Source organism: Canis lupus, chromosome 13 (assembly GCF_003254725.2).
Source record: "Canis lupus dingo isolate Sandy chromosome 13, ASM325472v2, whole genome shotgun sequence".
NCBI lineage: Eukaryota > Metazoa > Chordata > Mammalia > Carnivora > Canidae > Canis > Canis lupus.
Window position 1 is genome coordinate 23,923,444 of NC_064255.1, and position 51,443 is coordinate 23,974,886.

Genomic DNA, 51,443 nt, shown 5'->3' on the forward strand with positions numbered 1-51,443 from the left:
TAACACGCTAACTATGTGCCATATACAGTTCTAGATTCAGAGGATACAATTTGAAATTTGTTTTGGCCCTTGCTTTTATGTAGATCACAGTAGAGTGGGGAGGGCTAAGTATATTATAATGGATTAAATACTATAATTGAAGTGTAAAAAGTTCAATGTGGATATGGCGAAAGATAAATGAGTCTGCTAATTGTATCCTCCTCCTCTCCTATATTGTCAACTTCTCCTGCCATACAGGCATATCCTGTATTCTAATCGAAAAATGAAACAAAGCAGCACTACCAGAAAGAATCCTTCCCTCAGGTATATATGTAGTCATTGTCCTTTCTCCATCCCTGTCCAATCAGGCTTGCAAATGCACAGTCACTACTTCTTTATCTCCAGGTTTGATGGATTCTGTAATGCCCAGATCTTCTTTTTTAAGGAAGGGCATCCTTCCCCAGCAGCTGGAAGAGCTGTTAGCACATGGTCTTCAGCTACCTGCCCTTCAGGGCTGCTCAGCTGGACACAGCTGACTCACCTGAGTTCACATCCCTTTTGGTTTATCCACTTTCACTGAATGATTGAAGCAGAGTAGATGGGCCTGGCCATCCTGCTCCAATGTGGGACTGCTTTGAAGGGCCATCCTAGCTGCAGAGCTTCCCATAGTGTTCAATGATACTACTATATGGCTGATATTATGTCTTGATTACTCACTCTGTCCACTCCTACTTCCTTCTTCACAGGGCTTGATCGCAAGGGTGCTCTTAAAAAAACCTTCTGTATACCAAATTCTCTCTGTGGCCTGACTCTCAGGGAAGCCGCCAATGATACCTGTAGCTCTTATGCCCTGTGACTCTTGTAAAGAACCTGTCTGATGATCCTGCTAGTGAGGCCAATTAGAGCAATTTTTAAAATTTTTTCCTGCCAGATTATTTGTTGCTTAACAGAAGGGGCCATTTTTAAAAAACTTCTACTACATATAGTGCCTGGAGCAGCAGCATAGATACATTATAAATAATAATTGAATGAATACATATTAAAAATCCTCTCATTATTTATATGTTCAGATAATTCTAGAAGACCAATATTGTTGCCTCAGAGATATGCAAAAGAAAATAGAAGGTTGGCCAAAATGTTTTTTTAGAAACTTTGTACACATTAGAGCATAATATATTGGGTAAAATATCTATGATACAAAACTGCCTCAAGTCCATGAAGGATTCAAGTGGTAGAGAGTGAACTACAGACCAAAGGTGCAGGAGTCCAGAGGAATCTAATGTCTAGAAAGAGAGAAGTGGTGTAGTCCAGGTGGACTCAGTTCAGGAGTTAGAACTTGGTGTGCAGAGAAGAAATGGGGAGGGTACTTTTGATGAGTGTGCAGCAATAGTGCTTGGAGGTGGGGCAATAGGAAGGCCAGGGGAGAGGGAGAAATAGTCAGAAAAAGAGAGTAGGATCAATTTGATAAATTAGAATTTCTTATGTGGGAAGTATGACAATAGTGAGGTATCGCATAGACATTTAATAAAATCTTATAACTGTAACTGGTTAGCTATTGCTGTGTAACAAGTAACTCCAAAACCTTGTGGCTTAAAAAAAAGGAAGTTAAAGCTAGAGATACCCTATGACCCAGCAATTGCTCTACTAGGTATTTACCCAAAGAGTACAAATGTAGTGATCCTAAGGGGCACCTGCACCCCAGTATTTATAGCAGCAATGTCCACAATACCCAAACTATGGAAAGAGCCCAGAGGTCCACCAACCGATGAATTGATAAAGAAAATGTGTCTATATATACAATGGGATACTACTTAGCCATCAAAAAATGAAATCTTACCATTTGCAGCAACATGGATGGAACTAAAGGGTATTGTGCTAGGTGAAGTAAGTCAATCAGAGAAAGACAATAATGATTTCACTCATATGTGGAAATTAAGAAACAAAGCAGAGGGATCATAGGGGAAGGGAGGGAAAAATAAAATAAGACGAAATCAGAAGAGGGAGACAAACTATAAGAGGCTCTTAATTATAGGCAACAAACTGAGGGTTGCTGGAGGGCCGTGGGGAAGGGAAATGAGTTAAGGAGGGCATGTGATGTAATAAGCACTGGGTGTTATATGCAATTGATGAATAGCTGAACTCTACCCCTGAAACTAATAATACATTATATATTAATTAATTGAATTTTAAAAAAGAAAAAACAAATAAAACCTACCCCCCCTCAAAAAAAAAAAAAAAAAAAACAGTAACCATTTATTAGCTCAGTTTCTGTCATCAGGCACCCAGGCATGGCTCAACTGGGGCCTTCACTTTAGGGGCTCTGATAGGCTCAAACCAGGTTATCCCCTTGGCCTGCCTTTGTTTTGAGCTTCAAATGGGGCAGTCCACTTGCAAGCTCACTCACGTGGTTGCTGACAAGATTCAGCTCCTTATGGGCTGTTGGGCAGAAAGTCTCCATTTCTTGCTGACTGTTAGCCAGAGGCTGCTCTCTATTCTTTGCCACGTGACCTCTCCAACAGAGCAAATGCTGGAGAAGACACACAGCAAGGGAAAGAATACCAGCAAGATGAATAGTAATAGTCTGTTGTAACCTACTCATGGAAGTGATGTTCTATCATTTTTGCTGTATTCTGTTTGTTGGAAGTTAAGTCACAGGATCCAGCCCAGAAATGGACAGGGATTACACAGGATGTGAATTGTAGGAGGTGGCGAGGCTTGTGTGCCAGGTGGAGTAGGGCTTGGCACATATTCAAATACTACCACAGTAACTTTCAGGAATAGAAAGTGAGTCATCTTGAGGGATGCCTGGGTGGCTTAGTGGTTTAGTGCCTGCCTTCGGCCCAGGCCGTGATCCCTGGTGTCCCAGGATGGAGTCCCACATCGGGTTCCCTGCATGGAGCCTGCTTCTCCCTCTACCTGTGCCTGTACCTCTCTCTTTCTCTTTCTCTCTCTCTCTCTTTCTCTCTCTCTGTCTCTCATGAATAAATAAATAAAATCTTAAAAAAAAAAAAGAAAGTGAGTCATCTTTAATCCATGCCTGTCATTTTTTGTGCCTTACCATGAAACTGCTCAGCTTGTTCATAGCTGTGTACTTTTGCATATGTTGATATCTCCTCTTGGATACTCTTCTCTCTTCTTTCCCTGGGTAATTCCTATACCTTCCTTATGTTTCAGTTGTTCGTCACTTCTTCCATGAAGCCCTCCCTAAATCCATAGGTACTATTAGTCCCTTTCTTCCATGCTCCCCATTTCCCTTTGTAAATATAGTCACAGAGCAACTTGCTACATTTCATTGAACTTACATGTTTTTCCTGTTAGATTATTGCTTCCCTGAGGGCAAAGATTATGTTTTAATTATCTTTTTATCCACAGGGTTTTGCACAGTTATTAGCTCAAAGTAAGCTCTGTAAATGGCATCTATTTTTTTTTTGTGACTAGGTCATTGAAGGTGTTCAATAATTACACTACACTTCTAATTTATTTATTATTATTTTTTAAAATTTATCAAGCACCTGTACCTGCTATGTGCCAGTCACTAACTTTCAGAAAACCCGAGGCAGGAATGTTTTCTCCTATCTTGAAGATTTGGAAACTGAGGTTGAAAGAGATTATTTAACTTTCCTGAGTTCCTTTCTTTTCTTTTCAGCCCTCTTCTGGCTAATGGAGGTTGTTAAACCCAGTTCTGATCAATGACATGTAGACTGCTGGTGGGGATTCCAGGAAAACTTTTGGTTTCCTGATTAAAAATGGACCACTTCAACTGGAACACTCTATTTTTTTTTTTTTTTTTAACTACCATTGTGTTTTCCCTGCTGTTTTCCTTAGGACCTGGAGGTAATTCCTGGAAGTTCAGCAGGCATTTGTAGCCACGAGTCTATAGGCATGAGGATGCAAGTGAAGGGGACCAATGAAACAGAAGGAGTCTAGGGTCTTAATGATATCTGTGAATAGCTGCAGCAAACTTGTATTGCCTTTTGTGGCAATGTTATGTGAAGAAAAGTAATATCTATTTGTATAAGCCAATGTTAGTACAGGTTTTTCTGGTTTTGTTTTTTTTTTTTAAAAAACCAATTCCCAACTAATACTTCTGCCAAGTGGCAGAGCTGAGATTCAAACCCAGTGTCCTTGACTCTCAATTCCATATTATTCCACTTTGCTGTATCATATAGTTCCTGATTCAAGTTTATTCAACATGGACAGAAAAACAGACTAACTGGCACAGAAAAGAAGTAGTATACACTCTAACGTTAGGTGGTGGTGCCCAGTCTGTTGAAGTTTTTCCACAGATAGATGAAGTTAATCATGGTAGAATGATCACACAAGCCTTCATGGGTGGGGTGGGCTACAAGCTAGTTCTCAATCGACAGGTAGAATTTGGATGCTTAGGGAGGGGAGGGCCCAGGGTAGTGCCACCTGGATGGGGAAAGAGAAGGAGGCTGTTGTATCATTGGCAAAGGGGAATCACATAAACTCTTTCATCCTTCTCCCTTCATTTTACTTGTAAAGTGAATTTGAAATGCTTTCCTTACTTTTCGGCAAAGATTTTGAGGAGCCATTATACCATTATCAATGAAAGTCATCAAGTAGGAGCCAGAGGAAGAGGGAAATCAAGTGTCTTTGACAACCAAAAACACTGCTGATGTCAAAAAGACACTGGAGTCAACTTCAGGTGGGTAGGTCACCAGGAAATGACATTTTGCAGGACACCTGGGGGCGGGGGTTTGAAATTATTGCCTTAAATGTTTCTGGTATCTGAATCAGAGTGGAAGAAATTTGGTGTTTAACAGAATCTTGTCTGACTTCATAATTTTTTGTTCATAAATGTACATTTCTTCTGATTGTGTGCTTGCAGGGACAGAGAATACTTTTTAGCTCCTTCTCCATCATCTAAGTAAGTTTTTTTTCCCTGTACAGATAAGAATGAAGTAGCATTCTCTTTAGATGGCCTTGTTCAAAGGATCTACCCAAATGAAGTGCATTTAAGATCTTTCCTCAAAAAATTTTAAACTCTATGTATACATTATATGAATAAATGTTTAGAGAACACTTGAAAAAAAAGGGTAGTCATTCATATTTTGTGTAGCAAAATAGCTTAGCTACAAGCAGACTGCTGTACAGTGTTTGGAGTTAATTTTCCTGTGGTAAATTTTGCCTTATTTTAGGTATTTTTTGCGTTCTCTCTAAATGACTTTTATTTGATAATCCCATCTGTTAAAAAAATAGCAGAATAAGAGTTTTATTTTTAGAGTAAGCTGTTTTGACCATTGAAATTAAAGCACGCTTAGAAAATAACAAGGCTAGGGCTGCATTAGAGAATAAGGAGCATCTGGAAGAAAACAGAGGGAAGAACCAAGTAGATAAACTTGGTTGAATGAGAAAATCTTAGACATGAGAGAGCATGATGCCCATATTTTGCATATGTCTCTTTGTGAACTCAGGTTTGTCTCCTGTGAAGATAAGAGGTATTCGTATTCTTTTTCTTATAATAGAAAGAATAATCCATCATGGAGCTTTTGTACCTTTGTATCTGAGGCTCAGCAACAGTTGGCCATGGCCATGCTTGAGAATCGATGACAAAACAGCCATCGTGCTTGTTAGGACTGTTAGAATCTAATGTGCCAAGGACTTCCCAAGGATATTGTAGAAACTCTAGCAGTCCAATGGTAGCCAGCAGGAAAACATAGAAGGCATCTCTTACTTGTAGAAAGACTACATATGGCTATGCCAAGGACTCCAGAAGACCAAATGGCACACATGGGCTCATTTGTATATGGAAGCAGTGGTAGTTTTGAAAAGATATAAACTACCTAGGCAAAACATTGCTGAAAATGCAATGATGTGAATCAGAAATGACCTGTATGCAGTGCTTTGGAGATTCTTTCTCTCTTTTCTCTCCAGCACATGCTAGGCTGGATATAGAGCGCCTTACTACTCACTGTCATAGTTCTTACCTATATGTCTTCCAAGTTCACCTACTCATCTATTCCTGACCTTTGTTACTAATCATCAGAAGAACTCCACTGCCACCCACCTCCAAGTAGCTCAATCCTCTCGCTCAGGCTGTGAGTAGCTTGGGAGGTAAGGTGCAGAATGTGCCAGGGAAACCCACCAAATTCTTACATATTCCCAGATAGGTCCTTGAGTCATCATAGCATCTCAGAATGAGAAAGAGATAAATCAGAATCAATTAGAGCAAATATTGATATCAATTGGCATACTTCATGCCATGAGACGAGGGATCATTGGCCCTTGACACTTGGCCCAGTCTCCCTGGGAAATGCAGAAATCCATCTCCTCAGACACAAAAGTGCAAAGGGTTGCAGCGCAGCAGCTGAGTGAGGAATTCTTTAGCTGTGTCTCCTTTTTTCCCTTCATATATAGCCATCAGCCTTGAAAGGCTCTGATAGCTGTCCGGAGACCTACTCTGAGTTCAGACAGTATTGGTGCATGGCCTTCCACCTGCCAAGGCTTAGATATAAATTATTCAGAGTCCTGTCTCATAAGTAGACTAATGCACCAGTTCTAATTTGCTCATGGTCTTTGTCCATGACAGGGTCAGGTTTTGAGCAAAAAAAAAAACCCTTCTTCATTTTATTCAGAATCTCTCCCTTACAAACCTTACAGTCCGAGTCCTTTTGAGTTTAGATCTGTTTATAGTTCTTACATGCTTCCATAGACTGCATCTCTTGTATACCTGAGCTGCCTCAGTGCAAATGGTGTCTTCTGCTGGGAAAGTTTAGTCCCCCCAGTTAGGCTGCCAAGCCAGAGGAAAAAAATTGAGAGGGAAGGGAGGGCAGTGCCTATCTCTCCTTTTCCTTATCTTCCATAAGATTTTTTTCAACACTCTGCCTCACATTCAAGTTCTTTTTCTGTTTCTCTTTCATAGAGTGACAAACCCTGAGAACTCAGGAAATGGCTTTTTCCCTATGAGAAACAATGAGTTCAAATCTCAGTTGTACCAGGGCACCTGGGTGGCTCAGTTGGTTAAGCATTTGCCTTTGGCTCAGGTCATGATCCCGGGGTGCTGGGATTGAGCCCTGTGTTGGGCTTCCTGCTCAGCAGGGAGTCTGCTTCTCCCTCTTTCTCTATTACCCCAGCTCATGCTCTCTCTCTCATGTGCTCTCAAATAAATGAATAAAATCTTAAAAAAAAAAAAAAAAAACAACTCAGTTGTACCAAATACTGACTGTGTGACCTCACACGTTTTTTTTGTGTTCTCATACCCAATTCGAATGGGTGTGTCCACCAACCAATGTCAGTACTCTTCTGACATAATCTGGGTGACTTATAACTTAACTCAATTTGGACGCTGCCTACCTGGAGAGCGCATCCGATTCCACAGGTGTAGAGATTATTTCTATAAAGCCATCATCACCTTCAGACACAAGTTCAGATTGTTACCTGTTCTTCTGAGCTACAAATCGGAGGTTCTCATGACCCCATCCTTGGGTTTGATTAATTGTTATAGCAGGTCACAGAACTCAGAAATATTTTACTCACTAGATCACCAATTTACTTTGAAAGGATATAACTCAGGAGCAGCCAGAAAAAAGATACATAGGACAAGGTATGTGGGAAGGGGAATGGAACTTCCACACCCTCTCCGGGTATGGGTACGCCATTCTTCCCACACCTCCAGTGTTCACCAACCTGAGACTCTCTACTCTCAGAACCCCTTCCTTTTGGGGTAACTTCATTAACATAACAAAAGACACCTTGATGATTCTTATCACTTAGGAAATTACAAACGTTTCAGGAGCTCTGTGCCAGAAAAGAGGAGGTAGGCCAAACATATAATTCTTATTGTAAATCACGATATCATAGATATACACGCTTCCTCATATGCAAAATTGGGATAATAAATTACTTCTCACTGGTGTGTGAGGATTATGTGTGATAACATATGTGAGAGTCTTCCGTTGAGAGTAAAGCTCCTTACAAATGTAAGGCTTTAATATTGTCATAATTGTTATTCATCATTGTTTCTTTCACATAACCTCGCATTGGGCCTTATATCTCTCAATAAGTGCTCAATACGTGTGGCTGAAATGAATAATAAACCCTCGATAATTAAGCCCAGGTTTCAGTGTTGTAAATGTTGATTGCCAGTGACTGTCATGGAATGTTAAACAAGTCTGTGATCTTGCAGACAAATGAGAATTAAGCAACTCCTGAGACTTTGGGCCCTTCCTTGTTTGTTGCGTGTTCAGTCGGATGGCCTGTTCCTACTAATCCAAATCCAGAATTTTTTATTTTTTATTTTTTATAGATTTGTTCTTTGGAGTCAATGTGGCCCTTGGAACCACTGGTTTGGTATGGTAAAAAGAAGACAACTTTTGGAATGCAAATCCCAGCTCTGGCATATGTTAACCGTGGGACATCAGGCATACTTCTCCTGCCTAAGCCTTAGTTTTCTGATCTGGAAGACAAAGATAAAGATAACATTCAGAGGCTGATGGGAGAATGGAGATAATATATACAAGGAACCCAACCCAGGTCCTGAGGGCTGCTGGCACTTAATCAATAGAATGTTTATTTTCTCATAGATTTGAGTTAGATGGCTGCACATGTTCCTTAGTTTATATTGCCTTTTCTATCTTCTCTAGTTTTAATGCAGTATTTTACATGATTTTGTTTTATCTTCTTCCACTAGCATGTGATTCTCTAGAATTCAGCTGTCTTTCTAGATGCCCTGTGACCTCAATTCTTTGATGGGTGTGAGAAAAGTTATTGGTTTTCCATTTGTTTAGTCTTTTTCTTGTTGTAAGGCTGGAAGTGATGACTTCCAATCTTTTTTTCTAAAAAAACCCCTTTATTGAGACATGATAATAAACATACAAAAAGCTACACATATTTAATGCATACAAGTGAGTTTGAAGATAAATATATACAATGAAATAATCACCACAACTAATGCCATAAACATATCCATCACCTCCAAAAGTTCCCTCCGCCGCCTTTATTATTATTATTATTATTATTATTATTATTATTATTATTATATCATTTAACATAAGATCTATTTTCTTAGCAATTTTAAAGTATATGATACAATGATGTTAGCCACAGGCACTGTGCTATACAGTGGTTTCCAGGACTCATTCAACTTACATACCTGAAACTTTGTACCCTTTGACCAACATCTCCCCTATTCTTCCCTCCCCCATCCCTTGATAACCACCATTTTACTCTCTGATTCTATGAGTTTGACTATTTAAGATCTCTCATGTAGATGGGATCATGTAGTATTTGTTCCTCTGTGTCTTGGTTTCATTTTTTTGTTTTGTTTTGTTTTTTGTTTTTTACTTAGTACAGTGTCCTCAAGATTCATCTGTGTTGTCACAAATGACAGGATTTCCTTCTCTTTAAAGGCTGAATAATATTGTATGTACATTGTATACATTGTATGTACCACATTTTCTTTGGCCACTCACCTACTGATAGAGATTGAGGTTATTTCCATGTCTTGACTATTATGAATAATGCTGTAGTAAACGTGTATACAGATGTTTGTGAGGTCCTGATTTCAATTCCTTTGAATATATACCCAGAAGTGAGATTGCTGTTTCATTTGGTAGTTCTGTTTTCAATTTTTTGAGGAAATTCCATACTGTTTTCCTTAGTGGCTGCACAAATTTACATCCCCATCAATAGTAGTATAAAGGTTCCCTCTTCCCCACATCCTGGTCAACACTCCTTATCTTTTTGTGTATGTGTTTTCTTTCTTTTTTTTTTTTTAATAAAAGCCATCCAAATATTTATGAGGTGATATCTCATTGTGGTTTTGGCATGTTGTGATTTTGATCTTATTTTCTCCTCAAACTCTGTGCTGTAGAGACTTTCATTTCCAGTGCATAAAAGAAATGGTGCAGGAATGCTTCGGGTGTTTTTAAGTGGCAAATAGATGATTAGCAGATGAGATGGGCTTCAGTATCTGGTCTCCGTAACTCCAAGGCCTGTGTTCTTTCCACAGAACCACCACAAAGACTGGAGTCCACGATGACTGTGTTTGTTAAATCCCAAATCATGACATTTATTTTACTAGCAACTTTATGTGTATTAACAGACTAAATGCTCATAACAATCCTAAGAGTTAGGTAGTGTTATTACACTTGATTTACTGAGAAGGAATCTGGGACTCAGAATGTTAACTCATAGACAAGAGCTCCATAGTTAGTTATTGGATTGGTGCACATATTCATGTGATTTGGCTTCAGTGTCCATGCTCTTAACTGCTACATCATCATACATGGTGTGACATGTAAGAGGGAGCCTCCTGGGACTCTGAACTGGGACATAAAATTTTCAACGGTATCTCAGATAAATACACAGAACAGATACGGGTAAAGGGTGGAGATAAGGGGGTCAATTAATTTTGTTGGCAAATCTCATGAAAAGCCGCACATCTGATGATTGAAAGATAGGTCACAAAAGATTATGCATCCCCAAAAATGTTACTGTTCTGAAGAATTTTGATCAGGGAAGAACATGAATTACTTTTTGCAGTTTTGGAAGTTATTTCTGGCATAGAAAGAAGAGATAAAACTAGGTCTTTGCAACAGTTCATGGTTGAACCTACTGGGATATATTGGTCCAAGCAGCTCAGCTTCCTACCATTCTTGCCCCTCCATCTCCTCCAAAGGCTACACTTTACTGAGTAGCAAAACGAAGGCACTGTCATCCCATCAATTGGCCAAGGAAAGAGAAAATCATTCCAGCCTTAAATCTTAGTCACTGTTTTGACGGCTGTTATACAGAAAGCTGACATCCCTATTGAGTTATCTGCTTTGACATCTCACTTACTAGTTTTTGAGACATTTTAATTATCTCCAGGATGCCATTAGAATGCATGAATAGAATCATAAGTTCTTCAAATTCCAGAATGCTCGTTTCGTGTATGTTATTCTTGACAACGTGAGTTACCTTATGTACTCGCTTCTGCACATTGTTGAACACCTTGGTGTTGGTTCTCCTTGTGGCCATCCTTCCTTCTGATTAACCTGAGTCATTTGATAATCTGCAAATCAATCCCCTTAGCTACCAGCATATTCTTCCTAATCATTAACCAACATGTGGAATAACCATCTCTCCCTTTGCAAGGTTAGTGACAAGACATTTATTTTTAACTCTTAATCTTGCTTAAATGCAGGATAGGACTTTTTTCTTTTGCACAATTTCCAATGGTAGTATTTCCTAGAAGCTCTTGGTGAAGGACTTACCAGAAGTCATCTAGATTAGGAAATTAGAAACCATCTCAGAAGGACAGGACTTTAGATATGGTGTCTGAGCATGGGAACATGATGGGTTCCTAATGGAATTGTTTGGGAACATTCATAAAGAACAGAGCTCAGAGATGACAATAATTATCAATGTGAGTAAATATGCTAGTACCTGTTGTGCGATGAATGTGTGCAATTTATTTGTATCAGATCGTTTGATTCTCTATAAAGACAATAGTCTTCACTTTAAATTTTAAATGAGAAAACTGAGACTCAGAGAGATTGTATAATGTACACAAGGTTAATAACTTAAAAGGCTGGAATTTGAACCCAGACCTTTAGTAGTAAAGACTGTTTGATGGTGTGAGCATAAATGAAATGTTGCCTGAAGGATGGAAACAGAAGAATTTTCTGGAATATATAGGTTCTTTATCTAAAGCCTACCTGATAGAAGTCTCAGGCATTTGCACTTAGGAGACAGGCCATGCCTCATAATGGGAAGAATATAATTTACAGACTTTGATGTTCATATTTTACATGACTGAACAATGACACTGAAGAAACCGTTGGTATACTTAATATTTTCTTGAGCTGACAGTGCTTAGAATATCTAAGATATACCAGTCTGAGCCTCCTTTTACTCATTCTTTTAAGGAATCTGAACTAGCTAGGATGGGTCAACTGGAGTTCCCAATGTTTTCTTCAGTGCAGGAATAATTCTTTCTAAATTTAAGGCTCCCCTGATTCCATCTGGTTTTGAGAATGGCCATCCAAATACTACTTTTGTTGTGATGGTTCAAACTAAGGTTCTCAATTTGCATTTTTTATTATGTTCTTAAACCTCACTTTATTAGTGTGGGCACAGTCAGCTCTTTAGGCTCACCATTAGGTGAGACATCTATGGAGTTAACTTTTGGTTAGTACTTGCTGGGTGCTAGGCACATTACTAGACTACTCACATACACTATTTCATTTACTTAAAAATACCAGAAAGAAGAAAGTGTTCTGACTTTTTCAGGTAAAGAAACTGTTATTAGAGCAGTTAAGTAACTTGTTGATGGTCATATAGTTCTTAAGGGATGAGAGAAATATTTGATCCCAGGTTTAGCTGACACTCTTTATTACACTTCTTGGTATGTTGTTTATTTCAGTTTTCCATTAGTCTCTATAAGGGTTATTTTACTCCTTTTCTTAATTTTCTTTCCTTCTGTCTTACTCTCTCTAACCCTCCCTCTTTTTCTCTCCTCTCATCTTTTCTTCCTTCTATCTACTCTCTCTTTTTTCTTCTCCTCCCTCCCTCTCTTCCTTTCTTCCTTCCTGCCTTCTTTTCTTCCCTCCCTCCCACCTTTCCTTCTTCTTTCTACTCTCTCTTTTCTTCTCCCTCTTTTCTTTCTCTCCATCCCTCTCTTGCCGTCCTCCTTATTTTTTCTTTTTATTAAGTAAAAGGTGCAAGAAAGATGGAGTCCTTTTAACAGAAACTTCTTGGATCTTTTCACGTCTTTATTATATTCTCAGTTACTCTTTCAAATGAATATGTATTAAAATAGCAACTTGCACAAATGTCACCTGATGCCATCTCTCTGCTTGCTATAACTTTCCCAAGGAAAATTAAATTTGATGAGTTTTTGTTTCATTGTTTTGGCTTGAATTTATAGACGCTACTTCAAAGGAGTTTGGTCAGTCCTCAGAATGGCCTTGTCTGAGGCACACAGCTGGGGAGATTGACCTTGGAGACTTACTGCTTATTGAATCAATGACTGCTCGAAACTGTGGGAGATTTTAGAAATCCCTTTTAGAAAAGGAGTCAGAGGCTCAGAAGATGAAGTCAGTTTCTTTATTTGAAAATAGGGATATTAATAACATCTACCTAATAAATGATTATGAGTATTAAATAAATTCCTATTTGTGAAGTGTATAGAATTGTGACCAGCACATGATAATCACTATAGAGTGTTTGAAAAATAAAAATAATAATTTGTCTAAGGTCACAGAGTGAAAAAGTCGCCATAGTTTCTGAATAAATATACCTGGGTTCTTTTTTTTTTTTCTTCAAAGATTCTATTTATTCATGAGAGACACAGAGAGAGAGGCAGAGACAGGCAGAGGGAGAAGCAGGCCCCCGCAGGGAGCCCGACACAGGATTCAATCACTGGACCTAGGATCATGCTCTGAGCCAAAGGCAGACGCTCAACTGCTGAGCCACTCAGGAGTTCCAATATACCTGGGTTCTAATTCCCCTGCATGACTTTGGGCAAGTCATCTCACCACTTGGAAGGGCAGTTGCTCAACCTTGAAAACATGTCTGATGTCTTGACTTCATAGCATTCTTGTGAGAGTTGAATGAGCTAACACAGGCAGAGTGCACAGCCCTGATGGGATCCCAGCCGGTGAGCTTTAGACTCAAAGTCAGAAGCAGTAACTATGATCTCTTGACAAACCCAATGCTCTTTATAAATCTTGAAATACTTCATGATTGCAAAGAACAGTTATTTCATGTCTGTAATATAATCATTTCTTCTAGGGCTTGGGGGTGGAATGTTTAATGTCCCTTAAGCCAACCCAAGAAAATCTATCTAATTTGAAAAAGAAACATATTCCAAACACTTTTCTTCCTGTTGGCATCATCATTGGTTAACACATTGTCTTTGGCTGAGCTTCATTTATATTCTCTAAAAATCATAAGGGGAGATAACCTTAAATCTCTGTTTTTATTTGGAAGAAGATATTCTAAGCATTGCATTTCCTTATCACTTGTTTTGATTTGATTCTTTTGGTTTACTTCACTAGGCCAAGAATCACTCAGATCTCAAATCTGATTCTAACTCAGTCAGAACCAGTTGAATGGCCTTGAATTGGTCACTTGTAAAGTTCTTTGACTTGTAATAACTTTTATTTCCCTGATTTATCTTTTTTTGGAAAAAGAAATTATTTATTTATTTACTTACTTTTAATTTTAGAATTAATTTCAATTTTTAATTTTGACTTTAGTTTAGATTTACAGAATTATGAAGATAGCACAGAGTTTCTACATACTCTTCACCCATTCCCCCAATCATGAGCATCCTATATTATTATGGTACATTTATTATAATGAATAAATGAATACAGATACATTGTCATTAGCTGAAGTTAATGCCTTATAAAAGTTAAGTTGATTGCACTGATTGGTTTTCACATATTGAATCAGTATTGCATACCTGCAATAAATCCCACTTGGACATCGCATATACTTTTTTCTCATACAGTTTTTGTAGTCTATTAGCCACCTGTATTTTCCAGTTTTGTCTTTTCCTGCTTGCCAATATGAACAGTGATCTGACCAGGCATCACCATTGTCTATTATATATGACATTTTGTTCGAATCCTACCCCTTCTTGTAGATTTTTTCTCTTTATTTTGTTCTCTCTCTTCCATCCAGACCCTTTAAAGCTATTCCTCAATCTCTACCTCTTCTGTCTCCCTTAAAGGTTATATTTCTCTATGAAGCACTTGACTTGGCATGGCAGATTCCTGGAAATAAGGTTCCTATGATTTTTGCTTGTTTGTTTAATATCTCATCTTATTACAGAGAGGATTTAAAGCATTATCCTCAGCTACCTTGAACTCAATAAGGTCAGAACCAATTAATGCCTGAGTGGATAATGACAGTGGGACAAAGAAAAAATTAGGGTGGAAAGATAAGGTGAAGCCAGAAGTGAGGTGATAAAATTCTTACTTTTTTCTTATTCTTTAGAAAATGTGGCACATTGTTATAAAGTTTTCCAGTTTTCAGAGTACCTTGCCGCATCTTAGTTTGTTCTATGTTAGTATTTTAATTTAAATTTTTGGGGAGGGCCAGGGTAGAAAACCTAGATTCAAAGAGTGTAGGAGGGGGTGAATAATAGAACAAAGAAAGTAATCTCACTGTGTGAAAGTTCCGAGTCATTTCACAATAGGGTTATAGAAGCTTTGTGAGGGGCCATGTTTTTTAGTTGTTTTGTTTTCCATATTTTGCTCACTCGAAATTAGGCACCTGTTATGGCCAAGCGCATGCACATTGATTTGAATGCTATCTCATTTTGCCTCCAAGTCTGTAAACAATGTGGCAAGGTGGGTTAATGAGAATTTAATGTAGCAGAATAGGAAGACCCAAACTTGTGTTTTGTATCCTGTTGCTTTGAAGAAGTAGTTTTTCAGCCTTGGGGATATAAGACTAACTCATGCATTTTTACACTGATCTGATTCCCATAAAAGACAAAATTTGCTACTTTTAATTCTTGGACCTAAAATAGTTTATAGATCCTAGTTAACCATTCTGTGTCCCTGTTAAGGACAAAGTGTGAAGAAAGACAAGTGGACAGTGGTCTTAGCATTAAAAGTAAGGGCTCCTTTGCTTGGCGGGTTAAGAGGAGATTAAGGGAACTTTCCTGAGACTGGAAAGAATAATTGCACTTTCAGTTTCCTTAGATAAGTGAGAACCTTAGTAGTACACAGGGAGTGTCAGGTCTTAAAAGAATGCGAGTTCACGACCCAGCCTGGGAGCCACAGAGTGTCTCTGGGAAGACCTGGTGACTCCCTGGCTGGTGTGAATGGGGAGAACCTACATTATGTGGCCAGTTGGGTAATGGTCAACACTGTGAGGGGTCTGAAGAAAAGGCTGCTTCCTAACTTTTGAATAATCTTGAGAGCTTCTAGCATGTTGTAAGGTCATAAAAATCACCAATTGATGAAGGTAAGTGAGAATTTGAAAGAGAATAATTTGATCTGCAAATATAGGGAAATTGGATCTTTATTGTACCTTGGGTGTCAAGGTGCAATCTATACCTATTACACCAGCTAAGTGCTAAATACATCAAGTACCACATCTGTAAGAAATATGTCCTTGTCTCCTGAGTAGGCAACATAGCATAACTTTTCATATTCAGGTGTCCCTTTTAATAACCCAGAAAACTTGCTCAAGATACAGAAATATGGGCTCCATCTTGGATGTATGGAATCAGGATATTGGAGTTAGAATGGGATGTGAATAACTGTAGTTTTTTCTACTGTCAGCTCTACTCTCCTCTGTGGACTGCTAGTTGAAAATTCTTGGTCAGCAATAAAAACATGGGCTTTGGGTTCAGGCAGGTCGGGATTTAAATTGAATCTCAGCCACTCAGACAAGTTATCTAAATTCTGTGAGCTACGGGATTTTATGTGTACAATAAGGATTAAAAATATCTAACTTTCATGTATATGGAGAGATTAAATTGGATACTATATCTAGAGTTTTCACTTCAGTATGCAGTAGACGTTCAGTAAATATTTATGCATCTCTCACTCATAATTTTTTTGTTTGATTTCAGGACATTGTTCCATTTAGGTAACCAGGGGTTCTTGGATTTTCTGACTTAGTCTACCTCTTTGATGTTTAATCTGAAAGCTCTTCTTCATCATAAACCTACCCATGGCTTCATCTGCAATTGTTCTAGGTACTGACTGGCAGGTCAGAACACTGAGAATGTCACTTTGAAATGACTGTGTGTCTTAATCTTCTCTCCCCTAGAAGCCATCTTGGAGTTAGCACAACTGAAGATAATTAACAGATTGCTTTCTCGGAGTTTGAATCTTTTCTGACAGCTTTATATGAAAAAGTCTCCTTTGTGTTGTCCAGGAGTGATATTGCAGACAGATGTAGCCATTAATCAGTTCTAGTCAGGAAGGAAATGTCTATTTTGATTGTGTTAATACCTGGTCCAATGATGGCAGATGAGTTGCTCAGTTTTCAAGGATATATGGAATGGTAGTTTTCAAAATGGAAAGAATTTGGAATTAGTGTTGGAAGATATGAGCTTGAGTCCTTTCTTTCTTTCTTCCCACCCTCCCATCCTCCTTTCTTCTTTCTCCCCTCCCACTCTTTCTTTCTTCCTTCCTTTCTTCTTTTAATGGATTTAGATAATAAAAATCACTGCCCTTTACATCACTTTCTGTAAGATGGAAATGACAACCCCTGCCTAGACTGTCTCTCAAGGGCTTTTATGAGGATTAAATGAGATACATAAAGCCTCATTTCGTAAACTATAAATTCAGATGAAAAAACAAATTGTTTTTATTTTTCATGTTCATGTCTTAGATGACTCTGGAATGAGAGTGTATAAGAAAAGGAAAGAAATGTTTTCCCATTTAATGATTATTCATTCATACAATCATTTATCATTAAGCAAATATTGAGAAGCTACAATAGAATGTAGCCTACTAAACCTTCATACTTGTACTATTTCATTTAATGTTTACATCAGCCTTGAAAGGTAGTTATTATTGCTTTCATTTGGGAATCTGAGATCCAAAAAGGAAGAGTAATTAGACCAAGGTCAGACAGCTAGTGACAAGGTTGAGATGGTAGGCTGGGTTTTTCTGACCATAAATAAGATAAGGTAGTAAACAAGCTTGAAGATAAGTGATTTTTAAAAGGTATTAAAAACTCAAGGTGCTCTAGGTGTCTCAGTAGGATCCCTTATTGAATAATAAGGATCTTTTTTTTGGCTCTCATCACTTCTGCACATTTCTATCTGCTAAAATTAGATCTTTTTTAACCCTTGCCCTAAACCTATGAAGTCATGCAGACCTAGTTTAGACTTGTGCTTGACACGATGGTAATTTAGATTCTTCTGTCAGTTACAGCCCACCCACTACTCACTAAGTAGAACAAAATGTGGATCTGGTGAGGATGGTGACAGAGACACCTACGATACTGGGGCGTCCACTAATGATTCCATCAGTTTCTCTCACTCTCAGAATGGCAGAGGCAGAAACAGCTAGGTTTTCAAGACAAACATCACAGGATAATTATGATTTCACACTGTGAATTTAAAATAACAACTTAGGCCCCAACCATGACCTGCTTAACTGCAGAAGCCAAGTCACTCTGTTTTCTTCTTTCTCTAGTCCCCTGCATGTCTCCTGGTGGGGGGAGGGGGAGGAGGTTCTCCCATGAACTTATGACAATCTAGGTCTTGACTCACAGTTGGAATCTGCCTTCAGTTTCTACTCTCACTACTTCCCTTGGGCCAGCCCTCCTATCACCCTGCTTCTCTTCTTCTGAGCTCTTAGCTTCATCCCCCTTTGGGCTTTCGACTGGAACACTGTTGTAGCTTCTCTATGTGGGGACCACATGGTTCCTGCTTCCAAAGTTCTGTTTCCTTTTAATGAGCACTTAATGAGTGAATCCATTCATCCAAGACTCCACTGGTTTTGTATCTAAGAGAGCCATGCCTGGGTTCTTGGAATTATCATGGGATGGAGGAAAGTAAAATAAAACAATGGATTCCATCATTTAATTTTGTCCTCATAGATTACACCTGCTGAGAAGTGTTCCATGGCCTTGCTACTTGGGTTTTGTCATCATTTGGTTTATGTGAAGCCTTTTTTTTTAACCAGTTACAGAGGCTTGATTATGACTGCTTCAAGAAATACTCTCCATATTGTATCCAGAAGCATTATTTCCTATTTTAACTGAGTTCCAATATGGGCTTCTGTTCCTGAGGTGTCAAACCTTCTTCTCTTTTTCTCTTGAAATTTTACATGGTGACCATAAATAACACTAAACAGTTTAGATCTTGAAAATACACCAACTCACGCTATTTTATTTAGGAGGTTACATTTGGGGTCATCAGGCAAGATAGAGTGAGTATCCTTTGAACTATCAATAATTGGGGAGGAAATAAAGTAGACCTTGGAACTAAAATGTAAGCTATATGAATGCAGGGATTATTTTCTGTTCACTTGAATTACTAGTGTCTAAAATAGTGCCTGGCTAATACAAGGTGCTCAATAAATGTCTCTTGAATGAATGCCTAATAAATGGGGAATTATCAAAGGGAAGAGGGAGAGTAATTATTATCTTAGGGACCAAATAGGGAAATATGGGAAGCTGGATATCAGTCCTGGGTTCTGGGGTAGTTGGGAAGGTAGGAGGAAGGTAGATCAGTTGCCCTTGACCTCATGGAGACAGGCAAGGGTGAGCTCAACAACTTTCAGCTGAGTGCAGTAGCAGAGTGAATAAAAATGACAGCCTCAATGTGGTGGAGCCCCAGATTCTCAGGGACAAATCTTTATTTATTCTTGCTTTGCTAGGAAATGGCCAAAGGAAATGGGACTGACTTTTTGGAGTGGAATAAAGTTGTATTACACCTGTCTCCACAACTTAGTGGAGATCTAGTACTAGGTACATTGTGTGTCTGATGGAATCCTTTGTAATCTTGTCCACCTCTCTTATGGAAGAGTCTCACAAGAATATCCATGAGTATGCATGATGTGGGCCTTAAGAACTTGACCTGTGGCATTGGACTCAAGGCCACTCATTATCTCATGTAATCCTGACAGATTACAGCATGGAGAGAGAATGGCTTGCTCCCTGGAATGGTATATCTTCCTCTCAAACCATTGTTTATAGGCATGTCTCAGTCACTGCTGCAGACAGACATTGTTGAACTATGTGAAGGATGCTATAGAACAGTGAATGTAACAATAGCTAAGGAGAAAAGGTTGTCTTGGCACACTGGACAGCTTGTACATATTTCTTCTCCAACATGATCATAATTCTTTGGACCAAAGCCAACAAAGTGATGCTGACATTCTTGGAGGGGCAGAAAGAAAAGAAAGGAAAGAAAGGCATTTTTTGCAATATATAGGTAGATGCTATATAATCTCAAAATCATTCATTGTTAATGTTAAATTCATCTGCCATTCTATGTCACATTTCCAGTATTGAACATAGCTTAGATTTTCTTCCTGCCCCAGAGACCCTCTGGCATTCACTCAAATCATTGAATACAAGAGATAGTTGGGGTAGAGCATTAGGGCTATGGTTAATGGCTCCATAGGCAGTATCCTCATTTGCATACTGTATGCAATTATGTGCTTCAACCCATGTAGTGGTTAAATCTGTGAATCGAGAAAAAGTGATGGCCCCTCACTTCTTCAATGGAGGAGACAGAGGCTTGGGAAGGCTGGGTGACTTGTTTGGGTTCATGCAAATAATGTTTCCAAGGCAGGATCTGAGCCCAGGTTTCTCTGACTCAAATCCAGTGCTCCTTCATCTACTCGGGCTGCTCCTTGAGATCAGAGCTAGGCTTCATTAAAGCCATGAAGCTGACTGGATTATCTCTGGGTTTTCCTCTTATTCCCTGTGGCTCCTAACCTTCTTTCTGGAGCCAGGGCTCTTAAGATACACTTCCCACTAAGTTATTTGGTTCTCCCATGTAATGGAATAGACAAATGACACAGATTTTGGAACATTCTGTGGCACCATCATGGGCCTACAACCTGTATAGTAGCCTGGATTCCATGCAGAGGCTTGGCTTCATGATCTGCAGTGAATTAGGTAGCTGATCCTTCTTTCAAGCTTATGACTTTGGTTACACATTTCTTAACTTTTCTAAACCTCAGTTTTCATATCTGTAAATCAGAAACAATGTAGTTATGCATATCTTAAAGTCTTCTTGTGTGGAATAAATCATATATAACAGCAAACTGGCTAATAGAGCTTTTGTGCATGCATGGTCCTCAATAATTCTTAACTTCTTCACATCTAATCCAGGAGAGAAACCTGCTCATTAATATCTTACTTTGTCAGCATTAAAATGCTGGAAATATGCAATATGCATGTGGAGTTTAGTTTGTGGTGGATAAGATAATTATTTTGATTTTGCTGTTGTGAGATTAAATAAGAAGTAAAAGGGCTCCTTTTTCACCCAAAGGTACTAGTTCAACCAATATGTAGACTTGGTAAGCAGAGTGATGAGGGAAACACTGTAATAGGAGCAAAGGCTAAGAAATCAGTCAATCCTCATTATTGTCAGGTCAGTACGAGGAGCACGCATGCTTCTTAGAGCATCACTGAGCTCAATCAGCTGCAGTTGCTGGCCAAGGGTAAGGTGAGTGGTCAGAAAAAAAAAATATAAAGAATGCAGAAATTAAGGTTTAATGATATTTTAAAAACTTTGCATTTGGCACTGTTCTAGCAGGTTCAAATATATTTCATTTAATCTTCCTAAGGACCCTGAGAAGTAGATAACATTAGTAGTGTCTTACTGTTGAGAAAACTAAGCTTGTTGAATATTTGCAGATCTAGAGAACACCCTAGAATGTATAGTGTTTGGAGTCCATTTGGAGTTATTTGAGGACATAGCTAGAAAGACAACAAAGATTATCTGGTGGCAAATGGGTTTCATCTCATGATGTGCATCTAATTCTTTGGTAAGGCTGTATTAAGAAGGGTTCTAGAACTCTATGTAGACTGGGTGGGATAGTGTGTCTTTTTTTTAAGATTTTATTTATTTATTCATGAGAGACACAAAGAGAGAGAGAAGCAGAGACATAGGCAGAGGGAGAAGCAGGCTCCCTGCGGGAAGCCTTATATGAGACTCAATCCCGGGACTCCAGAAACACGCCCTGAGCCAAAGGCAGACACTTAGCCTCTGAGCCACCCACGGGTCCCTGGGATAGTATGTCTTGATCAATTAGCAAAGCTGGCCTTGGCTCTAGAAAAGTGGTGGTGGCATGTAGGTCAGACATTCACTATCTCTGACCTAGTTTCCTCCATTTACAGAAGACATCATGACCAAGAAGTTAATATAGTTACAGTTCATAGGCTAAACTACTGCTTAAACCTACTTTTGATCCTGACATTACTGATGTTTACAGTAAGGCTATTTTACCAAACAAACAACAAAAGCAACAAACAAAAAATAACAAACCACACACAAAAAAGAATAAATTTATTTACATTACCAGCACCAGTAGAAAAAATATTAGAGCTTAGAGGATTGTTTCTAAGATCCATAAAATCATAATAGAAAGAGCATTTCAAACTTTTGTATGTTTCAATAGCTGGTATAAGGCTTTTATTAATTTTTATTTTTAAAAAAGATTTATTTATTTATTTTAGAGAAAAAAAGAGCAAGCATGAGCAGGGGGAGGGGCAGAAGGAGAGGGAGAGAAAGAATATCAAGCAGACTCCCTGCTGAGCACAGAGCCCACCATGGGCTGATCCCAGGACCCTGGGATCATGACCTGAGCTGGAATCAAGAGTCCTTGGCTTAACAGACTGAAACATCCAGGCACTTACTGTTGGAAGGCTTTTAAAACACAAGTTGCTGGACCCCACCCACAGAATTTCTGTGTCAGTAACTAGGTCTTAGATGGGTCCTGAAAATCTGCATTTTCAACAAGTTCCTAGATGAGGTTGATGTTCTGGTCTGGGACTGTGCTCTGAGGGCTCCCTATTTGTAACTTTTCCTTGATCATTGATCTGATTCCTCTTGAAAAGAATTATGCAATATGCATTTTTTTATAAATTTGGTAGATGCAATCTTCCACTCCCATGGGCTTTGTTATAAATTATGAAAATTATCTCGAAAAATTTTCATTTAGTGGTTGCTTCAGTAGTACATATACTAAAATTGGATTAGCATGGCTCCTGTGCAAGGATGACATGCAAATTCAGGAAGCTTCCCATATTTTTTGGAACTCTTGTGCACTGTTGGTGGGAATTAAAAATTGTTCAGCCACTAAAGAAAATAGCTATGGAGATTCCTCAAAAATTAAACATAGAAGTACCATATGATCCCGTAATCCCCCTTCTGGGTATATATCTAAAATGATTCAAAGTAGGATCTCAAAGAGATATTTGTATATCCAAGTTCATTGTGGCTTTACTCATGATACCCAAGAGGTAGAAGTAATCCAGATATCCATGGACAGATAAATGGATAAGGAAAATGGGGTATACACATGCAGTGGAATATTATTCAGTTAAAAAATGGAAATCCTGCCACATGCCGTAACATGGGTGGGTCTTAAGGATATTATGTTTAGTGAGATAAGCAGTCACAGAAAGACACATACAGTCTGATCCCATTTTATGAGGTATCTAAAGTAGTCAAACTCCTAGAAATAGAAAATAAGAGGGTTTCTAGGGGGTAAACAGGGGAGGAAATAAGAAATCAGTGTTCAATGGATATAGAGTTCCGTTTGCAGGTAGAAAAAGTTTTAGAGATCTGTTGCAAAGCAATGTAAATATATCTAACAGTACTGACCTGTTCATTTAAAAATGGTTAATGATGGTAAATTTTATATGTATATTTTACCATACTTAAAAAAATTTAATTTAAAGATAACACTTTCCCTGGAGGGTACGGTAATTTTTTTTAAAAGATTTTATTTATTTATTTATGAAAGACACAGAGAGAGAGGCAGAGACACAGGCAGAGGGAGAAGCAGGCTCCATGCAGGGAGCCCGATGTGGGACTCGATCCTGGGACTCCAGGATCACGCACTGAGCCAAAGGCAGATGCTCAACTGCTGAGCCACCCAAGTATCCCCAGGCACAGTAATTCTTGATTGGAGAGGTGTATAAAGGGAAGGGAGAGACTCTTTGTGGCTGCTCAAATATGAGCTGGGTACTTCTCCTGGGTCCAGTGTGAGCACATTTCACACTATGTATGGGCCTTTAGATCCCAAACCTCTCCTAGGCAATTCTTTAAAGTATTGGTATCTCAGTTCAACCCAGAGATTCTAATTTGGCCTGTGATATGGACCTGGATGGTAAGATTTTTGAAAGCTCCCTGGATGGTTTAAAGTGTAGCCTAAGCTATAAAGCGTTGTTTGGATCAGCAATTTGTAAATTCTTAGAAGTTGAAAAGGATTTCTTTGGAGCTTTGACAAAATGTATATGCTCAATACTCTTCCATTCTCTTCCTCACTGTGCCAGATAATTCTGATTATTGTCCCTCTTCTCAACCAATCTGAGAAATATAACATTGGATGATTTCTAATGCTTCTTTGAGACAAAATATGTCCATGATTACTATTTTCTAGTAAGATTCTCCTGATCAAGGGATTGGGCTAGATTATATATATATATATATAAATATATTATAAATATATATAAATATTATATATATAATATATTATATATATATAATATTTTATTTATTTTTTCATGAGAGACACACACACCACACACAGAGGCAGAGACACGGGGAGAGGGAGAAGTAGGCTCCATGCAGGGAACCTGATGCGAGATTCAATCCCAGGTCTCCAGGATCACACCCTGGGCTGAAGGCGGTGCTAAACTGCTGAGCCACCTGGGCTGTCCTAGATCCTATATTTAAACCCCATTACAGAGTTGAGTTCCTCATCAACTGGGTTTGCACACGACCAAGATTCTTATTAAGGTTGGTGGGACAGTCTTAGTTTTTTTTTTTTTTTTTTTTTTGACAGTCTTAGTTTTTGGCTGTGGGTGTACACATAATCCATCTAACCTTTTAAATCCTCAGCAGTCAAATCACACAGTCTAAAGAGCATTTGGGCTTAAAAGCAACTTGTTGGGCTATAACAAAATTCCATTGTTTTGCTTACATATTGTTTGTCAGGCTATGAATAATTTAAAGATGATCTGAAGAACAAAAGGATGAAATTTCACAGAGTTAAGATTTGCATAAAGGGATTAGGCACTGCCAAAGGGATTTTTTTGACTCCCTAAAAATCAGTGGTATATCAGAGGGTACAGAGAGTCCTAAGGAATTACTATCAGGGTGTGCTCATTACCAAAGAATCGCAAATGGAAAGAACGCTTCACGTATTCATCCATTGTAAGCCAGTTTAGATACCCATGAGATCAGAAATCTGGCACCACAGGAGTCAGGGGACATGCCAACCTAATTCTGTTTAATATTAATTAAACTTAATATAGCTCAGTTATCTGCTTTTCAGATATTCCCAGGGAGAATACCAGAAAAGAAGAAATAAATCTATATTCATATTTTATGTATATTTAAATTACATAGTCATAAATGTGTTCATAATCGTATATTCATATTATGTAATACATTATCACATATTCTAAATTTCTGAATATTTCTAGAGTAAATGAATAGGAGAAATAGGAAATCAGTAATTTCCATGAAATCAGTTACCTGGGTAATTCATTTGAGAAGGTACAGGTGTCATTGTACAAATACACATTCTTTGTACACTGTGAGGAAGGCAAAAATACTGCTATGTGCCCTGCACATTAGCTTTTCAGGGATGGGAGCGATTAAGGCCCCTTAGAATTTTTCAAGAGGACATCATGAGGACATAACTACCCAGCTGTGTTTTAAAGTATGTCTACGGGTAACCAATACCATTGGGCAGTGCAGTTACCGTGGTGGTATTATCTTGGGAAGGTATCCAATCACATAAAATCTTGGCAAATGTTCACTGCATCCAAACTTTGATGGCTTCCTCTCTAGGTAGATGATTACATATATATAATAGAACTATTTGTTGTCTTTTCCTCATCTAATATTTACCACAGGGCAAGAAACACTCAATTTCTGTCCAGCAGCCCAATTTATATTAGAGTTATTTTTTTTAAACACGAGGATATTAAGTCTTACTAAAATATGTGAAATTAAATTAGCATTCCCAGCATTAGTGCTACTGCAGCAGACATTACATTGGTTGTGCATACAGGAAAGAGGAGAAGAAACTAAACTTAAAGAGGCAGAGAACCCAGGGCTAGAGTCCTAGTCATACTAAGACTCAACCCATAGAACTCAGGTTTCAATAGATATAAAGTAAGGGTAAATCTGGACTATACAAGCCAGGATTGTCAATAAATTCAGTGTGGAGTTTTAAAAATGTACAGATTCTCAAGACCTACCCCATGATTTCTGTCTAGAGTAAGGCCAAAGCATGTGCATGCGTGAAAATCCCAGTAATCCCAGGAAAGATTACTGCTTCCACCCAAGATGGAAAACAGGGACTATGTTAAGTGTCCTGCAGAAGCAACTATAAAACTGGACAAAACATATGAAACAATAATTTTTAAGACATTGGACGTCACACAGCAAAGGGCAATAATCCTTGAACGACAGGAAACAAATGAGATGAGTTCTACCATTATCCCAGATTACTGCCTTAAGAGAGTTTCAGGTTGTGTTGCTGCTGGGAGGAATTGAGGCTGAGCCCGTTGGTGTCCATGTTGGAAAAATGGATGTGGGAGTCCAAGAAAGCCAAGATGGCTAAAGTTTACAGAGTGGAGTACTGAAGAGAGACAGAGAGAGAGAGTAGGGTACAGAGAGACCCCTGGAAAGCTACAAAAGCTCCCCTCACCAGTCTTCAGCGGAGTTCTGATCAGTATACATAGATAAGAAAACTGCATAAGAGCAGAGAAAAATGCAACATCAACTCCTAATAAAAACTAGGAAAAAAAGAGAACTTAACCTGGTAAAGATCATCTATGAAAAAACCATACAGTTAATATTATACTTAGTGGTGAAAGGCAGAGTCATTTCCCTTTCAGGATCAGAACCAAGACAGAGACATCTGCTCTCAATAGCTCTATTCAATATTGTATTGGAGGTTCTAGCTAGTACAAGTAGGCAAGAAAAATGAAAGTAACTGCAACCAGATTGGAAATGATGAAATAAACTTGTTTTTATTTGTAGGTGGCGTTGTCTATGTAGAAAATTTGACGGATACAAAAAAAGATATTTGAACTAGTAAATGAATTTAGCAAAGTTGCTGGAGAAAAATCTCAATAGTATTTAAATATAGTAGCAACAAATATTTGGAAATTAAAGTAAATGTCATTTTTAATGGCACAAAAATAAGAAATAGGGATAAGTCTCACAAAAGATGGGTAAAACCTGTATATTGAAAACCATAAAATATTGATGAGAGAAATTAAAGAAGACCTACGTAAATGGAGACATTTTCTTTGTCTTTGGATTGGAAGATTCAATGTTGTTAAGATGTCAATTATCTCCAATTTATCTGAAGATTCAACACAATTCAACACAATCCAGGAGGGTTGTGTTGAAATTCCAGGAGGCTTTTTGGGCATGGGGGAGTAGAGACTGGCAAACAGATTTGAAATTCATATGGAAAGGCAAAAAGATCTAGGATAGCAAAAAACAAAAACAAAATCTTTTGAAAAGAGCAAAGTCAGAGGGCTAACACTACCTGATAGACTTTGCTAGCTCAAAATTACATCCTGAGGCAGACAATTAGGAATATCCTGAAACTGTATTAAGTCATCACGTTCCTATTTAGCAAATGACTAGTTTGATGAACTAAACAATATCCTGGAGATGCATGAGTTATGATTTAGTTGCCAGATTATTTACGGGAAGAAAGGAAATATGAAGTGTGGGCACTAAAGTAGCAATCAAAAACTTGTGTTTTAACAGAAACCATGTTTCTTAATGCATATAAATGGAGAAGCAGGATTTGTCCTCTTGCTCTTATTCATTGTGAGGATTAAAATATGCAAAGATGCTTAAAAAGGACAAAACACTATGTAGCTCTGGTATTGCTAGCATGTGTATTTGGAGCTTCTATGGGATGGGGAAATTAGCCAACTATTGCCCATTGTGGGGAAAAGGTGCCTAAAAGATGGGAGATAGTGTGTTAAAGCTCAACCTCACATCCTGAGCTTTGGATTGGACACCAATTTAGAGGAGCAGCATGCGGGAAAGAAGGCTGTGTCATCCAGGTATATACTAACTATACTATTAAGCAAGCTTCATAGCACTTTCTACTAGCTCAGTAGGTAGTGGGCTTTAGTGATGAGTAGTGAGGATTACATGAGAAAGAAACATTACACGCAAAGTATGGCACTTATATTAGGAATTTGATAATGCTAGTCAGAAATACACATGATTTTCAAACAACCCCTCCCAAAATAATGTTAGAACTCAGGAGAGTTGAAACCTTCCCCTCTGTGAGCAATAATGTAAACCATATAATTTGTTCTATTTTGATTATTGCCATGGTTACCTGGAAGCTCAGAACCAATTATGAAGCTTAGTTCTAACAGTTCTAAAGTTCCTTATCAATTTTATATCTGATTCGTGTTTGATCCTTAATATTCTTTCAGTTGACTTCCATAAACTGCCTATTTCTTTCTGGGAAGAGGGTTGGAGGAAGGAAAGTAAATGAAAAATGAATGCGTGCATGAATTAATGAACAACTGAATGAATTACATATGAACAAATATATAAATGTATATGAATCTATAATGTAAATATATATTTATATATGATACATACCTATATTATATATAAAATATATAATGTAAGTATATATATATATAGCATCCTAGCTACATATTTATTTACATTTATTCAATAAACTTGCATGAACTACCGAGGCAGATTCTATGTAAACCCCACCTGAAAACTAGCCTTCTACTATAATTAAATCCCAGCATCTGTGACTGTGTGTATGTCTGTCTCGTGTGTCTGTGTCTACCCTCATTCCATTGAATCTCATTCTCTAGAGACTTTGAGTTAAAGGAAAATCCATCTTTTTTTGGCCAAAGAGGATTTGGCGTTAGTTAATTAAATTCCTCGTAGGCGTCTTTCCTGATGCAGGAATACTAAATCCAGAGATAAGTTGTCTTGGCAACTGTTTTGGCGACTGTTAATAGCCTGCTCTTTAGGCTTGTGAATAAAGATGTTTGAGAATGTAAATCACCAGTTGAGGTTTAACAGATTTTATTCTCACTTTTCGAAAGAAGCTGGACACTAATTGATAATACAGTACACTTTTATTTATGTGTGAATAATAAAGCAACGTTCATAGCTCAGCCCTTGGACGATTACATATATTATTCATGCTTTCAAAATGTAATAAAGATACATAATATCAGTTTTCCAATTAAAGTTTATGACCAAGCTTGGTGATGGTTATAGTTTTTGGCAGAGATTTTTAATTTTCTTCAAATGCTTTCTTGGGATTCACAAAACAGCTTCAAGCATAAACATGTTTCGCTTGGGAGAACAGGAGGGGCAGAAACTAACACACGTGCACACGAAGATGACATATATATGCTAACATTTTCCAGGTACTGAATCTAGCAAAAACTGACAATAGCCCTATTTTAAAAAATAATTTCTTTTTAATTAAGATATCCTTTCAGGGTTCACATGCATTAAAGAAATTGGCTACTGAGTTAATTTGTTAACCATCAATTTTGTGACAAGCTAATGTGCACTGATGTCCATTCTTAGCACTAAAAGAATATGTGCCAATAAAACCATTTTTACTAGATAATAAAGTAATCCTCACTTGAGAGGCTTCACATTGAATGCTTAATAGAAATATAGGGTATTCAACAATTATGTAGGATTGAAACGAGCTTAAGAACTTTTGGTCCAACCTCTTTACATAAGAGGACACTGAGATCCAGAAAAGCCATAAATATTGTGAGTCTTTTGTAACTATGATCAGGTCATAAGCTCCCCATCATTGTCAATGCAATGTAGAGGGTCCTGCCATAGTGGCCTTCCATGTACTTATTTCTGGCTAAAATAACCCTGTCATGATTTTTTTTTCCTTCTCATAGAGACACATGGTATGATTTAAAGGTTTGGACTTCTGAGTCATTTACACTGGGTTCGAATTCAGATTACTTAAAAAAAAATCCAGCCTCCATAATCTTGATTCCCATAAAATCCTTATGGTCAGGTAGCAGCCACTCTATCTATAAAATATATGGAGGTGTTCCATCACCTTGAAATTATAAAGATAACAAAGGATCCCACTCTGCCATGAGAACTTCATATTGTGTACAATACATGGTCAGAGTCCTTTAGCTCTACAGAAAAATGTGTGTTTCAATGTCATTCTCCATTTATTGCCCAGAGGTAAACTGTTCTCATTTGGGGCTGCTGAGGAAGAGATACTAGCTTGTCATGGCTAAATCTTTTTCTCTGGGACCCATCCTGTCCTTTTCCCCTGGAAGTGAATCTGCAACAAAATACCTTCTTGTTTTTTTTTGTCTTAATACATCAAAGTTAAGAAGGACAAGATACTATGTTCCCCGCCCCCCACCCCACCCCCCCCCGCTAGTAGAATGTGCTTGTCCACCACTTTTCAAGAATATGATACAGCTCTTCAGTAGGACTCACTCACTACGGCAGTACTGTCTGATAAAAATCTCTACAGTAAAAAAAAAAAAAGAAAAGAAATCTCTGCAGTAATGGGAATGCTCTGAGTTACCCTAACAAATATGGTAGCTATTAAGTAGCCTCATGGGGCTTTTGAGCATTTCATATAGAACTAATGTGACAGGTGAGCTGAATTTTATACTTTACTTAATTTTGGTTCATTTAAATTTAAATATCCATCTGCGAGTAGAAGCTACCATGTTGGACAGTTCAGGTGGAGAGGTTGGATGGGTAGGTATCAGGAGCCTGCCTCTCTACCTCCCTTCCTTTTCTTTCTTCTCTTTCTTCCTGCTTTCCACTTCAGGTTTTTTCCTTTATACATGATAAAGTAAGCCAGGCCAAATGGGGCTTCTTTGAAGGCAACATATTTTGCTTTTTACTGGAATCTTTTTGGGGATGGTCCTTAAACTGGGAAAAAAATGGCAGTATCAGGCTCTGTAGAATCCTGATAAGGAAATCCTTTCCTTTGAGGTTAAGGTGATCTGGGATCATCCTGTGCCCCTCCAACCACACGTTATAGGTAAGTATCCATTCTGCCAGAGTAGAACACAAATCACGATTGAGCATCTCCTATATTACAGAGATTGACATTTCTTGATATGTTGTAGTAATGTCTTATCCCCTTTAAGTAACCTGATTAGATCTTAATGCCAATAGCTTTTAGTGCTTTAAGTCACTAAGTCTAGACTTCATTCTTAAAACAGATAATGATTTTATTTTTAAAGGCTTTGCTCATTTATGTCTAGTCTCTCCATCCCGATGTGTTAAGGAGAGATACTACACATGTCACAATCAGTTTTTAAAATTTTGTGTGTTCATTCATTTCACAAACATCATCCTTCCTTCATCCTACTAGTGCTGCAGGGAAACAAAAGAAATAAGATGAATATGAGCATTTGCATTATAAGGTAGAGGACAAAGTATTTCATAGGTAGCCTTTAGGAAGATTTCCTAGTTTCAATTGAAATTCACCTCTTCCACCTCTAATGTCTGGCTTGGAGATTTTTGTTTAGGGAGGCCTTTGTCTTTAAGCTTCTGAAGTCACATCCTTCAACAGCAATTTCTGAGTGCATGGCCTGTGGCTACTGAAGCCCAAGACCCCTTCCTTTAAGATTTGACTTTCTAGCTACCAGCTGGCTCACGACACAGTCAGGTAAGAATCAAAAGCCATTCCTTCTTGGTAGCTGAATACAGGCTGCTTTCTAAGGCTATTGTTCCAAAAATTACCTCCTAAAACCGCACCCAAATGTGCAATTTACCCACTGTGATGACCATGCTTATCCTTCAGCAATGTCCCTGACTTCTCTTAGTTGTCTGAAATATCCTTTTCATATTTTTTTCTGATGATGTGAATGGTTTGTTTCTAGCACCCTTATAAAAATCCTTGACATCTACAGTGGTGTAGTAACCCACTTTGTACCCCACTCATCAGCAATGTGATCAACGGGACCAATATTCTAAGAAAAATCATAGTGTACGTGAAGGAAACAATTCTCCATTCATTTAATATTTTGGTACTACCTGTCTGAGGACCTGTGTCTGGGGATATTTATTTTATTTAATAGCAATAAGAATTATTAGCAGGTTGTCATTACCATTCGTAGTTGTCAGGGAGGAAATTGATGCCCAAGAAGTCAAGCAAATTCTGCAGAATTTTGTAGCTCCTTGTGATAGGGTTGACATACAAAGCCAGGTCTCTATGGACCCAGGGACAGCTCTTTCCACTTTTTGCACATTTAATCCACTTACAGAAGCAGTCTGGTGTGAAGCATAAAATCCATACTTCATATTAGTTTCCAGATGCCCTTTGATTCACTTTCCAGTGAATCTTATGTACTCATTATAGCAGGTCTGACAAAACTTGAAAATACAGATATTTGTTTGAATTCGTTTGTGTCCTTAAAATTTTTTTTCTTTAACAGTATTATAAAGTAAAATTGTTCATGAAGTAAAATTTTCTGTTATTCAATTAATCCTCACTATGAATTCTTAAAAAAATTTATGTGGGTCTGTGTGTATATGTGTATTTTGTCTCCCACCTACACACATTTATATCCAGTCTTGACATTTGAATTTCTGTTCCTGAATTTTTCCTTTTAAGATAAAAAGGACTTTCATTTTCTGAAGACATTGATTTAAAAGGTTGGTTCTCAATTTGAGTTCATCTAAAAGTTGGCCACACAACTTTGACAAACATGATTCACTCCTGGGGCCTCATTCTCTCCACCTGTGAGATGAGAATGATGGCCATGTTACTGTTCCACTTCTTTTTCATGGAAGTAAACACCTATAAATGGATTTGACATAACCAGTACCTTCCCCTTAGAAATGAAGCCTGGTTTATTTTTGAGTACATTGTTGTTTCTTGATCTGTCACTTGCTCTTCAGTGGTGATAAAGAAATCACCTGCTCATATAACTGCAATATCGTGCCTGCTGTTAATATTCAAAGCATTCTTTTCAGCATGGAGAACCAAGAACCCATGGTGAAGAATCAAGAAATCCTTATTTAATTTTCCAGAAATATTGGAATATATACCAGTAGGCTTTGCACATAATTTGAGAAAGAGAAAAACCTATAGCAGCCTGAGATAAATCTGTTGTAAGGAAGTTGCTATAATTTTGGGCACAGGGTGTGCAGAGTGGCCACAAGGTGGCAGCCTCTTAGAACACCTGGGCTAGTGGATGTCCTGAGAAATGGCCATGGTGTTTGATCTTGCCTTCACAGCTCAGCCATATCCAGGTCAAGTGTGTGCCAAGGTGAGAGCTGCCAAGGGGTTCATCAGCTAGCACTGATGGAAACCACTTCTTGACGGTGTTTTAAAGCAGTAACTGTATCACTCTTCCATTTTAGAGTGCCATAGCTTTCATAATGCTTTATTTCCCTCAAGAATCTAAAACCTAGAATGGTTAGAAAAAAAGTATGGGGGTAGGACTCTTCATTCTATTTTCCTATTGTTTGCAGTGATTGGTTCTCAACCTTGATGGTACATTAGAATATCCTGGGGAACTTATAAATCAATCTCTGGGGCAGGGTCCCAGAGATTGATTTTTAAAAGCACCCCAGGTGATTCTAAAGTGCATTCAGAGTTGAGAACCATCTTTCCAGGTCCTCACAATTTATTCACTCATTCACTCACCAGTTATTGCACACTTCCTCTGTCAGCTCGGAGCAAGGTGATGGTGATGATGTAAAATGAGATTCTACAATTGTCCCCAAAGACTGTGCAGGTTAGTAATTCAATTCAATGGACGTCAATTCAGCAAACATTTTTCAAGCTCTTATGCATGACCAGGACTATACTAGATACAGAGGAGGCTGAGATGACAGCAGATCCTGCTGTCTGGCTTTTATATTCCAGTGGGTGGTATGTATGAATAATTACATGAGGCAGAATTTGGTATTATTAATGTCTGACCTTTCTATATAACACTTCCCAGTAACACAAAGATTATTTACCAATCTAGATAACTTGAAGCTCACTCAATAATTCTTGAGATGTAAGCAGCTGGCTATCAGTATTTGAGGTTCAGAGAGAAGACTAACATGCTTTGCCAAGAAGAAGCAAGTCAGTCCTCACACTCACACCTACAGACTCCATGGTCTCTGCTTGCTGACTTCTTTCATGCTATGCTGTGGGGCTCAGGAAAGAGTGGTTTTGACTCCATGAGTGAGGACAATTGTTTAAGGGCGTTTTTGTGTATTTGTCTTGGGAGTTTAATTTCCTGGAGAAGAGCAGATAACCATTTCTGTCCACACATTTCCCAAGATCCTTCCTCCATCCAGTCAAAGGCCTCTTCTTGGTGCTATCCTTATGCTCATATCCTTTTAAATGATTTCTTACTTTTACCAACATTTCTCTTTTCTCCAATGTTCTGGATGTCTATTGTCTTGGAGAGAAAACTGAAAGTATTTAGTTCCGTCAGCAGATCTGCTTGTCATGCTTCTGTCAATCATAGAAAGGTTTAATTAGAGGACTGAAAATTAGTCCAAATGTATATAAAGAAGAAGCCAAACAAGTCTCAATTTTAGAGATCTCCATTCTGTCAGCTAATAAAGTGTTAAGCCAAATGCCATCTGGATTGGGACTGGCACATAAGATAGTTGATGATGAACATGTTTTAAGAATTAACCTTATGGCTGATTTGGAAATTTGTCTCTTAAGGGAGTGAAGTGTGGGTGAATATCCTCCTCACATGCAGAATCAAAGTGATATTAACACCCTTCAGAGTCAATCAATATAAGTAGATATTCCTGGGTCACTGTTTTATTTTCCCATAATAGCAGAGAATCCACTAAGTGATTGATTCTCAGAGGTCTCTGGCATTTCTATGGCATAGAAGACTTTGCTGCTGAAGACCTCACGGGGGACTGTGGAATTATCTATCCTTTCCTTAAAGGCTTGGCAATCTTAAATGATTAGGACTGTCCAGATTTAGATGCGAGAGCCTATGAGAAACACTAGAAAATTGGAGTGCATCCAGGAGGAGACATTTATATGATGAGGAACCTGCACATCCTCCTAAAGAGCAGCAACTGAAGAGCTGTAAAATTTTAGGATGAGGAAGTGAAGATCCAGAAATAAGGATGGAAACATGAGAAATGTCCAAATATGCAAATATCTATTTGTGGAAGTGAGGTTATGTCCATTCTATCTGGCTCCAGAGAGAAGGACAATGACTAGGGATGGTGATGACAGGGGGATACATTTCAATTTATGCTGATGTAGAAATCATTATGCACTATAATGATTCTGCAATAAAAGTGGTTGCTTCATAGCCCCCCCCCTTTTTTTCAGAGATGTTCAAGAACAGTATGTCAGGAATGTAGAAGTAGGGATTGAGAAATTGGTTCTAATGAACTTTCCTGGAAATATTCAACAGCTCTGGTTTTCTCCCTCAAGAAGGTTTAGCCCTCATGTCTCTAATTTTGTTCAACACATTGTATCGTTGAACTTCACTCTTTCAAGTGGGAGAAACACTGGAGGGATGCTAAAAATCAGCCATTAGTGTGAAGTGGACAGGTAATCCATTACCCACACTTCTAGGGTGTATAGAACACTAGCCCCTGTTAAATAAGCATATATATGATGATTCTTCTGATGCCAAGTCAGCTGTGTATCAGAGGGGCAAACAGTCCCACGCAACCCGATTCTAGTCTATTCTTCAAGCTCCTTTGCCCCTAACTCTCCCTCTTTACGCTTGAGTCAGACTCAACTACTGAACACACTCTTCTTTACCACACAGTCATGGTTCTGCTTAAGCTATTCTATGTCGGAGAAGTATTCCCTTCCATTCCTCCCCTAGCACCTTTACCTACCTCAACTCCCTTCATCTCAGACCCCACTTTCCATAGGTCGTCCCTAACCCCCAGGGATGTGTTCATTGCCCTTTCTCTGCTTCCATAATACCTCCCTTAAATTTCACTCCCCTCCCTTAAAATTCTGGCACACGTTACTACTTAGTGATGGCACACTTTCTTGGCTGAGCCGGGATTCAACTTTAGAATCCTTTAGAAGTCATTTCAGGAAGCCACTACTAATGAGCCAGAGCAGATGATCCAGATGAAACCTGCCTGCCAGTCCCAATTTGGTGCATGCCTCACTCATGACACTTTCTATGTTGTATCGTAAGCTTTCATGAAATTGTTTTTTTGTACAAGCCTGAAGACACCATCAGGGGAATTGTTGTAATCTTTAGATTTTTAATAAATTCTCACTACTGTGTGCAGGGCTTGATATTGGTCTTCACAAAGATCTCCTTGCTGTGGAGGTGAATGGGAGCTTGGTGGGAAGAAGGTTGGTAGGGCAGAGGGGAGCTCTCGAATGCCTTCACAATCCAGTCTCTGTGTGTCTCCCTGATGATGACCCCAGATGTTACTCTTTGAATGGAGGATAGGGGAGAGGGCACCATAACTGCTGCCTACCTGGGAGATGGGCTGGGAACAGGTTGGTGCCTTTAGGACCTTTTCCTTCAAGGTTCTGAGGGATCCTCTGGCAGAAAGGGTATTACTCGCCTTTGAAATCCTTTTTATTTACTTTATTTATTTAATTATTTATTTTTTAAGAGAGAGAGAGAGAGAATTTCTCTGGATGCCACGCCCAGCATGGAGCCTGACATAGGGCTCGATCTCATGACCCTGAGATCATCACCGGAGCTGAATCCAAGAGTTGGACACTTAACTGGCGGAGCTACTCAGGTCTCCTTGTTTCTTTTTAAGGAATGCTTCACTATTCAGGCCTTTGTGTGGGCAGCTTCCCATGCTTACCTCCTCTCACTGTGTCCACACAGAGCCCTACCTTTCTTTCTTTTTCTTTTTTCTTCCTTTTTTTTGGTTTTATTTTTAAAGTTTTTATTAAAAGTTCAGGTAGTTAACATAGAGTGCAATATTAGTTTCAGGTGTACAATATAGTGACTCAACCCTTATGTGCATCACCCGGTGCTCATCACAGGTGCATCCTTAATCCCCATTCCCTATGTCCTCCATCCCCCTCACCCACCTGCTCTCTGGTGACCACCAGTTTATTCTCTATAGCTAAGAGTCTGTTTCATGGTTTGCCATTCTTTTTTTCCCTATGATCATTTATTTTCTGTCTTAAATTCCACATATGAATGAAATCATCTGGTATATGCCTTTCCTGACTGCCTTATTTCACTTAGTGTAATGCTCTCTAGTTCCATCTGCATCATTGCAAGTGAGCCCTACCTTTCCATTGCAAAGTGCTCATTCCTTCCCCAAGGGCCCTTTAAACCTAGCTCCCACCAGCCGTCTCTCCCCTGTGTGCCACCAGGGGGTGTCAGTTCAGCGCTGGTCCACCTTGTGCTTGGCTTGCCTGCAGTCTCCTGTCCTCTCTCCATCCATCACCTCCCCACAGGACCAATTCTTTCCTTCTGCTCTGTGCAAGGAGCTTGGCTTCCGGGAACTTGTCTTCAGTGGCTTTTGCTCCTGAGCTTCCAGCAGTTCAGGAGCATCAGTGAAGAGCAGAGTCCTGGGGCTGATGACACAGGCTTGGAGGCAGATAGAAATGACTCTACCATTCACAAACCATGTGATCTTGGCTTGATGCTAAATGGCATTGAGACTTAGCTTCTTCATCTGTTAAAAAAAAAAAAGTAAATTATCATACCTGCCTCATGTGATTTTGGGGAAAATTAAATAATTCTTGCTGTACCCTTAGCAGACCCTGCCTTGTAATATCAAATTTTGGAGTGAATAACTGAATGTCGTAAAAGATCTCAAAACTAATCTAAACATAAAGATAATAATGAAGTGCTATTCACGAGGCTACGGGTCAGCTGGGGCTTGGGGAGCTCGTAGGGTGCATGTGGTGGGAAATATGACTGGGCAGATGAGTAGGAACCCGGTTCAGGAAGGCCTTGAAGGAAAAGCTGAATGCTTAGGACATCATTGTACTTTTGCTCTCTAGGCAGGAGGGAAAGGACACCAAAGACAGTCATTGATCAATGCCAGCCCACGAGTCCCATCTACAGAAAGGGTGAGCAGTCCTGGGGATTTACAGGAGAACTGAGCAATTCTTTTTTGGAAGAGTACCTGTGATTGAGATCAGAATGCTTTTGCCTTACCTGATGGGGGATGCTTTGAGGAGCCCCATTGGCCCTGTTTCAGGCCTAGAAATTCCTAACATAGTCACTTTCTCGGCTGGTAAACCTTTTAAGGCTCCAACGGCAGGTTTGGTCACAGCTCTTTTATGCAGAGGCTGACATTAGAGCACAGTTCGGTCACCAGTAAAGATGAAGGAGAAGGGACTGTGGGAGAGCTGCCCAGTTGACAAATGTGGGTAGGGTTGACTCGGGTGCTGAGACCAGAGCATGGTGCCAAGCCCTAGGGCGCAGTCTGGCGGTGGCCCCCGCACCTGGCGGCTCACCACTGGGAAAAGATGCTGGTATCTGTTGGACTTCCATCACAGCACGTCTGTGAATTCACCTTAAAGAAACAAAGACCAAAGACTGGGACGTGGGGTGGACATGTGGGAAGGCCCATGGAGAGGAGGGGGTTCATGGACTCCGCCCAGTTCCAGAGGAGGGATGGTGACCAAGGGTGACATTTCAAGAGGACCAGGTAACCACTCAGTGGAAAAACTTCAGAGCTATCAGACAGTGGCAACCGCTGCTTTACAAATGTCCTATTGGTAGCGATGTTTAAAGACAGACTGCCACTTGGGGGAAAGGGAGTCATCAGTGGGTCATTCTTGAAGTAGCACTTTAGATGAAATGAACTCTTACTTGGGAAGGAAGAAAGTTGGATAAAATGTATTTTCCGGAGACTTCATGAACTGCAACATACTTTATTTATTCAGTACTCTTGGATGCTCTAGAAGAGTCTCCTGTCTGCCCACCTTTCTAAAGATCCTCACCGCATTGTCTCTACTGGAAGATGGTTCTCTCAGCTAAGAGCAAGAACTATGTGCTATTTACATCTGAATCTCAGCCCATAGGATACTACTTACCATCGAGTAGGGGTGCATTAGATGTTTGTTGAGCAAGTGAGTCTCAAATTAATTTTTTTTTTGTATATAGGATTAGAACATGGACCAAGTCCCTCTTGTGTACTAGATATGCCTATTTGGAATGAAAACCAATAGCTAACATTTATCGCTCTCTTATTACTGGCCAGGTGCTGGGCTTAATGCCTTATACACATTGTCTCATTTCAACCCTACAAACAGCCCTATTAAAAGATCAAGCAGGGATGCCTGGTTGGCTTAGTGGTTGAGGTTGAGCATCTGCCTTCAGCTTAGGTCATGATCCTGGGGTCCTGGGATCAAATCTTGCATCAGGCTCCCCACGAGGAGCCTGCTTCTTTCTCTGCTTATGTCTCTGCCTCTCTCTGTGTGTCTTGCATAAATAAATACAATCTTTAAATAAAAAAAATAAAAAAAGAAAAATCAAGCAGATGTTACTATCATAGTCTTTTTACTAATGAGGAAACTAAGGCATACAGAGGCTATACAGCTCCCCCACGGTTACATAGAGAGCAATTAGATGATGCAGGATCAAAATTTAGGTTGTGTGACTCCAAAACCAACGTAGTTCATCAGTGCACTATACCATGAGTGAAGGAATGATCGTTAGCGATCATTAATCGGGGCAGTGTATTTGCAAAACATAGCTAGCAGTTACTGAGTGCTTTCTATATGCCAGGCACTAAGTATTTGCTCACTTAATCCTTGCAGCAGCTTATAATGTAGGTACTATTATTGTGTTCATTTTATAGATAAGGAACAGGATCCAGGATTTTCAGGTTTATTGGATCCTAAAGCTCATCCTTCCAATGTTATGTGGTCTTCCCTCTATTGTGATACTGAAGAGTGAATAATGAATCTTCTTCTGTAAAAGGTATGTGTTGCTCTAAGAAAACTGTACTTGGATTTGACCTGGAACTGGATCTCAGCTCATCAAATACTTTGTTAGGATAGTAACATTCCAGAATGCTTTCTGCTTGCCCACTGGACATTGCTTAACTAAGCACTTCAAGGAAGGATGGAAGGTGGCAAAGAAACTCCTCATAAAGCCAGTATTGTGGGAAAAACTAATAATTTAGTACCAAGTGTAGATGGGTTTAGGGCCTAGTTTGCCAGTTTCTTGGCTAGAGGACCCTGCAGGCTAACCTCTCCATACCTCAGTTTCATCATCTATAAAATGGGAATGGTAACTATACTCACCTCATAGTGCTGCTATAAAGAGTTGAAGGCACCAAATTTCCTTCCCTTTCCTTGTCATCTCATACTTCTTTTCCCTCTTTTTCTCCCTCTTTATGTTCCTTTCCGTCTTTCCCTTTCTTCTTCATTTTCTCATTGTTGTTCATAAATTTTTTAAAAGATTTATTTGCTAGAAAGTGAGAGAGAGAGAGAGAGAGAGAGAGAGAGAGACAGCATGTGGTGGGGGTGGGGGTGGGTGGGAGGAACAGAGGGAGAGGGAAAGAGAGAATCCCAGGCAGACTCTTTGAGAAACACAGAGCCCAGCACAGGGCTCGATCTCAGGACCCTGAGATCATAAGCTGAGCTGAAATCAAGAGTCAGATGCTTGGGCAGCCCGGGTGGCTCAGAGGTTTAGCTCTGGCTTCAGCCTGGGGTGTGGTCCTGGAGACCCGGAATCGAATCCTGTGCCGTGCTCCCTGCGTGGAACCTGCTTCACCCTCTGCCTGTATCTCTGCCTCTCTCTCTCTCTCTCTCTCTGTGTGTGTGTGTCTCATGAATAAATAAATAAAATCTTAAAAAAAAAAAGAGTCGGATGTTTAACCGACTAAGCCATCTATGTACCCCATGTTGTTCTTAAGTTTTTAATGTGGATTTATTACTGCATACAAGATATCATTCATTCCTTTTTCATATTTTCACCTCATCACAATCAACCATACTCCAAAATAATGCTAAACCTTCTAGTTGGATTGCAAACTATGTTCCAAGAAAGTGGATGTGGCTTTAACAGGAAGAGGTGCCCCTGCACCCCTTCTTTGGGTTCGTATGTTTGAGGTAAAAAACTTTCTTGCTGAGAAGAAGGGCAAAAGCTGATGTGTTCAAGAGCACACCTGCGCTTGGGCCAGCAGCTCAGTGTGGGGAGCCGGGGAGCTGGGAGGCATGGCTGGCCAACAGGAGGAATCCAAGAATTTACCACACGAACCCAACACAGCACCTGGGCAGGGCACTTCTTGGGAAAGAAATCCTCCTCTCCTTGCCTGAGGATCCCTATGGGTGTGTTTCAGTGGAGAGTGTCAAATTGTACTTTAGACAAGCAAAGCAGGAAGAGGACTAATCATTTACATCTCGGCTTTTTTTCTCCCTCCCTCCCTAGGGGTGAGGACGTGTGCTGCCTCCTGCCGGGCGTTGTGGGGAAGATTCATTAGCTAATATCGGTAAAGGGCCTTTGATGATGACTCCTAAGTGTTTGCACCATGTAATTGCCATTTTTTTCCAAGAAAATGTCCATATAGTTACTAATTAGGCATTGTTGAAGCACCTCATGCCCCATTATTTTACAGTTGTCTTGCAATTAACTGGCATCAGTACCATTTCAAATGACATTTATTGCCCATTTCCCTGGTTTAATTTTTGGAAATTTTATGGGAAGCCTGGGCATTGTTTCTTATTCACTGTAACTAGAATAATTAACAACGTAAATATGGCTTTGGGTGGCGATATTGCCAACTACAACAGTTCTTTAGAGATTTTAATTAAGAACCTACACATTGTACTTCATGTGAAGGTTTATTACGGTGCCAGAACATTCCAAGTACTTCTTCCCCCGAGCCTGTGGCTCATGCCTGAGTGTCCGTGCACTGTTATGCACCCGTATGTACATAGCATACGTTGTATGCATATGGTGTATGCGTGTGTATGCACGTGTGTGTGTTCACAAGTGCACGTGTGTGAATGTATGATCTTCATGACCAAGAGTGTGATAAGAGATAGGAGGGCAAGGACAAAGTCCTCCTTTGGCTTAGTCTTCTTTAAGGCACAAACTAGAGAAACTGACTAATGAGCTTTCCTCCATTTCTTACTATAAGCTAGAGATTTGAGTTGGCCCAAATCAAGCATTTGTTAATGTCCACTGTGGTTTCAGGTATTGGACTAGATGTATTTCATGCTTTCTTCAAGCTTTACAAGAAGTCGATGAGGTTTCTCATGTTGACCAAATGAAGGCTTAGGGAGGCTAAGAAAGGCTTCCAAGGTCACACAGCTATTAACAGATGAAGACAGGACTCTGAAGGACTCTGAGCCCTCGGCCCCTTCCATGCTCTTACTTTCAAGCAAAATTGCTGAGTTTTCTATCTAAAAGTGAGCCTTGGTCATTTGAAAGACCAACTTGTGCCTTCTCCAGGAAGGCTTACGTGGGACACCTATATATACGTAAATTTTTCCTGTATCTGATAGTACTTTGTATCATTTTTCATAATCCAAGTTTTATTTTAGCTATGCTTGGGGAGGGGGAGGCAATATGATACAACTATTAGGAAAGCATAGGCTTTGGGAGCATCTGGATTATATTTCTCACTCTGCTTCTTCCTATCTGAGTCATCTTGAACAATTCTAGCTGGGCCTAAGCTTCATATTGTTGTTGGAAGATGAGTGGAGAGCATGTATGGAAAGCTTAAAATGTCTCATGGCACATAGAATGTATACAATACATAGTGGTTGGATGGTTGGGTGGATGGATGGATGAATGGGTGGATGGGTGGATACAAAAATATAAATAAGTGAATGAATGGCAGAGACCATTAACAATTTGTACAATGACCTCCCCCAAATTCTGATCACTCAAGTTTATATTTAGTATTAGTTCAGTAAGATTATTTTGCAATAAAAATCTCAAGAAGACTTTTTAGAAATTTTAGTGTTTCTGAGTGGGACCTAGACTGCCTGTCCCTCTGTGGTGAGAAAACCGGACAAAACCCTGATTATGATGAAGCATCCAACTTCTTGACAAAAATTACTACTACGACCAGAATATGGTGACTACTAATGAGCTAAAACATAGGAGTCTGTTGTGTTGGGGTTTCCTTCACCCCATTATCATATATAAGGACAGAGGCCAAGAGGAAGCCTGGACTTTAAATCTCAAGATTCTTCTAAGAATTCCAACCCCATCATGTGTAATTATCCAACTTCTGAAGATCTGTCTGCTATAAGGAGTGACATTCATAGGAACTATCCAAGAAATGGACTCTGAAATGGAGATTTTCTGGTGGAAACTTAGCTGGCGAGGCTTTTACAGAGGTAAAGGCATCTGTCAGAGAGGGAGAGAAGCAGGACTGGGGTAGGGTGGCTGCTGCAAGCCTGAAGCATTTCTGGAACTTGTGGGGTGGGCGTTGTGGGGAGGCCTCAGAGCTGCCCTGACTTGAGAAAGAGGGCCACACATTTGAACCCTTGCAAGTTGTTCCAGGAGAAGGGTTGTTCCAGAAGGATATACCTTGGGGCAAGGCCAGAGAGGGGCAGTTCCTGGGGAGGTATTGAGCTCTGAGCTGTCAGCATCCCATGCCCCCAGCAGCTATAGGAATGGATTTCTCTATCCTGAGAGGGTGACCGCTGGGTGAAGCACTATGGCATTCACCATAGTGAAGTAGGTTTGAGCTCAGGATCCTTTCCCCTTATGACTGCATCATGATTTTTCTCTCTCTGTCACTCAATTCCTATTATCATATTCACTTTACCACTGGAGATAGAGTTTCAGAGTTAAGTAACTGCCCCAATGACACATCAAGAGAGTGTGGGCTCACCATATGCCACCAAAGCCCATGTACATTTCCTAGGACCATGTACCTGCCTACTTTGATAGCAAACAAGAAGTCACTCATAGCTTGCTAAACTGTTCAACAGTTGCTTGCTGAATCTCATAAGTAGATTGAAAGATACTCTGTGTGTGTGTGAGAGAGAGAGAGAGAGAGAGAGTGAGAGCAAGAGTGAGAATAGTTTCAGAGCAAGCAGAAATTTGACTGTTCAGTGTGGTTAGCATCACTCAGGATTTTAGATGAAGAGTAGGCCATTACAACACACTTCACGCTGAGAAGATTCTGAGTCAGGTCTTACTGCTTATAAATATAACTCCATGCAATCAAACCTAGTATACACTTTCTGAGCTGCATTTATTAATTTCCTACTATTTTAGGAATTAGTTTTTGCACATCTATGATGTACTCACTAGGGACGTGCAGGTAAAGGGAGCTCAGAGGTTGGTGACAGGTTGTGTTGCTCCCGGGCTCCAATACCGTGAAAGGATCCTGCAAACATGCTGGCCCGGGGAATACAAATGTTCTCCAAAACTTCAGTCTGTTCCACCATTCCCAATCTGAGGTGGAGACTGCAAGAGGGAGGGAAGGAGAGAGAGGCTTTAGGGAAAAGATAGCACATTTACTCCAGCCTTGAAATGTCCTACAACCCAGGAAGCTGTGAATGTTCAAGTGGCCGTCTCCGCCAGAGTAAGCCCCTGCGGGGTTGGCTGGCATAATCATCAGCCCAGACACTTACAGATGCCAGCTTCAGGGCTGCATGAGCTCATGAAGGCACAGCAGCCAGTGGGAGGCTTCTCTCCACACAGGACCAGCTCAGGCATGCATCCTTGCCCCTTACTCCCCCAGCTCACGAAGAAAGGCTGGGCTTTAGCTCACCATCCCATGTTTACAAAATATTTGCTCTTACCTGCCCAGGCCTCCTCAGGGTCTGTGAGCCTCCAACAGGTGCAAAGGATTCTTGGCACCTCTTCCAACTAAATGTGAGAGCAGAGTCTGGCTGGTCTCGCGGTTAAAAGCAGAATGAAGTGGGCTTGAGTTCTGGTTCCAAGGCTTGCTGGCAACTGGCAGGCTACTTCACCAGTCTGGGCTTTGGTTGCTCCATCATCTGCAAAATGGCTTGGCGGGGGATGGGGGTGGTTAATAGCCATCCCCTATTGGGAGGAGCAAATGGGAGAAAGTTATAGCTCCACACAAATGGCTGAATTCAGATTACATTGTCACTTATTGGACATGTACCAAAGGCTGGGTATGGTGCTGGAAACATCTGTTTGCATCATCTTCATAATCAATTGACACCACAGTCGCCTTCTGCGAATTTGCAGAAATGGAACTCATAGAGACGATTTGACTTGCTGGTTGCCAGCTATTGAGCCTACGCTGGTTCCTGATATCCAGTGTTGCAGAGATTAGAGACTGCCTGGGCTGCAGAGGGGGCGAGATAATAATGTTTGCCCAGCAGGTGGTGTGGGACCAGATGCTGTCTAACTCTCCGCTGATACCCAAGGTCTATGATCTGGTGGCTGGGTGAGGACCCCTGCTGGCCTAATTTTGTGGGCTGGTGTGAAAGCCTTGAGGTTGGAGGTTTGGATGAAGAGGACAAAGGATCCATGTTTCATTATTTGTTTAGTCACTCCTTGGATGCATTGAGTGCTCCTCGTTTCATGCCACTACGTTGTCAATGTCCTTTGCACAAAGATCCCAATGCTGTCAGATGCTGCTTGGCCTGCCTCTGCTTCCTGCTGAAGCCTCACCTCCCCAACCCTGCTCCCTTGGGGCCATCAGGCCAGCAGCCCCAGGGGCTGCTCCCTCTGGCCTTTGCGAGTGCTGCTGGCTCTGCCTGGAACTCCCTCTGCGTGGCTCTTGTATCATCTTTTCATCCTCCAGCTTTCAGCCAAGCATCTTTTTCTCAAGGCAGGGGATTCTGAGGTCCTGGGGCTGGCTCAGTGTCCTTTGTGAATCACTAATAACAGACCTGTCTTTCTTTCCTTCAGAGCACCTCATTCGCTCTGCAGCTATACATTCTCTGATGGATTAACTGATTAATATTTGTCTTTCCTTCTACACTGTAAGCCCCATAAAAGCAGGGGCAGTCTATGTGGCTGGCGCAGACCTTCTGATCACAGACCACCTACCATGTAAATACTCTCTAAGTCCCAGTCAGTATCCAATCTGTGAAACTGGTGTTTGGTAGGTGTTAAATAAATATTTGTGGTTCTCTTTCAAAAAGCTGTCTTCCGTTCTTTACGAACACTAATTCAGTTCCTACCCGCACATTCCTTAATGGGTCGAATGACTAATAAGGAGTGAATGGGGGAAGGAAGGACTGGTTATCACTGGTACTTGCCATACACTTAACTGTTTGCAAAGCTTGCACTTCAATGAGCACCTGTTATTGTGTTGTGGGGTTTCAACCTGTGGAGGAGAATTCAAGGTCTGGTCTGCTTATCCACCTGGGAGCTGGTGTCCATAGTAACAGGGACTCTTTGTGTAACATGGGGGGGCATAGACTTTGGAACCAGACTTCCTGGATCGAAAGCCTGACTCCACCACCTATTGGCTCCATGAATTTAAGTGAGTCACTTAACTGACCTTTGAGTCAGCTTTGCCATCGGTCAAATGGGTTAATAATAGTACTTATGTTGTAGGGTTGTTGTGAGGACTGAGTATTTTAATATTTGTTTTATGAAGTTTTTAGAACAGCTCCGGACATGTAGTGCATGCTATGTAATGCCTGCTATTGTTTGATTTGTTTGGGAGGTCATGTTATGCCTTCTCGGGTGCCAGCCCCTCTAGCCACTCGCTTCCTACTTCTGCCTCCCTTCTGGCCTGAGTTGCCAAAATCTGACCATTTCCTGAGCCTCGTCGATTATGACAGTGTTTTTTGTTTCTCCGTGATTTCGGTGGAAAAGGAAAATTTCCTTCCAATTTGATTTTCAATTTCAAAATTAAAATTGTCCATTTCAAATTCAATTTCAATGTGATTTTTCAGTGAAATTTCTCCACTGGTAGAAAATTGACCTGTACTTCCACTTAAATCTCAGCTCTGCCCCAAGAAAGTTTGGTTCCACAGGTTTAATCAACCAAAAACAGCGGTGTTGGGAGGCGAGCAACCTTGAGAAAGCTGGCTTTTGCCAGCGCGGGTGGCCGCAGTTCACTTCCACTGGGCTAAGTGGGGCTGCATAAATCCTAGTGTTAGTTTTGTGTGCATCACCGCTCTTCTTTCTCACCTCTTATCAGACTCCTGGCTAGCAAGCTGATGTTAAGAGAAAAGGAATGTTCATGAAATGCCTTTGTTTGATGGTCCGCCAGCACAATTTAAAAACAGAATTAGTTATTAAGGTTCACTCAAGTTATGGGGGTCGAAGCTTTAAAATGTGATCTGGCTAAGACAGAAAACATTGTCTGGGGAGGACAAAATCCACAGTCCACAGAGGTGTGACCCAAACCCACGTTCTATAGCAGTTAGGGCTTTGGTGGCCTTGGGGAAGTCCTTTCCTGCCTCTCGGCCTCCTCATCTGTTAAAGCAAGCACTTCAACCATCTATTCCATAAATATGTATTGAGTTCCTTTTTTTTTTTTCTTATCCATGAGAGACACAGAGAGAGAGAGAGAGAGAGAGGGGGGGCAGAGACACAAGCAGACTTCATGCAGGGAGCCCGACATGGGACTCGATCCCCAGTCTCCAGGATCAGGCCCTGGGCCGAAGGTGGCGCTAAACCACTGAGCTGGTAACTATTGCTGCCCCAATATTTGTTGAGTTCCTACTATGTTTCAGACACTGCTGGACTAGATGAACTTGTGGATGTTTCACAGCTGAATCATCTGCAAAGCCCATCTATGAAACCTCAAATATGCTGAACTGGAGAGTGGGAGTGTGATGGACTGAGTTGTTTTCATCTGTGTGATTAACACAGAGCATGAGGTGCAAATATTTGGTAATATTTGGGTGCAAAATAAAAAATGATAAAATTGTAAGTTTTCCTCTAGCACAATCTTAGATACTTCCAAAAATTATTGACACGGTGCCTTTTTGCTATGATCATTTGAAATATTTCAATGTCCTCTGTGACTTCCTTTTTGACCCCTGCAGCATTTAGAAGTGTGTTGTTTAATCTCCAAATGTTCCCATATATTTTTTTTAGTAATTGAAACGCTAATTTCTTTCCTTTGTACTCAGAAGTCTAGAAGCATTGCAAGTGTTTCCTTCCCGCTCTAGAAGAAACTCTCTATATATGTACCATCCAGCCCTAGGCCAGAAATCCATTTCCCCAGGTGGCATTCTGGAAACTCCTATCTGCACCGTGCCTTTCTCTTTAGTACACTGCCTGGTGAATTCTAGTGGCTTCAGGAGCCTTCCACTCCGATCTCTTCCTCCTCAGCTTAACAAGAGTGCCGTCCTTTCCTTGGGCTCTTTTCCTGGTGACATATGGGAACCTGGAAGGTCCCCAAGGTAGAAGGTTGAGAAAACATTGAGCTTGTCACATGTGTCTGCTTTTTTGCTAGTACACAGTTCTGCACTGACTCCACTCTCTTCCTCTCCGGCTTCTTCAAAAATGCTTTGCTTATTTTGTCCACTTTTATAGTTGTTTACAGTAAAGGGAACAGGGAGCACTCTAGAACCCATGCTGTGTCATGACCACACCCAAAGTATTCCTTTTTAAGGTACTCCTATTTAAGTTACTAATAGTAAACAGAAGAAAATGGTTTTGGAAAGTTAGGTTTTAAAATGCATGCTTTTAAAATTTAACAAAATGTATTTATTTTTATCGACTTTTAATTTTGGTTTGCATGTTTTTTAAAGATTTTTATTTATTTGAGAGAGAGAGAAAGAGAGAGCACAAGCAGAGGGAGAAACAGACTGACTCCTTGCTGAGCAGGGATCCTGATGCAGGGCTCAATCCTAGGACCCTGGAATCATGACCTGAGCCAAAGGCAGACGCTTAACTGACTGAGCCACCCAGGTGCCCCTGTTTGCATTTCTACTAACAAAGAGAAAAATTACTATTTATGAACTTCAAAGAGAAAAATTACTGAGTCAGTTTTTCTCGATTTCTGAACTTCCATCACTCTGAACAACTAAATTGAACCTGCAACTGCTATTATAAAACCTGTTTCTAACAATACCTAAACAGTGCTTTTTTTACTTGATGCTTTTTAAAGATAACACAAAGACCTAGTTAAGAATGACTGATTTAATACATAAGATCAACTATGGTTGACTTTAGCACAGTGCTTCTATCTCACGGCACAGATGACATCCTAATGGAGCCATGATAACCAGTTGACACCTTCCATCTCCACCCTTAGGAGATGGTGAGTCCTTTAATAACATGTTATAGGTAATATTGCTCTCCTGCTCCTATCTGGATGTTCATACTGATTCATGCCTGATTCTTTCTGTTTTGCTCTCTTCTGTATTTCACACTTGTCTCTGCCAGATATGCCAAATAATTCTATTTCATAGAAGCATGACTTTATACCTGTATTGAAAGTCTAGCTCTGAGAATTTGTGAAAGCTTTGTCTGTAATTCCCTGTATTATGGATAGAATCTTCATTTATTGCATTTCTTTTAGCTATTCTTGTTCCTACTACCTACTGCACATACCCATGAAAATGTTGAAACATAAGTTTTTGGGTTTTTTTTTCCCCTCCGGAGTACATTTGGCAAAAGCACAGTGCTAGAACTCCTTGTTATCTGGGAATAATGTCTGCTCTATACAGCTCTGTACGGTTCTAGGCTAGTTGGCTTTTGATGAAAAGAAAAAAAAATCCAATTTCATGCTATCTGAAAAAAAATCTGTTTCACTGAGTCAAAGGTTATTTACCCTATACTAATTCCTGTGTTGCATTGTTAAAATAATTCTCAGCTATAACAATCTCAGGATTTCCCCTTTAGTTATGTTATGCTCATTTAGGATGGTACAAATGAACTTAATAACATCCATTTTGAATGTTTGAAACAGCTTTTCTTTTTCTTATGGTTCGTTCATATAAGATAAGACCCTTGGAGCACTGAATTCTAGGTAGATGAGATTATTCTATCTTCCACTCATTTGTTTGGCTTCATTAAACAATTATAGTTTAAAATCACAAATGCCACTCTTTTTGGGAAAAGAATGATGCTTTTTACTCTGGGGAACACAAAAGAACCAAACCCCCTGTCCCCAAGTTGCTCAAGGCATATGTGGAAAACAGCTACATGCAAAATTAAATGACAACTCAAAATATTTGAAATGCAAACAAACAAACAAACAAACAAAAAACCCCAGAAATTTTGTGAAATACAAATGAGTGGGACAGATAATGTGGACAAACTGAGGACTTGAATGGGCTGAGAAATCTCTTCCAGGAACACTGTGTGGTCAAGGAAAGTTTGTCCAATGTACGTTCATCTCCTGTAGCCTAAAAAATATCTCCATGCTTAAATCCCATGATTGAGTTTATGCACAAAGGTTTGGAAAGCACTTTGTTCTTTGAAATGCAATAGGGTCTGCTGTCTAATTTGCTACTCTGTCTCCTTATTTAACACATAAGTCACCGCCATTATGCTCGGCTATCTTTTTCTCTGTAAGGAACCTCATCTGCTTTCTAGAACCCTGATTCTCCCCTTCTGTTAGTGCCTCTACACTTATGTGCAAGGAGGAATGGAACTGGCTCCCCATTCTGATTCTGAACAAGGTTGTAGGCCAATGTGGACTTCTCTGCCCAGATTGTCTGTGAATGAGGAGCAATGGACTAGAAGAGCATCTCCAAACACACCCAAAACTGTCATTGGATTGTATGTGGCCTCTTGGAAGAAAATAGTTGCAGATACAGCTCTGCATGTTATTGGTTTGAGATCAGACCAGAGCATCTTTCCTCTAGCTATGTCCACAGGGAAATAGTTATATGGGGAACTTAAAGAAGAAATGTCAAACAAAGAGGAAGACTTGTAGCCATATTAAAGAAAAATTGTCCTTGTCTTTAGCTGGAGGTATCACATTCTAAATGTGTCCTTTTACTCTCTCATATATAATATATCCCCCTTTCTCTTGGAAAATGACACTGTAGCCATTGATTTTGTTTTTATCAATCAGGGTGAGCCAACCCATATGATTTTCAAGGGAGTAAACAAACCAGGCACAAGGGCTAAAATGTAATTATGCAATCATGAGTAGGGGAAGAAGTGCGTGCATTTCTGGATGGCTGTGTTCTCTAGACAGAAGCTGAACACTGAAGCTAGGACTTAATGCTCCAGCATCCATATCGCTTTGGGAACACTCTTTATCCTTGTTTGAAAGCATGGACTGAGCAGTGTAACTTAAGCTCCTTTGACAAAATCCTATTTAATCAGGCCTCTTGCTTATCTACAGGCATAAGCCAGCCTCCCCAGAGCCGAAACTTACATTGTTGGGCAATAGAAATTTATTCCCACCCTCTTGCCACTTCCCAGAAACGTGGTCCAGGAACTCAAACTTGAACCGGACCCTAAAGGATGGATGGAATAAATGTCACTTTTATAAATAACTTGTCTATCCTAAGGTTAAATAGTTATTTACCTTAGTTTTTTCTTTTACTCCTGTTTATAAAAAAAAAAATGAACCACTTTTTGTGTAAAATAATGTTTTAATGCTATCCTTTGCAATCTCATTAGTGAATTGGTCCACTCACATTTATTGAATACTTTATCAAATAAATGAGACATCTTTACAATATGTGATACTTTTATGTAGAGCTGAGACTGTACTTGGGCTTTCCAACCTCTTCCATTATTTATCTATTAGTCCTCATACCTGAACCATAGTTTTGATACTTTAAGCTCAGTTTCTTTTTTTTGGGGGGGGGCGGGTATGCAGAGGAAGAGGGAGAAAGAGAATCTTAAACAGGTTCCATGCCCAGTGCAGATCTCAGGACCCCTGAGGATCATGATTGGAGCTGAAATCAAGAGGTGGACACTTAACCAACTGAGCCACCCAGGTGCTCCTTAGCCTAGTTCCTTAACCTCAGCACTACTGGCATATTGGGGCAGACAACTCTCTGTTGTGGAGAGAAGTTCTG

The 51,443-nt window shown here is 39.8% G+C and overlaps 1 long non-coding RNA gene and 1 pseudogene across 2 annotated transcripts; both read left to right on the forward strand.

Moving 5' to 3' along the window:
* The first annotated feature begins 10,873 nt into the window (after positions 1-10,873).
* LOC112662249 (uncharacterized) lies at positions 10,874-41,203 on the forward strand. Of its 2 annotated transcripts, none has more exons than XR_007401559.1 (3): positions 10,874-11,079; positions 39,395-39,516; positions 40,972-41,203. It is a non-coding gene; the product is annotated as an uncharacterized LOC112662249 (long non-coding RNA). The 2 variants fall into 2 exon arrangements; XR_007401560.1 differs by lacking the exon at positions 10,874-11,079 and adding an exon at positions 38,470-38,663.
* LOC112662570 (U6 spliceosomal RNA) lies at positions 22,593-22,680 on the forward strand (annotated as a pseudogene).
* Positions 41,204-51,443: the final 10,240 nt, after the last annotated feature.